The sequence below is a fragment of the Episyrphus balteatus genome, chromosome 2, assembly GCF_945859705.1.
Source record: "Episyrphus balteatus chromosome 2, idEpiBalt1.1, whole genome shotgun sequence".
NCBI classification, from domain to species: Eukaryota; Metazoa; Arthropoda; class Insecta; order Diptera; family Syrphidae; genus Episyrphus; species Episyrphus balteatus.
The window spans coordinates 57,039,497-57,111,585 of record NC_079135.1 but is presented as its reverse complement, the minus strand read 5'-3'; the positions used below and the strand labels follow the sequence as shown (position 1 = coordinate 57,111,585).

The 72,089-nt window shown below is 33.9% G+C and overlaps 2 pseudogenes; one reads left to right on the top strand and one right to left on the bottom strand.

The window, feature by feature from the left end:
- Nucleotides 1-28,631: 28,631 nt before the first annotated feature.
- LOC129909446 (A-kinase anchor protein 17A-like) lies at nt 28,632-29,454 on the top strand (annotated as a pseudogene).
- A 771-nt stretch (nt 29,455-30,225) lies between these two features.
- On the bottom strand, nt 30,226-31,038 carry LOC129909445 (LIM domain-containing protein jub-like; annotated as a pseudogene).
- Nucleotides 31,039-72,089: the final 41,051 nt, after the last annotated feature.

The window sequence follows — 72,089 nt, the reverse complement described above, 5'->3', positions numbered from 1 at the left end:
AAGGGCAAATGTGTCGAAGTTGCACTTAGTTGCACCTATTTTTTACAGATTCAATTAGATAAAAGTTTAACCTTTAGAAAACATAAAATTTTATCACACAATAATTTGAAATTGTATAACTTATCTCCTTACCAACACAGAAATTTCCTTTTTTTACGATTAATTTATATTAAGATTCAACATATCACTTTTTTATTTATTAAGTAATACAACATTTAAATACAACATCTAGTAGACAGTTTCGTATCTCCTTATCAATATTCCATAAAAACTTTTTTCTAAATCCACTTAAAAAAAAAGTACTTACTTAAGCACAGACAGTAAATTACAAAAAAAAATTAATTTTATCTTTGGGCTGAAAACTTTGAACTCTAGACCGCTGCTGTTAGTCACCTATAGTGATAATCAATTTTAAAACTATAAAAAAACGCTAAGCAAGTTATCTACTTTTAGTAGGATGTTGATTTTGTACGTTTGGATCAGTTTAAAATTTCGTGTTTTGTCCGCCTAAATTGACTAAATACCCCTATGTGCGCCGTCTAGGCCTGGAGATTTATAAGGAGAGAAAGAGTTGATGGCCCAGATCAACTTTTCTTTCGTAATAATTTCTCTAGGAATTTCACATATTGAGTGCAAAGAGTTTGTGGAATCATTGTCCAATTCAGAGTTACAACCTGGGAAGTGGGCTTCCACCAGGAGTTTTAGACTGTCTTGACAGGATTCTGTCCATCGATTATCAGGCCCCTTTAGGGACCATATAGAAGTATTCGTCTTGGAGAGAATTCTCCTTAGTCTCGCCGAATGGTTAGTACATTCGATAGTACTACAGAAGTTTCTCCAAGAGCTACGTTTGGCTCGTTGAGTTTCTGTCTTGAACTTTCTCTGACTGGTTTTATAAGATTCCCAGTCACTTTCTGTTCTAGTGCGTTTAGCAAGGTTGAACAGTTTTCTTGTTTCTTTTCTTATGCTAGTGAGCTCAACAGTCCACCAGGGTGGTTTGTTGTTTTTCTTCGCAGCGGCAATGAGAGGACAGCTTTTGTCCAATGCATCGCGTAGAATTCCTGTGAATTCCTCTGTCAGTTTATCAAGACTATTTGTGTCTAGGTTATTGTCATTGTTTAAGTGACTAATGTTTTTTACTAATTCCCTATTGAAGACATGCCAATCGGTTCGCCTATTATTCCTAAAAGGTTTAATGTGCCGGGCAGCATCAGGGACGTAGAATTCTATTAAGCGATGGTCGGAAAAAGAGATTTCATCTAAAACCTTCCATTGTTCTAATTGGCAAGTATCTGAATTACTCGTCAAGGTGATATCAAGAACTTCTTCCCGTGTTTTTGTAACAAAAGTTGGGGTGTTGCCTCTATTAGCTACGAGCAAGTTTTTCTCGATAATAAATTCAAAAAGGGACTCGCCCCTGGTATTAGTATCAGTGCTACCGCATTGCATATGGTGTGAGTTAGAATCACAACCTAAAATAATATCAAATTTATTCTTACTTGCAAAAGATACCAACGTTTCAGTGATATCTGCTGATGGTCCTACTGTACCGTCATACGGCATATAAGTAGACGAGAGGATGAGCATTGGGAGCCCATCTCGCTCCAATCTTACCGTGGTCTGGTCAGTGTTGCTGTAAGTAGTTAGAAGAAAAAGATTAAACTGTTTCTTAGCTACTATGCATGTTCTAGGGTTACTATTTTGACTGTCAAGATTTGACTTGTACAGCTGTAGTTCTTTAGATTGTAGACCCTTGATATTCCCTCTTACAACCCAGGGTTCCTGTATCAGGGCTACGTCGTATTGTCTACTCTCCATGAGGTAGACAAGATTAGCGGTTGCGGCTTTACTATGGTGAAGATTGATTTGTAAGATTTTCAATTCCATTTATATAATAAAGTTTAAGTTCATCGCTTTACTAACCTGTTTTCTATCGTTGCGAATCAACCTAAGTTTGCACCTAGTGATTCCAACGCGTACCTTGAAGTCAGCCTTCCTCAGGAGTGGTAAAGATTTGTGGCTCAATCTTACCACCACTTCGGTGCCATCATTTGTTCTTTCATTCTTGACCACTTCCCACTCTTTGCTCAAGAGATCACTATTCAAAGATAGGATGTATCTCTCAAGCCGTTCGCTGGGAAGGGTCGGGCCTTTGACCAACAGCTTACCAAGAGGTCTGTTGAGATCCTTTATCTCCTTTACGTCAATGAGACGTAATTCGGCGCCTTGCCATGGAGCTGACGTTTTTCGTATGAACTCCCGGAGCCATTCGAGAGTCACGTCGTTCTCACAGTCCATCACCTTGAAACCGTGGACAGTCTTAAGGTTACCGAAGAGTGGAACTGTCCAGCTCTTGACGATAGCCTCATTGACTTCTTCCAGGATTCTTAGTTCAAGGAGATGCCATTCATCCTCAGTCAGCTTGCGTGTGGGCTTACCATAGTCAGCTATAGCGACTTGGTGGCCTTTTGCGCTAGCCCGGGAGGTCTTGAACTTCTTCTTCGTCTTGTTAGGCGAAGAGTTGGTTGGTGAATCAGTCTTATTCCTGGTTCTTTTGGAGGAGCTAGGTGCGTCTTCGATTCCTTGCTCTGCCGCTGCACGCAAACTCTCTTGAGATTTGTCCAGTGCGATTCGCTCTTTTGCCGTAAGGGACTCTGGAGTCCTTTTGGCAAAGCGACGGACAATCTTTTCAGCGTTGCGATTCTGACGGCGGCGTAACTCCATTTCGCTGATCGCTTTAGCCTTTCGCTGTCTGGTCCTTTGTTGATGACCGTAGCTAGGCTGTTTACCGTGTTGTTCGTCAGGTCTACGGGTTCAGATTCAGTGGAGGTGTTTTGGACAACCTGTGGGCATTGGCCTACCAAGTTGTCTTCGCACCCCCCTTTATCCTTAACCGTAGTGCTGAACGTGCAGTTTTCGGGTTTGGATTCCATGGAAGTGTCTTGGATAACCTGTGGGCTTTGGCCTACCAAATTATCCTTGCACCCCATATTGTCCTTACCCTTGGTGTTGAGAGTGCGGTTTGCGGGTTTAGATTCCGAGGAAGTGTTTTGGATATCCTGTGGGCATTGGCCTACCAAGTTATCCTTGCACCCCCTCTTATCCTTACCCTCGTCAGTTGAGTCTTTCTCACCCGCTTGGTCAATCGTACCACTAGGTGTTACGATTATTTTGGCTGATGAGACGCTCGGCACAACGACGTGTGTCCGCACTATCAGACCCTCTTTGGACGATAGCCCGTCTGCCAATAACGGAGTCTTGGCACTAGACGTCGATGGGATTTTCCCCTTCCCTTGTTTTGAAACATGGGGAGTAGGAGGTCCCATCTCGGTCTTCTTGCTCGGACCTTTAGAAGAGGGGGGGTTTGGAGTAAGACTAGCTTTCCCCAATCCCTCCCTGTCCATAAAGGCCCGAGCGTTGTGTAGCCTGATCCTTTCTTTATCGGACATCTGGCCCCAGTCCAGTGTGCCCAGCCTTTGGATCGTCCTTTTGCAGTTTGAGATTCTGCTCCGCCTGGACGAATTCGAAAAATTGGAGCTCGCGATTGAGGAGAACTCACTGACGTCATCGTCGACGTCAATCGCGCTAGCTCCATCTTCCATGTCGAGTTTCGCGAAAGGATGGAGGAGATTGTACTCTTCCTCTTCGGTTAGCTCGTGATTGCTTATGTTTGCTTTGTTGTTCATTTTAAATTCTTCGCGCTGCTTGTTTTTGATGTATCTTGGAAAAAATAAAAAGAAAAGAAAACAAAAAAGGAAAAAAGAAAAAGAATAAAGAAAAGGATTTAGATACATAAGCAGGAAAATAATAAATAAAAAGTAAATATGGGACAATTTTGTCACTGGCGACTTCTCCTCACGATATTGAGACCGTGAGGCAAAGCCGAAGCCGGTAGCCGTGACTTCTACCGACCGTTTAGCGTATATCCCCGCTATGGTTTTGTTCATTTTTGTTAAATCTTCCATATTTCATAGGGGTGGGCCTCTCTTAGTTTGCCCAAACCCTAGCCGGTAGTTGGGAAACTGCTCGAGAGCTAGAAACCGTGACTAGCCCGCTTGAGGTTCGAGCGTAAGCCCCCTCACCAACATCAAGGTGGAGACCCGACGAGGGGGGTACTGTACAGATGGCAGGCATGGTTTTTTTTTCTCAAGGCAATGCCAACTAACGTTCTAGACAGGTTTCAGGTGTTAGCATGTTAGACATGTGACCTCGTTTTTTTTTTTGTTGCAACTTTAACATTTTTTTGCCACTTTTTGCACCACTGTTGAGGTGGCAGGCATCGGTTTTGTTGATAACCTATGCTATTACTACAGATAAAAAAATAATTCAAGCGTTAGCATCTCTAACATTGAATAATGACGCTGGCACTCGGGCTATTTGTATCGTCTTATTTTGAAGAAAGTTTGTGTGTATCTCACAATATCTAATAAGCAACAGCAGAATATTCAAACAGTGAAATTTGAAATTATCGACGCCTCGCCACTGGTAGAGTTATAGCTATTACACGGGGACTAACCCGATTACGCCACTGAAAGTATGAAAAATACATACAAAAGCCCATCTAGAGTATAACTTTGTTATGTTTTCTCAATACAATTAAAATCCGTCCAGTCTTCAATGAAATATTCGTAAATTACAAAAATGTCACTTTTCGCAACTATCCGAATTGCATGAGAAAAACTAAAAATACTGTTTTGTTAAAATAACTCCCACCAAAAATGTATATGGGAGGCACAAGTTCTAATACAGATAATCAGTCCTATCACAAATTCCATCGTAATAAATTTTCGCACGGAGTGCTACGTTACGATCTACGACAAACTGTTATCACAAATTCCGAGTGGAATCGAAAAAAGCTTTGCCGCATTGAAAAACTTTCATACTCGTTTTCGAAATAAGCAAATCGTTAAGAAAACTATTTCTGTTCCTGTGTTTCAATTTATTAAATAAAAATCAGTGCAAAAATATTTGGAAAAAAAATGCATTCCTTGTAGGTGACAAATCCATTTACTACTTTGTGAGGATGGCTGAGCGGTCTAAGGCGCCATCCAGACTTAAGGAACAATATTTTGCCTGCATTAAAATCTGAGAGTTCTGGGGTTCGAGTCCCGCTTTTGGCAAGACTTTTTTTTTATTTTTTATATACATTTTAAGAGTTTTAATAAATTTTGTAAATTGTAAATTGCAGCAAATTTAGTAATAGAGCGGTAGTTAGTTAAAGAAGTGATTAGTTTTGTTATTGGTGAAACCACATTTAAGGACGTCTTTAAAATTTGAACAGTTATCAATCTAAATGCGTATTTAGCGATCGATTTATTAGTAAGGCACACAATGTATTAAATTATTTGTTAATAAATATTTTGTAAACATTCTAATGGAAATACCTTTTTTTATTTTATTTCAACCTGCTTTATAACAAAACTTTCTATCCAACCAACTTACCAACTCAGAGTGCCTTTGAGTTTGGGCATTATTTGTTTTTTTTCTTTTTTAACTTTAAAATAAAACAAATTATAATTTTTAACCAAAACAATTGTAAATTACTTCAAACAATATGTAACTAACTTTCATTTTACAAAAATAAAACTGTTTTCATTCAGACTCCGACACAAATATTCAGGGGCGGACTGGGAGTCAAAGGGCCTTCCGGGACTTTTAGGAAAAGGGACACAAAATACTTACATAATTATTTACTTACTCGAAATATTTAAAAATAAAAGTTGATATGCAGAAATTGTTTTTTTATATACAGTGGTCGAAAAATAATTAGAAACAAGCTCTTTTTTTTCAAAATGTATGTATGTTCTTAATATAAATAAAAAATATTAGAAATATTTTTGAACGTTTTATTAACGATCTCGTCTTTATTGCACCTTCTTTTTCTAAAATATAAGGGGTTGGTCTGTCAGGAATAATTGTTAAGGATGTTTTATCTATTTTTTCGGAACATGTGGCATTTTACGAGGACTGCAACCACATTAACCGACTTATAGAAATTAGTCGGTGATAGTCCTTTTTATTAATTGTACCTACTTTTAATTAATTGACCAAGTTTGGAAAATGTAAATGCTAAAAATCATTTATTTTTTCAAATAAAAGCATTTGTTTTTAAAAGTTTTCGTGAATTTATCCAGTGCTTTTGTTTGTCATGTTAAAGCTTCACAAGAAAAAGTTTTTTGAATAATGAACCCTTTAAAATTTCAAAACTTTTAATATTATGTTAAAAGTTAAATTAAAATTTAAGATTTCACAATTTCAAAATCTTTTAAAATAAAATGATAATGTTAAAAAACAACACTTCACGATTTTCACAAAAAAAAAAATAATATTTTTAACAGTTACTAACAGTACCTTTTACTGAACCGGTAAATTAGGTACTTCGATAAATTAATTAAATTTTATATCATTTTTTAAATTGATATTAAAATTCTTATAAAATTAAATTAAAAATATTTTTGTAAGTTATCAGGTACATAAAAAGCTTTGATATTCTAAGCAACTTTATCTATGCATTCTATTAAGATTTTATAATGTTTTTTGTTCCGGGTTTTGCTCCCATAAATATGGTCACCGTAATTATACCACAACTCGTGTTTGCTAAAAATTTGTTAAATATTTTGTATACACAGGGTGTATACAAACTTAAGGGCTCTCAGAATTTGGTAACTTGTTCATCTCAAATTCTTACGGTTTTCGATTTAATGCAGTTTTTGCGAAATTTCGAAAAGTCCCGACTTTGCAACTGTATTTTGCTTCCTCCGCTCATAATAGATTTTTGTTTTTTTACAATTCTTTCACTAAAACATTTCTTAATAATAAGAAATAATTAATAAATCAAAATATTTTTTAAAAACTCAATTTGTTACTTTTATTTCATATTTTGTCACCTAAATTTCTAATTAGGGGAGATTAGGTACTGTTGAAGCAAAGGACGGTTGAAACAATACAAGTAGCTCGAGAATCGTAAGTGATACAGTACGACTTATAGGGAATCGAATGTATTTGAAATTTCAATTGTTTGTCAAAAGAGCTTTTTTTTCGGAAAATGACAGGAACTATGTGATCGAAGAGCTACCTTACGGAAAGGATATAAAATATTGTTTCAGTGTATTTGTTTTTTCACAAATCGAAACTTTGTGAAAATCGAAAGCTTGGTCTTGTTCAAGCTTTTTGAACCGAATACTTTTTTAAAATGAAAGAGAGATATACAAACAAGCTACTAGGGGGAAGAAGAAAAAACATCGTGTTTACTTTTTTGTACTTTTTGACTTTGTGTTTTGATGTAGTTCAGGCTTAACACAAAAAATAAAGTACCTTGGCACCACTGTTTTTATCGAGAGAAAGTAAAATCTGGATAATTATCTGGATTTTTCAAAAATCTATACAGATTAAGTTTTTGTTGTTTTTTGTTTTTTGCCTCGAAAGATTCAGAACAGAATTCGGTAGGCCTCCAAAGATCCATAGGAGGCCTTCATTGACTTAAAGGCCATAAAGATAATTCTGTGGGCCTCGAAAGATCCATATGGGGCCCACAAACAGAATTCGGTAGGCCCCTAAAGATCCATAGGAGGCCTTCATTGACTTAAACGCCATAAACATGATTCTGTGGGCCTCGAAAGATCCATATGGGGCCCCCTGAAAATCCATAGGGGGCCCACAAACAGAATTCGGTAGGCCTCTAAAGATCCATAGGAGGCCTTCATTGACTTAAAGGCCACAAAGATAATTCTGTGGGCCTCGAAAGATCCATATGGGGTCCCCTGAAAATCCATAGGGGACCCACAAACAGAATTCGGTAGGCCTCTAAAGATCCATAGGAGGCCTTCATTGACTTAAACGCCATAAACATGATTCTGTGGGCCTCGAAAGATCCATATGGGGCCCCCTGAAAATCCATAGGGGGCCCACAAACAGAATTCGGTAGGCCTCTAAAGATCCATAGGAGGCCTTCATTGACTTAAAGGCCACAAAGATAATTCTGTGGGCCTCGAAAGATCCATATGGGGCCCCCTGAAAATCCATAGGGGACCCACAAACAGAATTCGGTAGGCCCCTAAAGATCCATAGGAGGCCTTCATTGACTTAAACGCCATAAACATGATTCTGTGGGCCTCGAAATATCCATATGGGGCCCTTTGAAAATCCATAGGGGGCCCACAAACAGAATTCGGTAGGCCCATTAAGATCCATAGGAGGCCTACGTTGACTTAAATGCCGCAAACATAATTCTGTGGGCCTCGAAACATACATAGGGGGCTCACAAACATAATTGTATAGGTCTCGAAAGATCCATAAGGGGCCCAATAGATTTAAACTGACTAAAAAGGCCAGAAACCGATTTGAAGCATGACGTGAGTGAATTTAAAAATTGAATTTCAAGTGCTTTTAAGAAATGTTTTCTTGCCCGAGGGCCTACCGGGAAAAATCCAGAATGCCCGGTGGGCCAGTCCGCCCCTGCAAATATTATGTCGTAGAAATAATCATTTTATCAAAAAAAAAAAAAACAGACTGCCATGGATCAAAACTGTGTTTGATGGTTTTTCTAATAGTTCCTACGGCCAGAAATTGAAATGGGACCACACAGCCACCAGCTTTCCAATACAAAAAGAATTATCAAAATTGGTTCACTCAGTCCAAAGTTATGAGGTTACAAACACAAAAAAAAGTACAGACGAATTGAATAGGTACCTCCTTTTGGAAGTCGGTAAAAAATGGTTCCATTTCATTCCGTTCGAATTCAGTGATGCCTGTTTTTTACGAATTTTGAAAATCGTAGAACTTTTTCCACTCCGAATTTACTACGATGGATTTTGAGATAGTTTTATCGGGAAACGTAGGATATTTCAGGAAAATCAGGACTTTTACAGGTGATCTATTGGTTTTGATATTTTGTTAATATAAAAACTAAGTGTATTACTCAAAAATAATGTTTCTAAAATTAAAGACCATCAAATTTCCCACATAAACATCTAATTCAGTACCTATGGACGTACAGAGGGTAAAATATAAAAAAAAACCGAACAAAATAGAAAAACAATACTCCTTTTCGCATTAACTTTAATTTATCCCAGTAATTTTTTGTAGAGGAGATGTTTCTCGAAAACTGATTGAGGGCCTAATTTAGCTTGAACCGATTATTTCCTTTATTAATGGGTCCATTAATAGAAAAAAAGCTTTATTGACATTTTTGGTAATAGTGCACTTTAACATAGCACAAATTCACCGGAGTGATGCGTTGAATGTGGGCTGCCATATGCCGACATAAAAATAAAAGAAAAATCACTGGGTTGCCAGATACCAAATGTTTTAATGATAAAAAAAAAAACTGATGGGGATGTGATTTTTTGTAACATCCTTATCCGAAAATGAACCTTCGTGGAGAAAATGTCGAGTTTTTCTTCACGACCGGTGAAGTAGTACACATACACTGCCGCTCATCTGAATAGGTTCACATTTTAGTTCATCTTAATTTTAGCCTGTCTCGGTATTTAATGCAATGGCACATCCTTTTTATATATGTAACGAGAGAATAGCTTTATGCACTAAATTTAGGAAAAAAAATTGTCTTAAGGCCTACCGTTCTTTTCACCCGGTAGCTAGACCAAATCTATTCATAAAAACAAGCATATTTTTTTGGCTCATCTGAATAGGTTCAAAAGCAAAAATGTTAACAAATGATGAGTTGCATGGGTCAGTTGGACTCAAAATTGTGTCTGTCAATAAATCTGATTGTGTATAACTAAAATGTGAACCTATTCAGATAAGCGGCAGTGTACAAATCATACGAAAATCTCTTCATACAAACGAACCCATTACAATTTTTAATTTTAGCATGAGAATCTAATCTGTGCCTCCTATATATTTTTTTGAACAAATAAATTTAAAAATTGAAGAAAAAGGCTTTGAACGCTTTACGATCGAAGTGCTTGTATTTTGTTCATTGAGTGCGTGTTCATGAGATAATTAAACTTGAAGTGTATACCAACGATGGATGTTACAAGTTTGATGTGTTAATGTTTACTTCACCAGATTTACATGCATGCTATGCTTAAAGGATACTACAATATTGTTGTATTCTTTTCCGAAAAAAAAGTTAAGCCTGTGGTTCGCATTACAAGAACTAATAGCCTGTTTTCAATAGAGCAAATGAGATGATTTCGTCAAACTAAAAAAAAAAAAACAAAACGGTAAAATTAAATTTTTCCAGCTACAATTCAGGTACGGATAAAAATGCAAATTTTCTCTTAATATTATTAATATTTTTTAATTATTTACAGGATCAAACAAGGAATATTCAATGCACTTATCAAGAAGCAAGAAAAATACGTTCGATATGCATTTTTGCAGTTTGCATTTTGCAATTTTGTCTGCAGTCAATTCAGATCAGCTACATTAACCAAAATTTGTCGCATACATGGAATTTGTTTTTGAAATGTTTACTGCTGCTTTGGCTGCTACCGAAGCCAGTGGAAGTATATGGCTACACAAGTGATCTATAATATTCTTATGGGATTTATTTGGTGCCACTCATTTTAAGATACAACACTGCTGAATTAACTAACCAGAAGTCGATTCCATTGGTTATTAAATCTCTTCAAGCATCTACCGTCTAGGACTCTGAAAAGGTGAGACAATTATTCGAACCATATACTTTAATTTTTTTAACAAAAATTTTAAATATTCTCTTTATTTTTTAAAGTTCGTCCAAGCTTTTGATATTTTGAAGAGCATAGCCCCACTACACTACTTAAACATTCGTTTGTTGTTTAACTTTTGCTTGGATGCTTCGAACAACACTAGGTCTGTTTGGGTACTGCCTAAAACAGAAATATTTCTACTTTTTTCAACATTTTTAACCCAATTCCTGTTTGGGTACTCTGAAATTGTGCATTTTTTCGAAAAAAAGATGGCCGCGAGAGAGAAAAAAATTTCCCCTTCTTGAGAATTTCTGCCCAAAAAATTTCTTCGGACAAAAATCTGAAATCTGTCAAAGGTAGTGCTTTCTCTGTTTTTCTTTATTTTTTCTTGTCGCTCAACATAAACAAAACAAACTAAAAACATGGCGGTGTGGTTTTTTTCTTGTTTTTTTTTTTTATTTATTGCGTTTAAGTGGTGTTATGCTCGAAATAAATAAATACTTTATGAACAAAATAATAAAAAAAAATGGTTTAAAAACAATACAAAGTGGTTTGAATATTTTTCATTTCTTTTTTTTTTTCAATTTGTGTTTTGTACATTTTTTAATGAACAAAAAAAGTACAAACATGGTGATGTGGCTATGTTTTGTGTTTTTATGTTCATTCATTGTGTTTTAATGGTTAAGTGCTTTATTTTATAATTGATTTATGAAAAAATTAATAAAAAAATGTGTGTAAAACAAAACAAAATGTTTTGATATTTTTCGTTTCTTTATTTTTTTCAATTGGTGTTGTTGTTTACATTTTTGTTGTTGTAAAAAAAGTAGCAGAAAATTTTGTGCCAAAAGCGTTTGGGTACTTTTCTACAATTTTTCTTTCTCTGAGAGGATTTCATCCCCACTCCTTCAAATTTGACAGGTTTCATATTTTTGTCCAAAAAGAACCCAAACAGACCTACTGTTGGATAAGTTGGTGCGTGGCATTCCTTGATCTGGTTGGCGTGCTTGAAGAAGAAGGTAATTGTCAAGCAGAAGCTTGTTGAACTCATGATTCAGGTTGTCTTCAACTTGATGGACGCTGAACCAGAATGAGCTGATGGTAAAAACTTCATAAGTGTTTTTGAGTTTATTTTGTTCTTACATTATTTTTTGTTCTTCTATAGGCAATGAAGAATTTTCCATGGTGAAATCGATTCCAACCCAATGACAACTGCAACTCAATCAATGGATGTGCTGGCATTGCATGTCATGGATTCGAGAGTTATGTGTCTTGTCGGACAGAAAATTCAAAAATGAATTCAGTTTAACTGTATTTTGTATTTATTTTGTTTTATAAGGAATTTATGGATAAATAATAAAAAAAATGTTGAACTATAACGAGAATTTGGTTTTGGATTACTATTTGTAGGTAATGGTGAATTGGTTTTTGCAAGCAGAAAGTTTTATATTGGTAGTTTTGGCCATGGCATTCATGTTAAGTTGAAGTTAAACAGCAAATATGTTTATTTGCTTTCATTGCCTTAACTATGTAAAAGACCTTGAATATTATTTTATTCCCATTAGCATGACCTCGAGTGTAGCTCGTACAGCTCGTGTGCTGCGTTGACATGTTATTGTCGAGTAAATCTATAAGTAATTATGAACTTAGAAAGCTTCAACCACACTGATAAGTTGTAATAGAAATCAACAAGTAACATTCAAGATAGCATATCATTGCACACAGTGAGGGGACTCAACTTTTTAATCAAAACAAGTTGAAGATATTTTTTTGTGAAATACAAATTTTAATTCATACAATGTAATTCTAACTTCGACATGTTAATGATCTACTAGGATATGTATCCGTACTCTTGTCAATCTCATCGATACTTTTTTAGTTAATGTAGGAAACTGAGAAGTCAGCCTTCTTATCCTTTTTGATTGGAGGGTATATTCTTTACACAAACAAAGTTGATTTAACGGAGCTACTGCTACATGCGGCAAAATTTACTTGATTGGTCCGCGGATATAGACAGAACTCTACAAATGAAAAAGAATTACAAGAAGTGTTGGGTTGGAAGACAAAAAGACTCACTTTTGGGTCATTACAATAAGTATTCCATTCTGCAAATAAGTCAATCTGCACATAAACTACTTTAAGCAACTGCACCACTGTCATATGACTACCCAATACTCCGTCACCTAAACTTAAAACTGACTCAGACCACTTATTTCCGGGAGTCAAAAGGTAGTCATGAATACGTTCCAATTATAAGGTTATCGTAGTTTCCATACTCCCAAAAAATTGTTGCACCAGCACACTGTGGGCTAGAACGCTATTTTAGCTGGAATTAATTATAGAAATTCTCATAATAGTCTAAAATTGCAATTAAAGGCATTAAAATGATGTGGAATGATATAATAATGATAATTTTATGGCACAACAGACACTAATGATAAGAAAAACAACAAAAATAGGGGAATTATTATATAAAATGAGGTTCTCAAATTTAAAACACATATTATTGGTCTAAAAAACAAAAAATGGGGTCTTTAAAGTTTGAACGCATCAAATTCGAAAATGGTATCATTGAAGCGAACAAAAGTTGTTTTTACTTAATATGGAATGTAAAATGTTAATGCAAATAAAAAAACCGTTATATGAAAACATTCAACTCGTTTTGTTTTAATCGTAAGTGGTTTTTCTGAATATTTTGCTCCCTATACTTTCGGAGTTACAGCGAAAAAAGTTTGCTCTTGTAGGACATAGTTTTATATAAAACATAAAGCCATATAGGCTAGCTACTTTTTAAAATTATTTCTAGAGTGTGCCTACGCGTGCCTTTTTTTTAAAGCTTAGGAACATTCGTTTTATATAAAATCGGTGCTAGTAACATACTTTATAATGTATACACTTTAAAATGTATACACAAAAGTTCAATATAATAACAATTTACTAGCAAATACTATATTTGGACACATCACTCGTTGATAAACTAGCAAAATTATCACAATCAATCCGTTAAAACAAACTCAGTAAAAGAATATCTGGATAGAAGAAAAAGAGGCCTTTTTTGTTTTTTTTTCCGAAAAATTGCTTTCGATTGTGTTTTTTGATGTAGCCAATGAATGTTTTAACCTCAACTTTGAATGAGAAATTATAGCTAGTTTATTTATCTATCGAATGAGACCAAAATTATCAATTTTGGAAGAAGTTGACATTTTAATTAATTCCAGCTAAAATAGCTTTCTAGCCCACAGTGCAGCATCAGGAATATAGGCCAAAGTTGCCAGTATTCCTAATTGATTTGGCTAAGATCCAACAGAGAGAATCGATTGCCTGTTGAATGTAATCTACGATGATGGCCAGAAAACTTTTTTAAAATGAAATTGAATAAAAATAATTACCTTACCTTAGTTAAAGACAGTTGATAGACAATCTCAGCCAGGTATACGAGTAAGAAATTATAAAATATTTACCCCCTTATTTATAAACTTTGTATAACTTTATACAACTGTTTAAATTTGGAAAATGTGATCAAAAACCTTGTTTATTGTTGTCTTATAGCTGTCAAACGTATACAAAAGAGTAGATTGTCTTAACCGCGAATAATTATTATTATTTTTATTAAATAAAGCATATTTCCAACAATTTGAAAAACGTTATACAGGGTGTCCCAAAAGTAATGGATCAAACGAAATATGCAGATAGGCCAACTTTACGGCTCTCAGAATTTGGTAACTTATTCATCCCAAATCCTTACGGTTTTCAATTTAATGCAGTTTTTGTGAATTATCGAAAAATCTCGACTTTGCAACAGTATTTTGCTTCCTCCGGTCATAATTGATTTTTGTTTTTTACAATTCTTCCACTAAAACATTGCCTAATAATAAGAAATAATTATTTAATCAAAATATTTTTTATTTCATACGCCATTTTGCTGCAAATTATGTAACAGTTCCATATTTTATAAAAACTCAATTTCTTACTTTTATTTGAGAGGAACATCCCGAAAAAAAATTGTATGGTGTGATACTGGTTTATTATTTTAAAAACTTGCCGTGTTATTGCACTTTTCAAAAATGTATAAAACTTTCCAAAGTTCAAATTAGAACGAAAGATATTACAGTTTAAATGCAAAAAAAAAACAGGGGTTTTCAGAGCAAAATAACAAACAAAAATCGAGGCTTTTATTCAAAAAGAAATAAACAAACAACAGTCGAGGAAATGTGTTTATTTTTCTTTGTTATTTTTCTCTGAAAAGGCCTGTTTTGTTGCATTAAAATTGTAATATCTTTTGTTCTAACTTCAAGTTTGGAAACTTTTATACATTTTTGAAAAGTGCAATAACACGGCAAGTTTTTAAAATAATTAACCTGTGTCACACCATACAAATTTTTTGTAGTGTGTTGCTCTGAAAAAAAAATTAAGTAATTGAGTTTTTATAAAACATGGAACTGTTAATTAATTTGCAGCAAAATGGCGTATGAAATAAAAAATATTTTGATTAAATAATTATTTATTCTTATTAGCCAATGTTTTAGTGAAAGAATTGTAAAAAACAAAAATCAATTATGACCGGAGGAAGCAAAATACTGTTGCAAAGTCGAGATTTTTCGATAATTCACAAAAACTGCATTAAATTGAAAACCGTAAGGATTTGGGATGAACAAGTTACTAAATTCTGAGAGCCCTAAAGTTGGCCTATCAGCATATTTCGTTTGATCCATTACTTTTGGGACACCCTGTATAGTGTATAAGTAGACAAAAATCTAATAAATACGACTGTTATTGTTTATTAAATATTTATTCTACAAAAAATTCATTTTGTTTTCTTTTTTTATTGATTGTCAAACAATTTGATTCAGTCATTTCAAAGTGTTGACCCTTGTCAGTCGAAATGAGGTAAGTTGTAGTGAAAACACTTTTTTGGTAATTTGCTAAATTACCTCATTTGGGCTGTAGTGAAAACAGGCTATAAGCCCTTACCCTTCGCAATCGAATATGAGTAAGATGGATAAGGATATTACAAAAATGGTATTTAAATAGTGGCCGCACATGCAAAACTGGACCAAAATAAATGATAACACTGTGGATGATACCAAACCCGATACAAATAAAAAAAAACACTGAAGTTTGTTAAATACTGAAATATTTTATATCTGGTTCTAAGGATATAATGTATTTACGTAAGATAAAAAAGGTTAAAACATTTTTGAATATATTTCATATTTTTTTTTCAACAGAAAATTCTTTCCTTAGTAACCGAAGAAGATAAATAAAAAACAAAATCTCTCCTAACACCGACCGTAAAGAAAAAATCAAAAAAAATAACTCCAAGCCGTTTAATAGAATTTTCTTTCCATTTCCAGAGTGAATATGCAAGTACTGAAGCAAGAAAATCCTTCAATTGCACACTCGATTTTCGCTTAGTTGGCGCTGCTGTAAGATGCATTGATGTGAAAAGTTTTGAGTGGTGTGTAAGATGGGAAAAAAGGATATTTGTTGAGAAACGATTACAGAACTTCCGGCACAAAGTATATTTTCATTGCACTTGGATTGGTATTTGTCGTGTAATGCAATTTTTCGATTACGAACGAGAAATTGAATTGACATTTACACTGGAAGAAGTTTGATTTAACTTCTTAAGGGACTCGCTTAAATCTGAAGCAAACAAAAAATGGGGACAGATATTAACGAGTGCATATGACATCTTTTGAGATTGTTATTTGTATTTGATTAAAAATTGACTTCTTTATATTTTACTTAAGACTTAGGAGGAATTGTGGTTATACACATGCTTATTAAAGAGGGCTAAAATTGAAGGGCCAAAATGTTAGGACCATATGATCTATAATAACCTCCCCCTCTCTAATGTTTCAAATAGTACCTAATGAACTTAAATAAATAAGTAATTTATTTTTTAACTCTTGCAATTTTTATATACTCAGCCCTTTTTTTGAATGAAGAGGGGAAATAATGAAATACTGCCAAAAACTTGATGGAAAACCTGTTTTTGAAATGTTTTTCGTTATTATCAACGAAAAAGGAACTAATTTTTGCCATTAAGGTCAAATTTAAACCACTAAAAGTCCCTCAAAAATTACTGCAAAAGTTAGTATCCCAAAAATCAAGTTACCTAGGTTTTGCATTGAGTACCAATCTTATTCATTAATTTTTCAATAATATTTTTATTTTATTTTAAAGAATGGAATGGGAATTTTTAGTTTTTTTTATGTTAGTATTTAAAAAAATAGAACTTTTTGTAGCTTAAGGTATCTTATTTTAAAATTCAATCGAATATGAAAATGAAACTCTATACGTTGCTTGTGTGTGCGTATGTGTATTGAGGTATAAAAGTCACAAAATAAAACTGGTGATTTTATATATTATATTTTTAAAAACTTTTGATATTAAAAAAAAAACACCAAAATCCTCTTTTTTCTTGGCTCAAATTGGTGTTCCATAAATGGAAATCAAATTTTTTTTTCAAAGAAATGTTATAATTGACAATATAATTTTAAACAAATAAATTAATTAATAACTTCACACTTTGATGGGACTATTAAATTCTATTTCTTGATTGGTTAGGTTAAGTTAGGTTAGTAGTTTAGTAGGTTGGCATGTAAGTAGGATCGAAGGTAAGTAGATTAGTAGGTTTGTTAAGGTTAGAAGGGTGAAACTCATCTTCTTCTCTTTTCATAGTTCTCAGAAGGCGGTTGAATGGAGACAATATTCTAGCTAACATGTTTTTCACAAAGTTCTCTGAAGCGATGGTGCCGATGTTTCTCTCCACTTTTCTCTTTCGGTTCTTTGGCTGCAGGCGAAGAAGGTATGTTGTCCGTCATCTTCTTGAAATTCTGCCAATACGGGGGCTGGACTCCTCTTTTTGCCGATCCTGTGGAGAAAAACGTCGAGGTATCGGTGTCCGATGAGAAGCTGGATGACGTAATAGCCAACGTATTGTCGTACTGCTGCCAGAAGACCTATTGGCGACACTCCTGCAATCACAAGAACGGCACGCAGGGCTCCGCGTCTCTGCACCGCTGCCATCTGTTTTCGATATTTCTATAAGCCTATCTCGCTTCCATAAAAGAGGATAGCATGGGTTGTCTACATCAACACTCAACAGTTTTCGCTTGCTTGCGATGGCCCGCATACATTTGCCATGAGTCTGCTTAGTGAAACTGTGACTTTTGAGACTCGTTTTGTATTTCTATTCTATTTCTTGATGGTTATATCCATTATTATTGTATTGATTATGCTATATTGCAAGTGTTGAATATAATCTTCGAGCTAACCTATCCAAAGAAATCTTATTTCAATACTGTTCTACCAGAATTACGTACATACATTATATTTCTCAGAGTTTTTTCTCTTGAATAGAATTAAAAGATATTTTGGGGGGTTCTTTTTTAGGTACTGCGATCAAGCCTTAAAATATCGAAATTGCTTTGAGCAATAAACTAAACTCTTATTTGTTATTGTTTTTTACAAGTTACTTTTTTCTTGTTATACATATTTATTAAAAAATGTGTATCCCAAATATTTTTTATTCCTGTAATAATTTATTTGTATATGTGTATTGTGTAATAATATATTATTCCCACATAAGTTAATTTCATGTACCTGCGATTATTCTTTTACTATTTTATGTTTAGTAAAAATAAGTTTATGTTTAATAAAATAATAAGTGTTCTATTTTCTTTTTTATACCTACTCTGTTTTCATACAAATAAATTTTTTAAATAAAGAATTTTATAAAAATAATAATAATAATCTCTAATAATAATCTCTAGTCCATAGCACTTACCATTGCACCGTGGGGTACTATTGTTTCATTATATGTAATGTGAAACACGACCTTCTTGTTTGCTAGGCGCACACTTTATTGTTCTGTACTTAAAATGGGTAATTGACATTTGTATTACAACTAGACTAGAGAGAGTGCGTTCAGTGATACTTAGGTTATAATAGGGATATAACAGTCACACCTCTTTAACAAATTTCAATTCTTACAACTAATACAAAAATTCTTAAAGCAAATAATATTATATTCAAATTAGTCTGTTTACAAAATCAAAGTTAATTTGTTCATTATTTAAATAATTTAACTTTTAAGTAATACAATATTTTTTTTTTACTAATACAAGTAATTTTTAAAATTACTACTTTTTATTTCAAAATAATAAAACAATTCAAAATAATAAGATTATTCAAAATAATTAAATAATTGTTGTATTCTTTTAATTTCTAATTTTCAAATAAGTTTTTTATATAAATTCATTTTGAATTCATCTTGTTTTATATTTTTATATTAATTCAATTTAAATTAATTAAGATTTACTTTGATTTTTTTTTTAATATCAGTTCTATTTAAATTCATTTATTTTGATCGAATGTTGAATTATACGTTAAACGATCTGGGTTTTTTCTTTGTCTTATTGGTCTATTTGGTTTCGAAATTGTCATAGGTTCTTTAACTTTTGGTTCTAAATTTGTGTCTTTATTTAGATTCGGTTGAGTTAAGTTTTCAAAAGATTTTGTTGAGTTTTCCAAATGTTTAGGTTCTTCAATTATTGCGTCGTTCTGTTTTGGCTCTTTAATTTCAAATAATTTAGGATTTTGACTTACATCATACACAGAAAAAAATACGACCCGCTAAAAACTAACAGATTGCCATATTGTTTTACCGTCCATACATTTCATAAGGAAATCTTATTAAAATCAACGATTAATAAGGTTTTTTTAAGGAGATTTCTTATTATTTTTATACAGAAAATCTTATTAAAATTTGACTGAAAAGTTGATTTTTTTTGCAACTTAGCAATAGAACAAAAATCGCGATCAATATTTTCATGGCAGGTTGGTTCCGGTGGTAAGGTGGGCGACTAATGATTTGAAGTCTCCAGTTCGATTCCCAGCCTGGTCATGTTTTTTTTTATTTTTTTGCAGATTTTAAAACAATAAGGAAAACCCGATTGTTTTAATAAGGTTTCCTTCTTGGATGAAAACCATAGAGAAATCTTATTGTTTTTGTTCTATTTTATGTGGTCTATTTTTCTCTGTGTAATGGTATGGAATTTTATCTTCTTGAGGCGCTTCAATACCTGAGCCTATTCGGTGTATTTGATCGATGTGCCGTTTCCAATTCCGTCCATCATCTAACTTGACAGTGTAATGAAGCGCACCAAGGACCTCCATTATGATTCCAAATTTATATTTTGAGTTACAACTATAATCGCGAACCGAAACCCGATGGTTGACAAAAAGTTTTCTAACATTATCTCTTATTTCTTTTGTATTTTGAAAGAAAGGTTCCTGAGGAACGATTAAATCCAGACGCGAACGTATTTGTCTCCCACACATTAAAAAAGATGGTGTTTCCCCTGTAGTAGCACCGAAAACAGATCGTTGACAAAAAGTTTTCTAACATTATCTCTTATTTCTTTTGTATTTTGAAGGTAAGGTTCCTTAGGAACGATTAAATCCAGACGCGAACGTATTGGTCTCCCAAACATTAAAAAAGATGGTGATTCCCCTATAGTAGCATGACGAGTGCGTCGATAGTTTAATAAAATATTACAAAGTTCTTTTTCAATTTCTGAGGGCTTGCAATTTATAGTTTCGCAGGCAGAGCGAAACGTTCAAACGGAACGTTTCACTCTGCCTGCCCGTTCGTAGCAGGGTGATAAGGGGCACTTCTTTTATGTACGATATAATTCATTTTTAAAAATGTTTGGAATTTTTCAGAAGTAAATTGTACCCCATTATCACTAACCAGAACTTCCGGGATACCGAATTGTGAAAAAATTTGACGACACTTATCAATTGTTACATCAGCGGTAATATTTGGCACAACGTGTACCTCTGGCCATTTAGTGTATGCATCGATTAGTATGAAAAATTGCTTTCCCCTTTATGGAAATGCATAATCGATATGAACGCATTCAAACGGAGTTTTGGCTGCTTCCCAGATGTGCGTTGGAACATTCTTTGGGTTTGGCCTTGTTGACTGACATTTTATGCAGTTTTTCGAAATATTTTCGATGTCCAAATCGATTTTCGGCCACCAGCAAAAACTTCGTGCCAACGCTTTCATCCGGGTAATGCCAAAATGAGCCGTGTGAAGCTCTTCAAGAACGTGTTTTCTTAAAGGTTTTGGAACGTATACTCTCAGACCTCGAAGCAAGCAATTTTGTTGTAGGGTAAATTCCGTTTGCTCAATACCAAACCTTTTATCTGGGCTTATAAATTTACCAAACATAAGAGCTTTAATTATTTCCCCTACCTCTTCGTCGTTTTCAGTAGCAGCTCGTAGCTCGGCTACCGACACAGGCAACGTTTCGATGGCATTAATTTCGATTACCTCAACTTCATCTTTTTTAGAACTCAGACAGCGGTAGTCGAGATAAAGCATCATATTCAAAAGACTGTACAAAAATTGCATACTGTTGCATCCTGGTTGCCGATAGTGTTGGCAATCCTTTTCCAGGTGCCAGAATTTGAGTGAGAGGCTTATTGTCTGTAAACAATATAAATTTTCTCGCATAAACATATTCGTAGAATTTTTTAATGCCAAAAATGATCGCATAGGCTTCCCTATCTATCTGCGTATAACGCTGTTGAGTTATTGAAAGTATTTGAGAAGCGAATTGTATTGGTCTTTCACTACCATCAGGAAAAATATGACTCAATACAGCCCCTACAAACACTGGACTCGCATCGGTTGCCAGCACTAACGGCAACCTAGGATCGTAATGAACTAAATAAGTTTCCTTTTGAATTTTTGAACGTACAGTTTCAAAAGCTTTGTCGCAACTACTATTCCAGGAAAATGGAACATTGTCTTTGAGTAAGTTGTTTATTGGATACAAAATCGTACTCAGGTTTTCAAAAAATCTGCCATAATGATTTACTAAACTCGAACTTCATCCTTATTTTTCGGCTTTGGCATTTCAGTTATTGCATCGATCTTTTTCTTTACTTTATGGGTACCATCGCGATCGATCTTGTATCCACAATACTCAATTTCGCTAGCCAAGAACTCACATTTTACAAAATTTACTCTCATATTGTACTTGCTTAATCGTGATAAGACTTTTTCGAGACGCTGAAGATGAATTTCATCGTTTGGCGCAGTTATCTTGATATCATCGAAGAAAACCGAAACGCCCTCGATATCCTTGAGAATTTCCTCAATTTGGTTTTGCCACTTTGCAGACCCGGACGCGACTCCATACATAAATCTAGTTAACCTGTATAAACCCCTGTAAGTACTCAACGTAAGAGGCTCACGATCATCGGGATGAACTTCTTATTGTAAGTATGCCTTACTAAGATCTATTTTGGAAAATTTTTTTGCCGCCTGCCATGGACGCAAACAATTCTTCTATTGTTGGCAAGGGATGTTCTTGAACAAAAATTTGCGGATTTAAAGAGATTTTACAATCTCCCCATATTCGAACTCTACCACCCTGTTTCCGAACGGGAACCATTCGCGACCTAACAACGGCTTTCGATTCGATTCGACCACGTATAGCTTAAGCTCACATTTTTTTTCATCGGACTTTACATTTAACCTTGACATGTCTTTAACAGAACGAACACGCACAAAGAAGAACCCCAACACTTTAATTACCACAATAACTTACCAGTTTTGTGTCTGGTGTATTTAATTTCTCACATGGAAAATATTTTTGTTTATCATCGCTGCTAATTATTGTTACCGGAGAACCACTGTCAATTTCGAAACTTAGGATAGAAGAATTTACATTTAGTTCAATAAAAAGTTTATTTATTAAATTAAATGATTTTAAACTAAAAATTTCTTCTACTGACTCTTCTCTAGTTTGATCATCTATATCTATATAATTTGTGTTGTTCGATGCTTTAAAGCAGACTGCGCGTAAATGCCCTTTTATTTTGCAAAAAGAGCACGTCATTTTGCGATGACGACACTTTTTAGCTTTGTGGTCTTTGCTTCCACAGCGATAGCAATACGATTTCTTTTTGTAATCAGTGGCTTTCACATCAGCCTTCGATTGGGAACCATAATTTTTTTTATTTGTAGTTTGTTTTAGCTTGGACTTATTTTTTTGTTGAATGTAGCTTACAGGTTGTCCCTCTCTTTATTGTTGGGTCTCTGCTCCCCCTTGTGCTGATAGTTCCATAGTTTTTGCCGTGACTAAAGCTTTGGATAAAGTTAGCTTTGGTGTTTCCAATAACCGGTTTTGTATTCTTGGACTTCGTATTCCAAAAACGAATTGATTTCGGAGAGCAGTGTAGTGCTAATTTCCTTAGAGCAATGCAAAACTCTTCCACGGTCTCTGCGTCTTTTTGCTTTCGCCAGTGAAAACGATAGTTTTCCATTATTTAATGGAACTGGATCGAAGATCTCTGAGAGAATTTTGGTGACGTCGGCGTAGGCTGTGTCCTTGGGTTTCTCAGGCACAATTTTGTCGGAGAGGACATCGAATGTTTCTTGTCCTATGTAATGCAAAGCAGGTGTATTTTTTTATCTGTTGTTCCGACTACCTCCATTGCGCTTTCGAAACTTTCAACCCATCTGGACCATTGAGTTTTGTTTTTATCGAATTTTTCGAACACAGAATAATCCGTCATGATTTTATTTTTGCAATCACGTATAGGTGTGTAACGCACGTTGAATCGAAGTGAAGGTTATGTAACACAATAAGTTCGTGTGCAGATTGAATGATCTTCCTGTGTGTATGTATGAGCGTAAATTATTAAATTATTTTTTGTCCTTTTTATTTATGTGTTTTTTTTTTTAACAATTTATGTAAATTACTGTAGTATTACTAAAATACAAAAATTTAATAATTTTAAACATTCTAACTCTCCCCGTCGCCACTAATGTGAAACACGACCTTCTTGTTTGCTAGGCGCACAATTTATTGTTCTGTACTTAAAATGGGTAATTGACATTTGTATTACAACTGGACTTGAGAGAGTGCGTTCAGTGATACTTATGTTATAATAGGGATATAACAATATGCTATCTGTAATTTTGCATTGCATGAGAGATCGTTACCATTTAATTAATTTTGTTCTGACATTTCATTGACTACTACTCTTGTTTTTGATAAAGTCATTATTCAATAGTCCAACATGGAAGGTTCATTATTTTATATTCTCGAGTTTTCTATGAAACCAAATCCTGAATGTTAGGTTATAATAACAGCTTCAACCAATTTTGTTCACTATGCAATCTTAAATCGAAATAAGACTGCTTCCACCTTATAAGTGTTTGTCCCATATTTGCACAACAACGAATTTCATTTTGGAAAGAGAACTTTCACACTTCAGGAAACAATTTCTCTGCTTAATAATTCTATCTGTACATGAAAGAAACTATCTTTTTCTGAAAGACGTATTAAAATATAGGATGCTATTTGTAACTGTAAATGAATTACTTACTTACTTACTTACTTACTTACTAGTTAGGTCTTGAACCTCTTTTCTAATTCTAGCAACAAAAGTAGGTGTATTCTCTACGTCAAATATATCTAGACTGTTGTTCAATATGAAATATAAAAAGCACTCACCCCTTTGGTTTATGTTAGTACTTGTACTACCCCATGCTGTATTGTGTGCGTTTGCATAGCAGCCCACAAGCAGTGTAATTTTTTTTCCACCATTCCACCAGCTTCGGGACTTCCGTAAATGATGTGTAGTACCATCGTCTGAGCAGTAGGCCACCGTTGCAACCAGGGTGTGAGAATGGCCCTAGAAGTCTATTCAGTACCAGATTCTACGTGATAAATTCTGAAAGACATACATTTCAAGTAACTTCTTCTTTTTATGCAAGACGAGTGTGCTTCGTGTCCAATATAACAGTAGAGTTTTGTCTCTATTAAATTCTGTCCTGACCTTTTCACGTCCACGGTTCTTGAATCAGCGCTGGTCTCAAACTGTTTTATTGGATTTTTATGCTAATACACTAAATGCCGCCTTCGCGTGATGGAGGTTTACTTGTACAAGTCTGCTGATTGCTTGTCTTTGCTTCTCGACTAACATATGAGAGCAAAAGCCCATATGGTCGGTGAAACTAGAAAAGTGTGTAACTCCAAATTTTCTGAAAATTAGATTGGAATGCCATATGTTAGCCGAACCTGATATCTACCGTTACTCAAACTGGGAATCCCCTCAAAGTTCATAGTTTTTATTTTATTAGCAAATTAGAAAATGGAAACTCATAAAAATGCCTTCAAAACGATGAGGTTTTATTGCTCTCATATAAAATTTGTTAAAATGGAGTTACACACTTTTTTGGTTTCACCGACGATATGTGAAAGGGCTATCAGATGATTTTCATCCCCTTCTGTAGGAAGCATAACCTGCTTGGTTGGTTCTGGGATGGTTTCATAGTTTCTGGACATCTTTTTGACCAGATCGGAGGATATATTTTGGATATCGGGTTCTGTTGAACTGTACCTCATTGAAAACTCTTTCTTTAAAAGGTTACCAGTTACTTCGGGTATGCCTTCGATGCTGTGAACTAAATTTCTAAGCTGCTTCTAAAGAAGGAGCTTAGTCGTCTGGGCAAGGACGTTACGTTTTCGTATCAGTTCATATTGTATGTGGGGTGAAATGGAGAATTTCTTTGAATATGATATCGCGCATAGGTCGATTTGCAAGATTTGTCGGGAGCAAATATATGAAATTGAAAGAGAATTAAAAGTATATTTAAAATAAATACAATTATGTAATGCTTTATTATAAGCATTTATTATATTTATTAGCTAAGTTTGACCAGATATAATTATAGAATACGGTTATCACTAATTCAAAATAATGTAATCATACAAATGTCTCAATAAAAACAAAAAAGAAAATAAAATTGTGAAAACCATAACAACGTTAATGGAATATAGTCCTCTTCTGAAAATAAGAATGTACATTAAAACATATTTTATTTAAACCCGTTTACAGAAAAACCCTGATATACTACACTTTATTCCTTCAATGTTTTATTTTTTTTTAATTATAAACTAGGCTAACTGAAATACTCTCTTAACTGAAATAAAACAAATATTTTGTTGTTGTTTTAAGGGGTTATATCTTGTGCAAAAAAACCTTCTTTTTTTTGTGGATTTTTCGTGAAGAGTTCTCGGAGGAGATCTCCTAGACGACCTCCAAAAAAAGTGTCTGGCGGTGAGTAAGATATCTCTGATCTAAGTCACTTAAAATTAAAAAAACCAAAAGATTAATTTTCAGGATAGACGAATGCAGGCAATGAACGAAGGAATAGTCAAAATTTTGATTTTTGACAAAGTGGCGGCTTCCCAAAGAAAAAAATCGTTTTTTTCACGAAAATTTACACTTTAAAGTGGCTTTAAAAATCGAATTATTGCCAAAAACCTTTTAGACCGGGCGGCGGCTGCAGAAACGCTCAACTCATCGAGATAAAGAAAAATTCACTTTTGTAGTAAAAGATGACTCTGAGTAATTTCGAAAACCAGAGGTCTTCCCGTCCGCATCCTGGCAGGATTGACGTAGCAGGGTGAAATCGGGTGCATTTTTTTGGCACCCTTCAACTCATCGAGCTAAAGAAAAAAATTACCATGGTGGTCTTGGACTCAATTAGTGTATCAAAAAACCAGAGGTCTTCCTTTCGGTAACCTGGCAGGAGTGGCGGTAGGGCGCATCAAAGTGGTCGATTTTTAGGGCCCTCCTAACTCATCGAGCTAAAAGATGAAATTGGTGCCAAATGAAAGGTAGCAATGTCTTCTTTAATAATTCAGAGGTCTTCCTGGCCAAATCTTGGCAGTTTCTGCACGCGAACAGCTTTAAGGTTGGAAACGATGAAAATGAGTTTTTTGTTAAAGTCTTGTTTTTTGGTGTGTTGACCGGTGATTTAAGAAATTGTTTTGTTACCAAATCAAAGATAACAACATGAATTTACTAAATCCATAAAAAAAATTAGGAATAGATTAAAAATTTCTAAAAATAGACCATTAGAATGTCAAAAAATACCCATATTTCTAAGCAATTAATCAAAAAGTATGCTCTGCATTTTTATAGTTATCGAACTTAAGTTAAAAAAAGATGCCAAATCGAAGGTTAGAATGTCTACTTTTATATTTCAGAGGTCTTCCAAGTCAAAGCTTGGAAATTTGGTCACTTAGACCATTTTAAGACCCGATACTACTAACCTGATTTGATTTTTTTTTTTCTGTGTTGACCGACTGTGACCCTGGACTTGTCGAGCTAAGGGATGAAATTGGTAAAAAACGAAAGGATGGATCTTCTTCTTATATAATTCAGAGGTCTGCCAAACCAAAAATTGGTAGTTTGGCCACGCAGTCTATATTAAGGTATACTCGATTTTCTTTCTTTTTTTGTGTTGCCCTTTTGTGCACGCGTCGAACCATCGAGATAGTTAAAAGACGAAATTGGTACCAAACGAAAGGTAAGAATGTCCTCTTTTCTAATTCAGAGGTCTTCCAAGCCAAAACTTGGCAGTTTGGTCATACTTGCAATTATAAGGTTGCAACTTTTTTTTTCTCTTTTTTTTTCTATGTTGACGCGGTTGGGCGCGCGTCGAACCATTGAGTTAGTTAAAAGACGAAATTGGTGCCAAACGAAAGATAAGAACGTCCTCTTTCGGGATTCAGAGGTCTTCCAAGCCAAAACTTGGCAGATTTGTCATACTTGCAATTCTAAGGTTGCAACATTTTTTTTTTCTTTTTTTTTTCTATCTTGTCGCGGTTGGGCGCGCGTCGGACCATCGAGGTAGTTAAAAGACGGAATCGGTACCAAACGAAAGATAAGGATGCCCTCTTTCGTGATTCAGAGGTCTTCCAAGCCAAAACTTGGCAGTTTGGTCAAGCCAAATCACTCTGCTGCAACTAGAAAAACTTAAAAAAACAACTTGTTCATATTTCACTTTGTAGGGATATGAATTTCTAGATCAAAGCAATTTATTTAAATGCAGATAAATTGCTTTTTGTGAAAATAAAAACAATTATTAAAAAATAGCTATTGATTGTATTAAGTCGTGTTTTATTCATTTGGACAATTCAATATATATAAAGATAAATAAAGTGCGAGCTTATTTTTAATATGAGGTGTTTTATTTGCAATCAACCAGCCTCTTCGTTCCGAAAGGAGAGACAAGAAGACTGGGATGATGATTCAAAAAAAAAAAGAAATATGTGGGTAAACAATCTTTGCCGTTTCAATGATAAGTCTTTCAAAAAGTGTTTAAATGTGATTGCGGCCCGTAAATTGCATCAATTGAGGTACGGTGATATAATTTTAAAAGAAGAAAATAAAGCTGTTTACGGATTTCATGGAAAGTGCTACAAAAAGCTAACATGTTTGAAAAGAACCTATCAGGAATCGGCAGCAGGTACAGTTGAGGTTAGTATCTGTAAAGTTTCTAAACACGTACCTATCTTTATCATAGAGGAAGGAATACCTAGAGAACCGACTCGTACCCCCCTTGCCTAAAACACCCGCAAATTTCATTTGAGGTGAATAGAAGAGAACTCTCTTATTTTTCTCTTTTTTTCTTATCCGTGAATACGTGTGAGTGGTGGATTCAGAAAAAAGATGGCGGTTGTAGCTCAAAAAAAAAAATTCTTAAGTGACAGCTGACAGCTGTCAATTTCTGATAATTATTTTGTTTTGGTTGCAAAATAAAAGTTTTTTTCAAGTTAGTTTATAAAAAATGTGCAAAAGTTAGATGAGAACAATGATAATTAATTAATAATCGGTCCAATTCTGGAAATGTGTTACCCCATCCAGCTAATGCCACAACCCAAAATATTGGTCGCTTGTCCCAATAAGAAAATAATCATAGCAAGGTGAGTACCAAAATATTGTCATGGTTTTCTCTCAATAATTTCCTTTTTTTAATTTTGCAGCCCTCAAAATTCTTACAAATTCCAAAACCTACAAACCATAACAACAACAGCAGCGGTCGATCGAATTCAACAACGCAAAAAAAATAATATTCAGGAATAACCACCATATAGCAGGACTGGGATGATAATAGTCTTGTATGTGGACACATTACTTGTTCCAGCGACAATATTTTGGTGGTCAGTTGCATTCTAAAACCAAAGCAAGAATAATCCTTCGTTTAATTTCAGTGCTGAGGTTTTTGTTAGAGTTAATAAACTAAATAAATTATATATTTTCTTTTTAGGTGACAAAAAGCACCCTCGAAGTAATAAGACTAGAAGCTGAATTAGAATTAGAAGTAGTCGGTTGCCAAATGCCTTGGGGCGTCTTGATGGGATGTCCTTTAAAGTATCCTATTTTAGTGAAGCATTTAAAGTTCGTACAAAAGAATCAAAAGATGATTTTCCCAATCGACACGATTGGGATATATTCTTTCGTGATGCTCATTACATGGATGAAATGAAAGCTGGCGAAAGACCCGACACAATTCATTTTGCAAATCTACCAATTCGTTGGTTTTGTCCACGTCTCAGTGAAAATGATGAAAATGTCAAGCCCAGCGAAAGTATATTCAAAAGAATAATTGAATAGTTTGGTGTTGTTCGGGCAGTAGATATTCGAATATGTGATGTTTTTCGACAAAAGATGAGCTCGACTGTCAATGGAATTCAGGTGCATAATTTTGAACAGGATCTTCTTTTCGAAGGGTAAGTTGAAACAAAAAATAATTGTTAGCAAAAATCTAATAAAATTTGCATTTATATTTTGCAGATATGTTCAATTTGAAGGGTACATTGGATTTGTACGTGCAATTGAAGAATTTAGAGGAATGAAGCTTCTGCGCAAGTTTGTTTACCTGCAAGTAAACACACTAACCATCACATATTTTAGCTCTAAGCGTTAGTTTTTGTTTCATACACATTGACGTAATGGGACTGAATTTAAAAATGAATACAAAAAATAAGGAAACTTAAAACGAAAAGTAGCGTAATTTTTTTTCATTTTAACAGCCTTCCAGCCCAGTAAAGATGGGAAATCTGGTATTGAGGGAGTTAGAAAGATTACACCCTGTATAGCAGATTCTATGACCCCCAAAATCCCCGTATGGTTTTTGTTTTGAAACAAATACAAATTAAATGAAACTTTCATTAAATTTTAGCATAATTATGTATATATTTAGTTCATCCATTAGGATAATTGGAACGTCCTGGTTTTAGCTGCTTACAATGCTTATTTTTTTTTTTTTTCAGTTACATATAATATAATCACCCATATAGGAATATATAAATGTGTTATGTTACATTGTACAAGCGCTAAGCTTAATTAATAATTATGAAATATATGAATTAATTGCTTGGTAAAAAGTACAAATTTCTACTTTTATCTAAATTTTTGTTTAAATATAAATAATTTATGTATAAATGTGTATTTAAAATGTAGTTACGTTGCACTTGATAAATATCTTTATTCTAATGTTTCATTTTAAATGCAATGATATATGTGCGTATTGTTTTTTTTTTTCAAATATCGAATTGAGTCTACATAAAAGTAAATGCATGTTTCTTTTGTGTATAATGCAGCAGGTCTTTAAACCACACCAGTTAAAGCTTAAACAAAAAAATTGTCCCTAATAATTACCTGTCTTTCATAATTACAATAAAGTAAAAACTTAAAATTAATTTAAATAAATAAAAACATATCGAATTTCTGTAAGCCGTTTAGTTTTTGTCGCATTGGCTCTTTCGCATTTCATATACTGATACGAAGCACACACTGGTTCTGTGTGCCTGGCATGTGGCGATGCTTGCAAGGCCAATCTTTGGAGGTGACATGCTCGACAAAGTAATCTTCCGTCCAGCGGATAGCACCGCTTATCTGGTTCATCAGTCAACTGCATTCCACATTCCTCACATATGTAGCAATCTACAGGGAAGTCTTTGTCCATGGAAACAACGCGAACAGTTTCATCAGTTCCCTCAACAGGTGTAATACCTAAATAATAACTAAACAAATTATCAAATGAGTTTTTCTTTTAAAGAAAAGAAAAATACCCTTTCCACAGCTAGCACACTTGGGGGCAAACATTCTATGATAATCGTTGACACAATAGATCTTGTGATCTACATCAACAGTAAATGGAACACCATCCAAGCACTCATTGCAAATACAACAACGGAAACAACCGGGATGATAGGATTTTCCCATTGCTTGCAGTATCTTGTAACGAAAAAGAAAATTAAACTACAACAAATATTTATAATTTAATTCAGACTTACCATTTCCATGATTATATGTCAGCATATTGCACATTTTTCTGCAGTTTGTTGAAATCCCGAGTACTGAAAATCAAGTAAGTTCTTTCAATTAAATGTTATATGTCTTTAATAAATGCTTGCATTTAAATTACCATATAATCTTCTTCGCAATAGACTCTTCCGTGAACATTGTAAAATGCTTTTCCACGCAATGCACGACCACAAGAGCAACAAATAAAATAATTTTTTTTTATTTTTTTTATCTGTCAAAATACGCACCTTTGAGCTACTTTTGTGTGGTGGAAAATTAGGCGCTGTTTATACTTTTCATGGTTTAGTTAGGGTGCGCTTATACTTTTTTTTGAAATTTTTATAGTTTTTAGCAATAAAGTTCATAAATATTGTTTGATTTTTATGCTAAAAGCAATAAAAAGTAATATTTAATATATTTTTTATTGATTAAATGTCAAAAAAAGATTTTTTTCTGCAAATTTAATTTTATTTTGCAATTTTTGAATTAACCGAATTTTTTTGTTCACCTCAGTTGCGCACTGGGCGGATTGAGCAAAACTCCACAGTTGAATGTGTTAGTGCCATTTAAAATGCACGGGGAAACTACCACATATAGCCACTGTGGAGTTTTTTCTCTCATTGCAGCTTGTAGGGTCGAAGAGAACAACCCCCCGGAGTCGGTTCTCTAGGTATTCCTTCCTCTATGATCTTTATTATGATATCTTCTATTATTTAAGAGTACATGTGTTAGTTTAAATAACTTAACATCTCCAATGCCAGATGTCACAGTAGACTCCGTTATTTTAGTTGAAACACAAGTAAGTTTTTAAGGTGTTTTTAATACGCGTTTCTATAACTTTGATACTTTACATTATAAATTACAGTGTGTTCCTGATTCTTTACATTCAAAAATGTTAGTTGTTAATGAACCGGAAATCGTAGAAGATATTCCACAATCTTTGGAAACCAATGTTGAAGTGAGTAAATTTAGCTATCTAGACGTTTTAAAGAAGAGAGTTTCATTATATTCCATAATTTTAGAATACAAGTGGTAATTTAAATAACTTAACATCTAAAATGCCAGGTGTCACAGTAGACTCCGTTATTTTAGTTGAAACACAAGTAAGTTTTTAAGGTGTTTCTAATACGCGTTTCTATAACTTTGATATTTTACATTATAATTACAGTGTGTTCCTGATTCTTTACATTCAAAAATGTTAGTTGTTAATGAACCGGAAATCGTAGAAGATATTCCACAATCTTTGGAAACCAATGTTGAAGTGAGTAAATTTAGCTATCTAGACGTTTTAAAGAAGAGAGTTTCATTATATTCCATAATTTTAGAATACAAGTGGTAATTTAAATAACTTAACATCTCCAATGCCAGGTGTCACAGTAGACTCCGTTATTTTAGTTGAAACACAAGTAAGTTTTTAAGGTGTTTCTAATACGCGTTTCTATAACTTTGATATTTTACATTATAATTACAGTGTGTTCCTGATTCTTCACTTTCAAAAATGTTAGTTGTTAATGAACCGGAAATCGTAGAAGATATTCCAAAATCTATGGAAACAGAAAGCTCTGTTGAGGTTAGTTTATGATTTCGTTATAAAAATCAGTCTTTTTTAAAATGACATAAATACACTAAGCTGTACACTGAGCTATACAAGATACATATATAAGTTGAAAGACATAGTTTTATCTTAGATTAACTAATTGTACCTAACAAAAAAAAAAAAAAAAAAAACAGTTTTGCAGGTAACATTCACAACACACTATATACTTACATTAGTTCAATGAGACATTAGAAGTATCGGAAGTATCGGACGATCTTTTGATCAATTTAATAATTGCTTATGTTATTATTTTGACCACAGATTACTGAAGCAGCCTCCGAAAACAACATTCCTGAGCAGCAAAATGTTAACGAATCTCAAAATCGGGACGATTTAAAATGTATAATCTGTAAGCATGAATCTAGAAGAGTTGGTTCTAAAAGGCAATTTTGCAGTAAAGCAGGAGAAGATACGAAAAATAATATTTTTAAGTATGCATCTAATTTGAATGACACAAATCTTTTACAACAACTAGAAAATGTTGAGAATTTTAAATACCATCCGATTTGTTTGACGTCATACCGGAAAAAAAATTGTGAGTTTGCCAAAGAAAAAACACAATCATCCGACTGGAGCAAAATAAGACGATTTCATTCTGCCGCTTATGAAATTGTATCGACCTTTATCCAAACAGAAGTAATGCAGAATGAACAAATTTTTACGATGAGTGATATCCATTCTCAATATATGGCGATTCTAAAAGAGCAATGGAACGACGAGAGGATAGTTGTTGAGAACTATCCAACCCAACGGTTACAATCAAAGTTGGTCAATGAATATGGCGAAAAAATCATCATTAGTTTTTCTTCTACGATTTCCGGTTCATTAACAACTAACATTTTTGAATGTGAAGAATCAGGAACACACTGTAATTATAATGTAAAATATCAAAGTTATAGAAACGCGTATTAGAAACACCTTAAAAACTTACTTGTGTTTCAACTAAAATAACGGAGTCTACTGTGACACCTGGCATTGGAGATGTTAAGTTATTTAAATTACCACTTGTATTCTAAAATTATGGAATATAATGAAACTCTCTTCTTTAAAACGTCTAGATAGCTAAATTTACTCACTTCAACATTGGTTTCCAAAGATTGTGGAATATCTTCTACGATTTCCGGTTCATTAACAACTAACATTTTTGAATGTAAAGAATTAGGAACACACTGTAATTTATAATGTAAAATATCAAAGTTATAGAAACGCGTATTAGAAACACCTTAAAAACTTACTTGTGTTTCAACTAAAATAACGGAGTCTACTGTGACACCTGGCATTGGAGATGTTAAGTTATTTAAATTACCACTTGTATTCTAAAATTATGGAATATAATGAAACTCTCTTCTTTAAAACGTCTAGATAGCTAAATTTACTCACTTCAACATTGGTTTCCAAAGATTGTGGAATATCTTCTACGATTTCCGGTTCATTAACAACTAACATTTTTGAATGTAAAGAATCAGGAACACACTGTAATTTATAATGTAAAGTATCAAAGTTATAGAAACGCGTATTAGAAACACCTTAAAAACTTACTTGTGTTTCAACTAAAATAACGGAGTCTACTGTGACATCTGGCATTGGAGATGTTAAGTTATTTAAACTAACACATGTACTCTTAAATAATAGAAGATATCATAATAAAGATAGGTACGTGTTTAGAAACTTTACAGATACTAACCTCAACTGTACCTGCTGCCGATTCCTGATAGGTTCTTTTCAAACATGTTAGCTTTTTGTAGCACTTTCCATGAAATCAGTAAACAGCTTTATTTTCTTCTTTTAAAATTATATCACCGTACCTCAATTGATGCAATTTACGGGCCGCAATCACATTTAAACACTTTTTGAAAGACTTATCATTGAAACGGCAAAGATTGTTTACCCACATATTTCTTTTTTTTTTTGAATCATCATCCCAGTCTTCTTGTCTCTCCTTTCGGAACGAAGAGGCTGGTTGATTGCAAATAAAACACCTCATATTAAAAATAAGCTCGCACTTTATTTATCTTTATATATATTGAATTGTCCAAATGAATAAAACACGACTTAATACAATCAATAGCTATTTTTTAATAATTGTTTTTATTTTCACAAAAAGCAATTTATCTGCATTTAAATAAATTGCTTTGATCTAGAAATTCATATCCCTACAAAGTGAAATATGAACAAGTTGTTTTTTTAAGTTTTTCTAGTTGCAGCAGAGTGATTTGGCTTGACCAAACTGCCAAGTTTTGGCTTGGAAGACCTCTGAATCACGAAAGAGGGCATCCTTATCTTTCGTTTGGTACCGATTTCGTCTTTTAACTACCTCGATGGTCCGACGCGCGCCCAACCGCGACAAGATAGAAAAAAAAAAGAAAAAAAAAATGTTGCAACCTTAGAATTGCAAGTATGACAAATCTGCCAAGTTTTGGCTTGGAAGACCTCTGAATCCCGAAAGAGGACGTTCTTATCTTTCGTTTGGCACCAATTTCGTCTTTTAACTAACTCAATGGTTCGACGCGCGCCCAACCGCGTCAACATAGAAAAAAAAAGAGAAAAAAAAATGTTGCAACCTTATAATTGCAAGTATGACCAAACTGCCAAGTTTTGGCTTGGAAGACCTCTGAATTAGAAAAGAGGACATTCTTACCTTTCGTTTGGTACCAATTTCGTCTTTTAACTATCTCGATGGTTCGACGCGTGCACAAAAGGGCAACACAAAAAAAGAAAGAAAATCGAGTATACCTTAATATAGACTGCGTGGCCAAACTACCAATTTTTGGTTTGGCAGACCTCTGAATTATATAAGAAGAAGCTCCATCCTTTCGTTTTTTACCAATTTCATCCCTTAGCTCGACAAGTCCAGGGTCACAGTCGGTCAACACAGAAAAAAAAAAATCAAATCAGGTTAGTAGTATCGGGTCTTAAAATGGTCTAAGTGACCAAATTTCCAAGCTTTGACTTGGAAGACCTCTGAAATATAAAAGTAGACATTCTAACCTTCGATTTGGCATCTTTTTTTTAACTTAAGTTCGATAACTATAAAAATGCAGAGCATACTTTTTGATTAATTGCTTAGAAATATGGGTATTTTTTGACATTCTAATGGTCTATTTTTAGAAATTTTTAATCTATTCCTAATTTTTTTTATGGATTTAGTAAATTCATGTTGTTATCTTTGATTTGGTAACAAAACAATTTCTTAAATCACCGGTCAACACACCAAAAAACAAGACTTTAACAAAAAACTCATTTTCATCGTTTCCAACCTTAAAGCTGTTCGCGTGCAGAAAGGGGAGGAATTCCGCTGTAAATTTACAGCAAATTACAGCAGTGCCGTGAACCTAATCACGCTGCGCAAGTTTTCGGACGCAGAAAAACTGTCACCACAGTCAAATCAATGAACGCACTTTGGATAGTGTTGAATCTAAAGTACAATTGTAAGAACTACTCTTTGTCTTTTTACTAGGCAAAGCAAAATTCACCAGCGTGGATATCCGTATTCGTGGAAGCGGTGGAAGTTATGCTGCACAAATCTATACACAATACGTCAAGCTATATCGAAGGCCTTTATCGCCTTTTATCAAATGAATGTTGATGAAGTAGGACCTATGAGAAAGAAATCAAAGATATTTTGTCGGAGTTGCACTGACAAAAATCTTATCGTTAAGAATTCATTTCATTCTTTCATTGAAGTCTTACCGTCAAGTAGCAGAACGGTAGGTAACATTCAAATGTCGGTCGTCGTTGAGGTGCTCAACACAGGTAGTAACAAACTACAAACATCGCCAAATCATTTGATTTTGTGACTTAGTAAAAATATATATCTAAAGATCTATATATTCAGTAACTCTTCTAATTGTAGCTCTAATTACCTATGTTCCTAAAAAAGATATGCATCAATTTTCTTCTGCTCTTGCCAGATTGTTTCCATTAGCTTGTGCTTTTTCTTTTCTTTTGTTGCTTACTTTCTAATTTATGGAGTCTCAAACCCATTTTTGCATTTTTCTTCCACTCAAGCAATAATCATTTTTTAGCTATAATATTTCTAGGTATCTATTCTAATTTAATAAATCTCCTTTACACATAACCACCATCTTTTTCGCGAATGTCATCAACACTACATTCAGTACAATTATAGGTAGGTAAGTACAAGTAATTATCCTTCCTGAGCACATAAACAACTATACATATACATACGTAATGCCTTTTTTGTGAGTCCCTACACTTCGTATCATAACATTAGTAATTTTTCAGTGTTAACCACCCTTCTCTGCTAACGCACCGTTTATTCCTATCCAAACTTTTCAACCACTTTCACATAAAAAGAAAAAAATACTGTAATAAGGGGAGAGGTTCAACAACAAATTAGGACAAAGGAGAGTAAGAAAACAGCCATTCATTTCTTATTGTGCATCTCTTTCTCGCTTGTTTTTAATACTTTTCGCCTTCCTTTTCATAGCAGGGTTCCAGTCAGCGCATCACCTGAAGAGACAGAACTGCCCTGTTTTATTTTTATTCCTGCAAAAAAGATATCTCCATTGCTTGAATCACATGCCCCTCCCATTATCAATGTTGAGTAAAAAAATCGTGCTATCCTTATTTATGAGGATATTGTACTACTTTCTCTCGTCAACTAGTTGAAAGGTTATTTTTGTTTTGTTTGTCAAACTAATAAGGAATGGTTTTACTGGCGCGATAGCAAAAAAGTTCTTATTGTTGGCGCAAGGAACTTTCCTTAGCTACAAGACGAATGTTTTTAGACGTCTGCCCTCACCTATTGGCTGGATTTCGTTGTTAAGTACTTTGGCTGGTTTTATGATTTTTAATTAGAGAATAATTCGATATGGATCCTTTAGTGTTTTTCAGTTGCTTGGTTATAAGTAGGTAAGTAGAATGTAGCTTTGGCAATTAATTAAACTTCGTGATTAAGAGTTAAGTTTAACAAAAAAAAATCATATACCTACCTACCTACCTGCCCGCTTTAAATATGCGTAGGCCGTAGGTAAAGCGTTTAGGTAATGGCAATCAAAAATGTTTTAATTAATTAGGCTGTGCTATGGTCTTTGCTATAGGGAGGTAGGTAAGTAATATTTCTTGTTAAAGAGATAGATATCAAGATGGCAAGATGACTAATTACCGAGCACTTAATTTAAATTCAAAGTTGGAAACACTGTATAAAAGAAAGAAAGTAAACTAAATGAAGTGAGAACCTAGTGATTGTTTTTTTTTTTAAGAACAACATACCTACATAGGTTTTGTGAGTTATAGGTAAAAAGTCGAAAACTGAGTAGGGAGGTGGGTAGGTACCTATTCCGATTTCTTAACCGATCATTTTAAATAATTTTCTTAAATGTTATTAGTTATTCTTATTACTAACTAGAAAATATTGGGTTCTCTTTTTACTTGCTCAATAGGGCAAGTATTGGTTTCGTGTAAAAAAAAAAATTCGAGGTTTTAATCAAAACTAACATTACGATGATGGAGAAGTCCGAAAAAGTGGTTTTCGTCATGACGTCCGTCGGTCTGTGCGTCGGTGCGTCGGTGCGTCGTCACAAAAAGCTGTACATGAAGCTGCAGCCTAAACGGGTTGAGGGATTTTCTTGAAATTTGGTACAGATGATTTTTTTGTAATTTCCAAGGTTGGTTTTTTTTTGTTTTTTAATATCTCGCTTTAAACGTATACCTCCCATACAAAGTTTTGGAGTTATTGCAACTTTCTCGAAAACGGCTCTAACGATTTTGATTAAATTTAACATACGTAATGCTGTTTGTAGTTCTAACATAACTGCGTTTTTAGTTTTTCTCAAAAAATGCGGATAGTGAAAATATGACATTAACTCTTTTTTAAATCGCGGATGTCGGCTCTTCCCTAACGATTTCGATTAAATTTTACGCAAGTAATGTTATACGTAAATCTAACGTAACTGCATTTTTAGTTTTTCTCAAAAAATACGGATAATGGAAATATGACTTTACATTTTTTTTAATCTTTGATGTCGGCTCTTCCCGTACACCGTTAATGAGTTATTACAATTTTCTAGACTAAATTTGACATACATAATGCTTTAAGTGATTTTAATATATGTAGCTAATTGCATTTTTTGTTTTTGTCAAAAAAAACACGAGTAACAAAAATATGGCGTAAGAAAAACCAAAAAAAAAAATAATTTCGTATTTTTGTATTTCTTATGAAATTCCTTAAAAAAATCAAATTTTAACTAATTCAAAATTATTTTTTTCTAAATCTTTGACATAAAAGCTACTTTTATCATAAGAGCAAGTACGTGCGGCCCCAGTCGTGCATTTTATTTGATATGCAGGTGGAGTATTATTGAAGTTTTCTAACCCTATTCAAACCAAACTGCTGCCTATTGAAACCAATGACGGCTGATTATAAAACAAGGACGTTTTATTACGAATGTTATTGTTGGAGCCATTTTCCCTCGCTTCAAGTGCTACGAAGAAAGCCAAGCCACAAACCCTAAAAGAAAACCAAAAGTTTTGGTTTAAAATTGTATAATAGGAGTTGCTCAAAAGTCTGTTTAGATACAGTACCGACTGCTTGTTACAAAAATTTGCATTATCTATAAATGCTATCTTAGCTTCTTTTTGATAGCTTCCACTGCTAAGAGGATGAAATAAAACGAAATCGAAAACTCAATATGGTTTCTAAATGACATTGATGGGGACTTCTTGCATTTTAATGATGAAACAAAGAGTTGTAATTAGTAATCAACCTGGTGAAACTTTTTTTTTGATTATGTTGACTGGAATATTAATGTATTGCAAGAACGGAGAATGCAAAACAAAAAGAATCGATATACAGGGTGTCCCGTAGTGAGATAAGAAGATTTTAGGGGATGATTCTTGGGTAACTCACATACGGTTCACAATGTTGAACAATGTACAAAAAGTATGAGAGTAAGTTAACGGCAGCTGAGATGAAATGCTTCGTATGACAGCAGGAGTAACAAAGCTTGATAGAATTAGAAGTAGGTACGAAGATCCGAGGAAGCCTTCATGTTAAAAATACCATCTCCCAGTTGGTATTGCCATGTTCAAAGGAGAGATCCTAAGAACCCCGTCAAAACGATATCATATAACGTTCCAACTCGAAATAAAAAGAAAGGTAGGCCTAAAAACTCCTGGTACAAGCAAATGCAAAAACACCAGCATTCAGTTGGACTCAGAAATGGAACAATACAAAACCGGGAGGCTTGCCGCCAATTTCTGAGGTCAAACCGGCAAACCCCATATGCGGATCACTAGTGTGGAGCAAAAACGTGGAATAGTTATGATCCTTTCGACATCGAGATCATAACAGCACCGAGAAAAGGAAGAAGAAGAAGTAATTGTTGAAGCTAAATATGCTGATAGACCAACTTAAAGTCTCTCAGAATTTGATAACTTATTAATCATAACTCTTTATGGTTTTCGCTTAAATGCAGTTTTTGTGAAATTTCGAAAATTCCAACCTGGCAACAGTATTTTACTTGCTTTGCCCATTAAGGATTTTTGTTTTTTACAATTATTCTTTCATTAAAATATTTTCAAATAATTATGAGCTGTTAGTTTTATAAAAACTCTATTCATTCTTTTATTTGAAAGCAACACAACGAAACAAAATTGTATAGTGCGATACTGGTTTTTAAACAACTTGGAATTCCTGGCAAACTGTGTTTTTGTTTTATCTGAACTTTGAAATATTATTGCAAAAATACTTTCTGCCCGTTATTATGTCGATTTTTAGATATTGTATACCACTGTTTTAGGGCTGCCAGGCGTTCCGATTTCGCCGGGACAGTCCCGACATTTAGGCTCTGTCCCGATATCTGTCCCGATTAAAAAAAAAGTCCGGATTTTGTCCCGACATGCCGTTTCTTAATCAGTCTTTGTTCGAAATATTTAGGGAGAAAAAAAATAGAATCCTTAATGAATCACTGATTGTGGGTAACAGTTTTAATTCATTTCCGCCATTCCTGGGGATTAAAATATTTTGTCTTTTAAAGTCAATAGTATTTATTATACCTAAAGATCTTGATTTAAACTTCTAAAACAAAATTGCAAGCAGTTCTATGCGATCGGGAGCTAATGTTACCTAACTAATTTTAGCCTTAAAATGGATGAAAATGATTTTTTTTTTCTTGTTTAAACTCACACAAGAGAATTTAATATGTATTTGTATAGTTATTTATGTAAGTGAGATGTGGAACATTCACAATTGAAACACATTCTTGCTATTTTTTATTTTTTTTTTATTTTTTAAGGAATTTTAACCCTCCTGACATTCATATAGAAACATGTTTTTAAGACAAATTGTTATGTGTTGAAATTAATAACCACGATAACTTTTGTAAGGCCCATTTCACACATAGCCACGAATCGGGTAAACGGCCCGGATAGCCGGTTGCTAGGTACACGCTCTTATAGGCGCCTTCACACGATTAAATTGAAAACGTATGAAGAAAAAACGGCTACCCGGGCCGGCCGGTTAGGCGGTCGCGGGCTATGTGTGAAATGGGCCAAAGAGTTCAGAAAATTTAAATCTGTAAATGCAAAAAGCCAAGGTTTTCTAAAATTTCATCATTTCAGATAAAAAAAAAAGAAAATTTTAAAACAATTTATTTTTAATGCAGGCTCATTTTTGTTTAATTTTTTTATATTTGACTTTAACCCTTTAACCAAGCTATGAAAATCAATATTAAAAAATGTGTTTTCAATAATATCGTGTCAAAAACATCACAACTAAGAATGATTAGCAAAAAGTTATTTTCCAAAATAATCAATAACAAAACTAATGTTCTACTCCACCAATAACGACCCGTTCCCACCCCTTTTTATTATTTTTGTATTTTCGATTTCATATATTTTTTCTCATTGTAATGGTGTCCCAATTTTCCCGATTTTTTAGACCTGTTGTCCCTATATTAATAAAATCTTATCTGGCAGCACTACACTGTTTGTGAAGTGTTAAAGTACTTTTCTAAAGCAATGTTTGATATTTATTTGGGCTTATAAAAATCTTAATTAACAAAATAGTTTTTATAAGAATAAAGAAACTAGAGAGAATGCACTCAGAAATGTTCCTAATTCACATCGCTCATTTACTTGAATACTGGCATGATGTAATTCTAATCCTGCAGAAAATCATTTCTTATCTTTAAAAACTGACAGAGAAGGAGCATTTGTTTTGTTTTAGAAACTAACTTTTTACATACAAAAATAGATTGATAATATATTAAAACTCGTTTCCTGAAAAAAAAAAAACAGTTTTTTTTTACTTATAACAGTGTTCAAGTAAATGAGCGACATGTTCTCGCTACAAAGACCAAATATTAACTCCGCCTATTTCTGCAAAACAATTTTTGTTCAATTCTTAAAAAAAATTTTGTAGATTCAAAATTCATATACATTTGGAATGAAAATGTCGAACTAACTTTTAGGCAGTTAGTGCCATTACTCAAGGTTTCTTGCGATTTTTACACTCGGGGGAAAAAAATAGTTAATATCGGGATAGTTTTTTAAATAGTTAAAACATGGTTCCTTATTTGTGACTATTTTAATGGTCAATCGATTTACCTACTCGTATTCTCCAAATTAACTTTTAAATAGTCAATTTAAACTATTAATGAAAGTGACTATTTAAATAGTCAATGAATGACTTTTTAAATAGTAAATGAATGGCTATTTAAAATATTTATCCCGGTTTTAATTTTTTTTCTTTGACTATACCCAGAAAACAAGTAATACGGTTACAAATCTAAATCGTGGCACTACAAATTTTGGCCTGCTAAAAGTCGAAATCAAAAAATGGCTTTGCAGTCAAAGGTTTAAACGTATCGATTGAATTATTTTCAAGAAAACGCTTTCGTATCCAATTTTTTGAAAATTCTTCAGCATTGTTTAGAAGAAAACAGCGGGACAAAATGCTGATAAACGGATAATATAATAGAATAAAGAGCATGCAAGTTCAAAGATATCATTTTAGTATAATGCTTTATAATTTGGCATGATACTGTACTTGGTTTGGTAAATCCTGTTTTTACCTCATAACTTTGGACTAATGAAACAATTTTGATAATTGGAAAGCTGGTGCCACAGTGTGGTCCCATTTCAATTTCGTCCAGTTATGGCTATGGAATCTATGCGAAAAACCATAAAACCCAGTTTTGATCCATGAGAAGGGATAATGAATAATCTACTATGTGACTTTAATTGTTGATACCAAAATAAATTTATTTGAGGGAAAGGTATTGAACAGTACCTACATAAGTCATTGCAGAAAAAAAAAAATCTATTTAGACATTTTCCTCCCTGTTTTACCTTGGTATCGCATTTATCAGCATTGATGGTTCTTATTTATTGAACTTTTTCCAAAACCGTGTTGATGGATTTTAACCTCTTATTTATTTTATTTATTTTTTCTTTGCTCTATAACATCAATAATAGTCCTTCAGCGATGATTATGCTATGATGATGATGACGACGATGATGACATCTTCAGTTAATGCAAAACGAATTTGAGAACCCTTTTGGATTCGAAAAAAGGAGAACTTTGGTTCGTTCGTATTTCCACGCGAATATTTTTGCGAAGGCTGTTACCAACTAAATACACAAAATAAAGAGAAAAAAAAACTTCCTCTTGAATCATAATGAAGTATAAAACGTTGAGCGTTAGGCGATGGATATTCCACCATTACAATGAGAAGTATATGTACAGGATCCAATGCGCCTTCTAGAAAGAACTAGAGAAGGATCTCCTCGCTCCACCCTCTAGCGCTTTACGTCCGTCCGGTTATATGTAGATACGGATGTGGGGGTGGAATTTTTCAATCCTTGTTAGTTAAGGTGGATGCGCGCTCGTTAGCTTAACGAGCCTGATGGTTGATTCGATTATATTCCATAACACGGCATTAATGTTTATCCTTGTTCCCATATCCATCAGCATAATGATGCCATCCCATCTCATTACTCATTCTGAACGATGAACGCTCACTCATTCATTTATTCGCTGGGAATAATTTTGTGTTTTGTTCTTCTTTTTTTAGCCTTTAGAATTTTTCTCTGGCTTCCAATTGGGGACCTTTGTTATTTGGTCTAAGTATTCTATTGCAATGTATGCTCCTGCTCCCTACAGCGAGCTCAGGCTGAGAAATTATTTTCGATTGCTGGTACTAGAGTTTGTTGAATGTAGAGTAGGTACTCCTAGTGCGGTATTCAAAACTGAAGGAGGTTTTAATGCAGAAATTTGAATTTTTTCTTTCGTAAATGTTATTATGTCCTTGGGATTGTGCATAATGGATTCCGGGAAGGGCGCAATTTAATTTAAGAGAACATTTTAAATGAGTCTGCTTCGTTATTTTGTACGCACAAAACTCAAAAGTTGATCATTGTTCTTGAGAGTTACATTTTATTTAAAATGTGTGTAGAAACTTCAGACATACCCATCATTAATCTTATGAATAGAGACTTCAGAATTTACTTGTATGCTAAGCAATTTAAATTATACCCATATTATGAATTGAGAACGTTTTTTAAGGAATGTGCCATTTTTTTCATTGTTCTATATGTAGGTATTTTCAAAAGAAGATAATAGATTTCTTTAAAATAATTTTAAATGGGCTCTACAAAAAAAAAACTAGGAAAAAAAAAATAATGAATAATTTATTCATCCTGTCTTCGATAAAACGAGGTTTTTTTTAAATTTCCAAAAAAAAAATCTCTTAGGTTTGAATATATTTACTGGGTGTCTAAAGCTTGGTACGCAGGTGAAGCGAATCGAAAAAATTTAAAGTTTCAAAGTCAACAGCGAACATATTAAAAACAATACCATGGAGTATTGTGTCAAAATCAATTAAAAAAGTCGGATTTTTTAAGAAAAACATTTTTATTTCCGTTATTTATGAAATATTCTCAACAATACGGTCATCATGATAAACCTTTTTGGAAAGCTAATCGCCTCGTATTTTATTTAGGTTTTAAATAAAGCCATTTAGGACACAGTTTTTGAAAAATTAATTCTCAAGTACAAAATTTTGAAAAAAAATTCAAAATTCAAAATGTTATGTAACTAGGGTAGGATGGTATAAGAGTGCGCAAAGCTATTTTCTACGATTTGAAAGGGAACGCATTTATTTTGGAAAGATGTATGATCTGCTGTCAAAATTTCATGCAAATGTGTTTGTAAACAGAGGTGCTAGTTAAGTTTAAGCTTTTTAGCTCTTTTTTTCTAATTTTTCTTGCCAAACAAATTAAATTTTCCGCTAAACAACAAAAAATAACAATAAACATAGTATGGGATATTGAAAAGTCGACAAAAAGAAAAGATTTGAGGAACACGTAAGATTGGTCATAAAGTGCATTGTGAAATACATATATATTCTTCGTTTACATGTCTGAACGTGTAAGCAGTGCCGGTTTAAGCACTACCGGCGCCCCTGGGCAAGATTGCAAGTGGCGCCTCTAAAAAAAATTCATCTAAAAACAATTTTTTTAAATCACGAAAAAAAGCAATAGCAGATTATGTCTTACCTCTCATATACTTGTTAATGCATTTATTAAAAATGTGCAGTGTATTAACTTAAAAAGGTTAACTTAAAAAAAAAATTAATTATTCACGTCATTTAGGCTCAATTGACAAGACTACCTTTTTTGTTTAAACACATTTAAAGATATGGTACAGTTGGTTTTATTTGAACAATATTTTTTCAAAAACTTTTTCAACTAGGTACATTAATGTCGTTTTCAATTGGAATCACTCAATGATTCACTCATTCTGAAATCCAATAAAAAACTTTGAATCGCTTCCACCCAATTCTAAAATTTAATATCTGTATTGGTGAAAAATCAAATATTTTGTTTTTGTTTTTTCACTAGGAGAGTAAAAAACTTGCAGCACGCTTCTGAATGATTCCAGGCGCTAACGGACGGCCAATCGAAAACAACATACCTTTATAAGTATAAGGTTTGTTCGTTGTGAGCTCTAGGGCACTCTGGGTCGCTCCGAATTCGTTGTCAAGCGTTTTTTGTAGCTCCTTTTTCAACCAGAGTTATTTCCTCTGTGTTCGATGTTCGCTGATGAAACTAAAGCTCTGAGGTGTTCGATGTAAAATGAAAACCCGAGAAACTCTGATTTTTTTCACAGTTAATTGAAATGCTTTAGAGTGCCCTGGAGGGGGGAACAACGAACAGAACTATTTTTTTATTCTCACACACAAACGTAGTTTTTATGAGAAATGGAGAAGCTGTCAATTTTTGGCATTTCTGGATTTTGGGTTTTCGGGATTTTGGGATTGTGGGTTTTCGGGATTTTGTGTTTTTGGGTTTTCGGAATTTAGGGTTTTCTGGATTTTGGGCTTTCTGGATTTTTAATTTCGGGATTCTGTCCGTCTCCCTTCTCTTTCCTTATTCATTATTATAGGGGCACCTTTGCAAAAATTAAATTGGTAGGAGGAATATTAGGATTGCTTTAGTCTTTCAAAAGAAATTGGGGCGCCTTGTTCTTCAAAGATGAACGAAGATTTTGGACACCATTGTCCTTCCGGAAGCCAAATAAATTAACCCAAAATTGGGGGGCGCCTTCATTCTTCAAAAAGTTTAGGACAAACAATACGAGCGCCGTTGAAAATGTAAAATAGAAAAAAATTGGGGCGCCTTTGTGAATGTTAAAAAAAAATAAAACATCGATTGGAAAGACTTCGTTATTTATATAACTTTGGTAAAAGTTCGGGGCGCCTGCGGCGCCCCTCAATTCTCGCGCCCCTGGGCGATGGCCCAGGCTGCCCCCCCCCCTGAAACCGGCTCTGCGTGTAAGAGTGCGCACCATGATTAACATAAGAGTGCGCGGGTTATAAGAGCAGTAAATGCTACCCAAGGCTTCAAAATAACTGGCATTTGTTCATATACCAGCAAGCAGCAGCTAGAAAAAGCAATTCCTACCAAAAGAAACCAAATACAAGTTTTACAAAAAACAAGCGAATGAAAGTAACTAGAAAATGTTGAAATTAATCGAAGACTTAATAGATTGTTCCTCATGCAAGGAGTGATGGGTCAAAAAATACTCTGTTTATTTAAAAATAGGCAGTTTTATTTGCGACTTTTGTGCGCAGCTGCGCACTCTTACAAACTAAGCCGCGCAATCTTACACAATAGTATGTATAAGAGTGCGCAAATGACCTACATAGTGTGGTATTTTGTTTACATATAACTATTGAATTAATACATTTTTGTTACCAGTTTTAAGTTTTTTCGTTGCTTTGATTATACACTAAAAAATATATATATAAAAAGTAGCTTAATTCTTTTTGTTATTGTTTTATTTGGTGTTTTGTCTAAAGTGCGCACACCACTTTACCCTAAGTTTCAATATCTCCCACTTAAAGACTTCTTTTTTAAACAAAAAGAGCAAAATAGAATTCAGTCTGACGTAAGCTTTCACTGTATGTAGCCGAAGCCGCGGTAGCCATTGCCACTTAAATTTTATAAATAGAGAAAAAGTGAGTACATTTTAAGCGAAAAGCTTTTTTTGTGCAGAAGTGATGTTATACACTGTTATACTTTATTTGGTAATTGCATACAATTACAATTAAAAATGTAAAGGTTTGGAATATACAGAATTCCCAAAAGCAGAATAATGATTTGCAGAATTTTGGATTTGCAGAATTTTGAAATACAGAATAATAGAAAAGCAGATAAATGGAACACAGAATTTTTTTATTAAGGTACCTACAGAATTTTGGTCATACAGAATTTTGGAATACAGAATAACGACCCGTTCCCAAAAACATCTCTTCTTTGGTACAAATTAACCTTATTTCCCCTTCCCTTATTAAAGGGTCAGTAACATTGGTCTGCCAAATTTTTTAGCGATTTGCAGGCCCTAATACTAGTAGTTGTCATCGAAAACAAAAGTGCAAATTCTTGTACTATACATTTTGGGGGGTTTTTATTTCTTTTTTTTTAATATGGAAGGATTTATTGAAAATGAAAATGTCTGAATTTTGAACTTTATCTATGTTTTAGCTACCGATGCACAAAGGTCGATTTGACAAATTCAGGCGGCCAAATTATGTTATGATTAATCAAGACCGCGACGAATCTGGAAATATAACAAAATAGCTTTTAAAATAATAAACAATAATTTTTTTACTTGCAAAAAGTTTTTTTTTAAGGATGGGGAGATATTACTGCAAGTGTCTATCATCATCATCATATAATAAAACGGCGAACGCGAATTTTGTGGTACAAACTACGCGGCCCACAAAATCCGAAGGGGCATAAATTATATACCGACCGATAGCAAATGTTCCCTAGATGTGCAGAATGCATAATTTTTAAAGTTTTTATTAACCGAAATAGGTAAATTGATTAAAATAAAATTCGATATTTTAGTAAAAAAAAAAAAAAAAACAAAACAAAAACAACTGGAAATATCTGTTGGAAATCTTCCAATGGACTGGAATGAAATGTCATTCATGACTGAATGAATGAATGAAAGCATTCAGCGAAAATCAAAAAACATTAAGGTGGGTTCACATTGGTGCGTTGTTTTAAGATCGTATATAAACTATGGTTAACTTTCATTAGGTGTGTTTTTTATTACCACCGGTCTTAACTGGACAAACAAAACGCATCGGGGCTTAACCTGAAATCTTGGCAGCACTGTATATTGAATGTTCCGAAAACAGCAGACACAACAAAAATTTAGAGTTGTCATATTTTTCGCTTTCGTCATTTTCTTGTATTTTACATATATGTTTTACAAAGAGATACAAAAATGTATGCTAGCAAAACTATTTTAATACATTTTGTCCTTCCAAACGTGAGTTTTCACGTTTTTAAACAAATTCTAAACAATTTATGAAAAAATTAGTTTGGTAGCACAGATTTAAAACTCTTCAAAAAGTTAAGCCCAGAGAAATCTCCGGGCTAAACAACTAAGCCCAAGGGGCTAAGGTGTTGTTGTATTTAACATGTAAATTGCTTAGCCCAGACTGCGCTTTTTTTGTCAAGTTAAGACCGGTTGTAATAAAAAACACACCTATTGTTTTAGTTATCTAAGTGCCTGGCTACACAGTGATTTTTCAATCGATTGAAAAATCACATACGGTGGCTACACACTGTTGTGCCCAATCACGTTCCACTTTTACATTTTCTAGAAACAAACGTCAAAAAGAGGAAAAATTTAACATCTTCCCCCTTCACTCTTCATCCCTCTTGCCTACAAACTCACTGCTTAGGCGATTGAAAAATCACCGTGTAGCCAGGCACTAAGTTTAGAAGTAAAGCCTTAACTAAATTGGCTCAAAAAGTGAAAAAGTACAAAAGTGAAAATTTTCAAACGCATTTTTGTATAGTTTTTCGGCCCTCCAAATTAAAACAAATGATGAAGAAAGCTTATTTTTTGGACTAATAAACAATTTGTATACTCTTTTTCACAAAAAAATTGCGCTAGCCAGAAAAAAAATATTTTCACTTTTGTACTTTTTCAAAAAGTGGTGTATGTAGTTAAGCCTTAAGATGTTTGTTTTATTACCATGAATTTTTTTGTTAAAATCGAATTCTATTAAAATCGAGTCTATTACTAAGGTCCAATCTTTTGTAAACACTTTTGATACCAATGAAATCTATTTTCGTCCTTTTCTCTCTTGAAAGAACATAAGAATTTGTCAGCAATTACATGAAGCCTCAAGAGGCGCGACTCTTTTTAAACATAATGAGTGCAAAAGAGAAAAAAGATGAAAGAAAAAATTATCCCACCGGAGAGTCGTGGGTCGTGAGTCCGAGACTCTTTTTTGACGTTTCTTTTTCCACTTTTTCTTTTTTTCAACATTAACTCACATTTCTTTTTGCTTCTTGGTGCAATACAACAACAACAAATTTTAATTCAAAAGATAAATGTCAAATTTGAGTCCTTGACTCAAGAGGCATCGTGTAATAGTACGCGCCTCACAGAATGATTACACACCCGACAAACAATTTTGGGTCTATAAAGCTTTACAGATGCAATTGTTGCTTCTTTAAAGCATTATAGAAGCAAAATTGTTAGTAGGGCAGCCACACAAAAAAATATAAAAGTTCTGACCTGGGATTGCGACTAAATTTTTCATATAGTTTTTGGGTCGCTGAAACCGAATCCGAAGTCCGTTTTGCTCCATCACGTCAGGTTTTCGAGATAACCTCATAAAATGTCACGAAAACAAAAAAAAATTTTATCTGATCTGGATGTGCGAATATGTTAATCATATAGTTTTTGAATCACTGAATCCAGATTCGAAGTCAATTTAGCCCTATCACGTCAGGTTTCTGGGATATCCTCAAAAATATGTCAAAAATTCGAAAAAAGAGTCAAGCCTCTTGAGGCTTCATGTAATAGCTGACTTTGACAGTTTCTTTACAATTTTACCAAGTTTTCACTTTTAGACGTTTACATTTTTGCATAAAAGGCACTTATATTTTATCGTCGCATGGCAAAGCGTTTTTTTTATGAGGTTCAGGGAAAACTAACAAAAACGTCTTTTTTGTTCCTTATCTACAATAACATAAAAAGTGAAAACAATAAGGGAAATTTACAAAATTAAATTTTTTTATTTCTTTCTAGCGCTATTTGTTTTTGTTAATTAAAGCAAAAAATAAGCTTTCTGCATCATTATTTTTGATTTTAAGGTAAGAAAAACTGTAAACTGTTGTAAGAAAGAGTTAAGGTATAACTACAACGCCCACTTTTTGCAAAAAGTTAATAAGTCAACATTTTCAAACTCATTTTGTGATAGTTTTTTCGACCAAAAAATTAAAAATATTGATGCAGAAAGCTTATTTTTTGGTTTGAAAAACAATTTTTGTAGTTTTTTCCAAAAACAAATGGAGCTTGAAAAGAAATAAATTTTTTTTACTTTTGTAAATTTCCCACTTTTTCACTTTTTAGGTCATTGTAGTTAAGCCTCAAGGCTTTAAAAGTATAACTAAAACGGCAACTTTTTGCAAAAAGTCAAAAAGTGATAGATAGTTTTTACGACGACAAAATAAAAAAATAATGATGCAAAAAGCTTATTTTTTGGTTTCAAAAAAAATGTTTGGTAAACAGATATTGCTAGAAAGAAATTTAAAAAAAATTTAATTTTGTAAATTTCCCACTTTTTCACTTTTTAGGTCATTGTAGTTATGGCTTTAACATAAAAAAACGTTGTTGTGCGACGCAGTTGTCGTGGTAATGCCTTAAGAATTGATTTGTTTGATTAAAAAATGTCGCTTCTCACCACATATTACCACGGATTACCTTTTTACTACTGTATATTATGAAGATCTACACCTGAACGCACCTTTAATAAATGTGAACATATCTTTAATCATTATTAAGTGTCTGAACGCATTCATTAAAATTTTCCTGGAAGATTTGACATTTCTCAAACGTCAAGCTGAAAGTTTTCTTTGTATTGTTAATTTGAGAACACCAACTTCAAATAAAGAGTAAATTCTATTTGAATATCGTTTTTTTATTGCGGAAAAATATAAAATAAATAAAAAAAAAACAATTTGCAATCAAAATATATTTTTTCCTGGCATAGTTATTGTGAAAAAGTCAAATTACTGTGACTTTTCTTCCCGTGATTGTCTTCAGGATATTTTGTCTCTGTAAAACGACAGCATACGGCCAAAATAATTAACTTTCTACTTCATCTTCACTCAGATCTTAATAATAGGTGTGTTTTTTTGTTTATCTATATACCTAGATTTTGTGCAAAAAATCGACATCGGGATTTTTGAAATCCGTCCAAATGTTTGGCACCACTGTACATACACTTTGGTAGCTGTCTGTCAAAAATGTGCCGTGCTCATGTTTTTTTTTTTTTTTAACTCCGTAGTGGTATGACCATTACATCCATGATGGATTCAAACATTTTTTTTTCACAAAAAACCAAGACCAATCGTATGGCCATTGCATCCATGTTGGATTCCAAAAACCAAAAATCATTTGTATATTCTTAGCTCCATTTTAAAACCATGACCATCAACATTAGTTGCGTCATTCTTGTGTTATAAGCGTTTGAAGTTAACCATATTGATTTTTTTTTCTTTTTTTTTAAATCAAACGTGGAAACTTTTTAATTTTTATTTCTATTTTTTTGAAAAAAATTTGGTAATTTTATGTATTTTAGTTCCACAATCTTATCAGGATCCATTTAAGACTTTTATCTGAAAAATGCATTGCGTATATCTCGAAATATTACCATTTCAATTCAACCATGTCAAACAAATTTTTGAATAATTTTTTCTATGAGAGCTTTTTTCAAACCTCATTTTCTTGGCTTTTTTTTTTATATTTTCAGATATTTCTGTGTGAACACAACAATTAAACTACTTGGCACTACTGTTTTTATCGAGAGAAAGTAAAATCTGGATAATTATCTGGATTTTTCAAAATTCTATACAGATAAAGTTTTTGTTGTTTTTAACACGTAAATTGTTTTGATTTCAAAAATCTCGATGTCGTTTTTTTGCACAAAATCTATATAGATAAACAAAAAAACACACCTAATATCTGCAATTTCCTATTGATTTTGATTTAATTGAATTTATATTACCGAAGAAAATAAACAAAATTATTGATCAAAGGAATCTCTGGTTTTATTTTGCAGAAGTTGTTTTGATTTCAAATTGACGTACGTGTAAAAATTGTTGTCAAAGGACACAAACACAATCGCAAAAAGAACTCGGTCTGTTTTCATGTTCCTACAAGCTAAATGAAAAAATAAAAGAAGTGTGAATGACAAATTTGAGTGAAGTTGGTGGGGTTGAATGATTGACGGATGGAATTTGAACGAATGGAACATGAAACAGGTTGAACTGAATTGAAATGCAAGGTGGAAACACAATGCCATTCTTTTCCGATACTTTTTTTTACGTAGTTGAGCGTAGTTAAAACGTAGGTCAACAATATCTAAATCAGGTTTAAAATATATCAAAAAGTAGGTATATTATATATTCCTGTGTAAAAAGTGTAGTTAATCGTAAGAAAACAACAACATATACCTACTATAAAAAAATAAAGAAACTATTTTGGTATTATTGTGTTCAAAATTGTTGCAAATAAAAAAAAAATAAAGAAATTGGTACTCGAATTTCGAGGGCTGGGTCGGCGAGTTTAAATAATAGAGTCATTGGTTTTCCTATTAAAAGATTTCAACTGTCTCAAAAAATATTATTTTTATTAAATTAGACGTACGTTACACATTATGTCTAGATCTAATACAATAGCGTTTGGTTCCATTGGGGTGTTCCAGTAAAAAAAATCATTCTTTAATACACATGAATCTGTACAAAAAAATATGTTTAGATCAGTTAATTGGATTTAAGCCAAACGGTTTTACTTTGACAAATTAATTTTTTACCAATAGAACCAAAAGCTTATAAATGGGTAACGGTACCTACGTAGTTTAATAGAACTAGTCTTTTTTGAGCTTCAAACAAAAAAAAATTAATAGCTTTAGGGTATTGTACTTTTATGAAAATATTTTTAGATTTAAGATGTTAAGTAACTCACTTTTTCAACATTTAATAGTTGTTGTACCTACTTTGCTCAAGCAACGTGCATTATCATACATCCCGCTCCCAACATTAAAATTCCCAATTTAAATGAGATATTTCCACTAAACTAATGAGATCCATCTATTCATTTGAGTATGACCAATGCACAGAGGTATTAGACATAACGTTATTAAATTTTAAGAATCCTGCGTGTGCCCTAGATGGAATCAAATTATGGTTTTGCACTTATGACATCTCTCATCCGAGCCAGTCCTTTCTCCCCCTTTTTTTATTCCATAAAAACAGGAACTTCAAAATGGAAACTTTGAGGACGAATTGAATAGATTTTACTTCTTGAAATATTCATTTGAAATAACTTGGGGGAAAACAATGAGAACCCTTTTGTTAACGAGACCTCAAGTCACTTCTTCTCAGCAGGGTGCCATAAATATGGCCAACTCGTTTTAAACTACACTTGTTGTCCAACGAAAAAGCAAAATCCAATTGAACTCATCATAAAATACGCGTGATATCCTTTTGAAATTGGAATTGTAATTATTATACTCGTACCTAAATGTAGTAGGTATACAAAATTACGTCGCAGGACAAAAAAAAAGAAAGACTGCAACAAAATATACATTATGAAAGTATGTAGGTACTTTTATTTATTCCTTTAAGCTACATCATGTGCTTGAATTTCAAGTGCACCAAATTCTGCTTACTGGTGTGACTGCTTTTGCAATTTGACGCAATAGAAAATGGCGTTGCCCATGAATGAGGTAGGTATGTATTGTATATACGTAATATGTTCCTACCAACATAATTTTAATTTTGAAACACAATTCTTTTCCTTGAAAATAATGACAAATTTTACGATATATAAAATTAATGTGTTATTATTTTTTGCTTTTTTTTCAAAGCAAATCTTTTTTCTTAAAATGCGTCGTATTCAAAGCGTTTTTTTTTTTTCAACTATGGCATCATTTGCATATAAACGTTAATCACTCAGCCATGCTCATGTTAAATTTTTCTATATGCTTGTTTGAATTTTTTGAATTGATAAAAAGTTTGCCCGTTACCTTTTAACGGTTTTCCCCATTGAAGAAACTAAATCTTTTGTTCAAAATTATGCATTCGTTTTTTAGTCAAAGGAAACTGATGGCGACACACTAATGATTATGATGTTGAATCGAGTTGCTTGCATCACTTTGAAGTCGTTTAATGTGTGAAAAAGTAACTACCGTGTACAGGTGGGTGTATCTGTATATTGTGCAGTCATCACATCACCCTTCATATTTCGGCACTCGTTTTTTTATTTGTTCAACCACCATGGGCACGAGGGCCTGAAAACACTGCTTTGATATGCAAAATTTGGGCAGATTCTTGCAAAATAAGAAAGTGTGAAATGATTGAAAAATTTAATGGTTTTCATTTACATTATGCGTAATTCTTATAATAGGTATATGTAAGTATACATTATTATGTTTCTCGATTGTATAGAAGCTTTCTAGTTTGCAATTTTATATTATGTTCTTTTGATTGCTGGTTAAGATTTTTATTTCCCCCTGTTTGAAATTTTTTGTGATTCAAGTTTTTACGTGAATAGCTAGCTATAACCTAACTTTTAACTTATGCAGAAGTTTTTTACACAGAGAAAAAACCCAAGGTAAAATCAAAAGGAAAAGTTAATGATTAAAAAAAAAAGATTTTCAACCTTTTATATTTTTTTCAATTTCGTTGGCACTGGTTTCGTTTTCAAGTGGCATGAATTATACTTTTTGTATCCGAACAATGTAAGAAGATGTTTTAGTTTTGATTCTAGGTATACATGAAACACGGCATTTAGATTTAAAACAAAAAGATTTCCCTTGTAAATTGAAAGTCATTTCTTTTTCGATTAAAAAAAAACTTAAGAATCAAAGCTAAATTTAAATTCATTATGCCAGCTGTGACTCAGTTGATAGATGTGTTGCTCGGAACCAAAAGTACTCCAGGTTCATTTCCCGGCTGAGGTTGGAAGTTTTTTTAAATAAATGTAATTTAAACAATTCAACAAAGAGAGGAATACATTTAGAGAAAAGAGATAGAGACAGAGAGAGGGAAAGAGAGAAGTGCACAGAGAAGATAGAAAAGAGCAAATGTGGAGTAGTTTTTTTTTAGATATAAAAAAAAACCTACTCCGCACTGTATATTACGTATAACATGACGTAGTAACGAAGAACAACTTAATTTTTAGATCTCAAAATGTAACCTAGTTGTCTTTAGGTAAGCCATTTTATGTTAATACGACAGTAAGAGTAAATTTACATAATTTTAAAGGAGTTACGCTATGGGGAGGTGAGTTCAAGTTCTAGAATTGCCATTATAAGTTTAACTCTGCAATTGTTAAAACTTGAAAGGGCCATTCAAAAAGCGGGTTTTCGAAATTGCACAAGTTTCCGTATGATTTGGTATGTTTCTTCATATTTGTATTTATTATTATTTATTATTATTAATATTACAGTGCCTACTTTGACGAATCATACAATTTATAAAATAAAAAAAATTTATTTCGTTAGGTATAATACAAATTCTTCTATTAATCATTTACGTATGTCAAATTTTCGCAAGATCTGTGTACTCTAAAACATAACGAAATTTCCCTTTTACGATTTCATTGTGGCATTTTTATAAGGAATTTTTCGTTTCGCTTCAGCAGCGTACTGGGGTTAGGTAAGCATTAAATCAAACGTAATATCTAATGCAAAAAAAGTTTATTATAAAATATCTTTTGTTGTAAAAATATTTAAATACTTACATTATATATAACTCTAAGTACAAAACGAATAACGCATAATACTAGTATCCTATAAAGGTTCACTAGCTACAAGAGCTTTTGTGTAATTATAATAATCTTAATCATGGTTTCAATATAAAATAAATAAATCCCTGAAAGGGTCTCAAGTATGCTCAATGCTTATGTCAAAAGTATAAACAAAACTCTTACATAATTCCTTAAGGGCTCACACTTCAAGCTATCTTGCATTTAACGAAAATGAAACCAAAGCTAGCGCTATTATATCATCTGGTTGGCATTAATATATAATACTCCTTTTTCAACCAACCAACGTTCATTACGTGCATGACAAAGTGAAAAAATGCTTACATTACTAGGCGCATAAATAATCCCCTACCTCTTGTATTCATTGCGAGAAAAAAATATTTGCATGAAATTCATAATGACATCCTTTGATCTGTATTCAACAAATGGGATACATACCCGTGGGGAGTCCTGAAGTTTCATACACATTCAAAGTTGGCCTCTCACCACAGAGCACCTTCTCGTTACCACATTCGTTCGTTTTTTTGCTATCTTGTGAGAAAAAATTAGAAAGAGGGATGGAAAAATAAGTATTACCAGCTACGTATACCAGATACCACCCTCTTTACTTTTTCGCCATTAAAAGATGGAAATTATTCAAATTTACGAACTTTCTAGGAAATGGAACGCTCACACATAAACAGAATTCTATTTTTGCACACAAAGGACTCATTTTATCATTCGAAAATTTTATACAATTTTTGTGTCCCTCTAAGCATCCCAGCCGAATAAAGATGTAAGTTCTTTACTTTCTTTTTGAAAAGTGGATTAACCACAAACGCAACGTAAAAATTGTCTAAGGCGGTATGTTTTTCACGAAGGGCGCAAATCGTCTTACAATTCCTATTTAAATTCGGCCAGCAACTAAATCAACTTCAAATTTGCAAAAAGGTGGAGTAACTTAAGCAAATTTCTAGAACCCGGCCGAACAGCTCTGATTTTGATGATCTTTTTTTCGGTAAAACTATACTTTAAAGTCTATATGTTAAAAATTGGCGATGTTGCCGTATTGTTTTTATAATAATAATAATAATAATAATTAATTATAATTATTATTCCTCGGGGGTTTTGTAGTTTTTCCCCTAGAGGACGCGTCCACAGGTGGCGGATAGTGGAACGCTCGGCACTTCCTTTGGAATGCAGGGTATGTGGGAAATAAAATACCACACGCGGACCAACAAAAACTACTATGTGAAGGAACACAGAACAAGAAACCAAATATGGAAGGAGAAGATAGTGAGAACAATTTTACGGTGCAGGGAGTCGGATCCCCAGTACCGGCGTCTGTCGGGGGTGAGTACGCGGGCCCCGAGACGTCGATATACAGCGACCGCACAACAACAACAACATTGAGAACTGATTCGATGGGAGTGGAAAGCTTGGCTCCTACGGATCAAAATGCTACAAGCAAGAACAACGGTGACCCTTTTAAAAGAGTATCAAAAATACCTCGGACACCTCCGAAGAAGGGTACTCCTACAGGTCCTAAACCGCCTGAAGGGCCGAAGACAGCAAGACGTGGGATTTTCCCGATTCCCCGAACTGAAGCGGAGAAACCAGGAGAGGAAGCCAACACTGCTGCGCTACCGACGGGAGTAATTAATGCTTCTGCCTCCAAAGAAACGGACGAGGGAAATCTAAACGACGTTCTTGTCATGGAGATGCAGAAATGCCTTAATACACTTAAGAAAATGAAGGCAGCGTGTCTGAGACAAAAAAATATCAGCATAGATATTAAAGACGGCATAGCGTCATTGGAGGAGTCTCTTGACAAAATAAAATGGTCAAACAGAGAAAAGAAAAAGACCGATGTCTGCTGCTCAAAACCGCCCACCACGAGCCACGAAGCCTCACAGCAGAGGGTGGAAGCCGGTAAGAAGAAATTACCAAAAAAACCTTCAGAACCGGGAACCACCAAAAGACCACCGTCGAGTCCACTCCAAAAGGATTCCGAAAAGAAAACGAGAAAGATTTCACAAGCCGCGGAGTCGGAGGACAGACAAGCAAACACACTGACCGACGACGTCATCCCCGGTGAAGAGACCTACGCCCAAGCAGCCCTCAGAGGAAAGGTCACAGACGCTGCCAAGGGAACTGTACCTGCTAACACGAAAAAGAATATAGCAACCCTCCAAGGAAAGGACTCAGAAGCTGCCAAGGAAACGTTACCTGATAAGACGAACAAGAATAAAGGTAACCCAACTACCAAAGCAAGTGGAAAACAGAAGAAGAGAAAAAAGAAAAAGCCTAGACGGAAACAAAACCCGGGAGCTATTCTTATCAAGCCGATGGGAGAGGAAACCTGCTCCGGCATCTTGAGAGAAATTCGGAACAAGGCCAATCCAGACGCGACAGAAACAGTTGTCAAAAAGATTCGCGAAACCAAAAAGGGAGAGGTCTTGGTAGAGCTCGGGGCGAAAACAAAAAACAAGACAGCCTTTGGAAACTGCCTAAAGGAAATTCTGGGAGAAAAAGCCGTCGTCAAAAACCTCCAACATATGATTTCACTCGAGATTAAGGACCTTGACGAACTAACCACGGTAGAAGAGGTCCAGGAAGCAATCCGCAAAAAATGTACAGACTCCATAACAGAGCTGGAAATAGGGATCACTAGTAAAAACAACAGATCTCTGAAGATGGCCATTATCAGGGTGAATGCTCAAGCCGCCGAAGAAATGCTGAAGGCCAGCACAGTTAAAATTGGCTGGACACACTGCCGAATCAGACAGAGAACCGAAGTCCCACGCTGCTTCAAATGTTTCGGATATGGACACAAACAGTCGTCCTGTCCAAATCCGGACAGAAAGGGGCAAGGACTATGCATCCAATGCGGGGAAAAGGGTCATAAAAAGAAGGACTGCAAAAACCAGCCTAAGTGCTGCCTCTGTGTGGAATTGGAAACAACATCATCCATAAACCATGTACCTGGCACCCGAAGCTGTCAAGTGTTCAGAAAAGCACTTGAAGAGGCGAAAAAGGCCTCCTCAAAATGACCTTGATCCTCCAGGCGAATGTCCACAGAAGACTAACAGCAGACAGCCTTCTGACAAAACTTATCTCGGAACTTCGAGCTGACATTGTTATCGTAAGCGAACAATACCGCGATAAGGACGGACAAAATTGGTTTTCAGACCTGCTAAATACTGCTGCCATTTGGATCACAGACACAACAAAATTCCAAATTGATAGAAAAGGGGCAGAAAGAGGCTTTGTCTGGGTCAAAACTGGAAAACTTACAATAGTAAGCATATATTTTAGCCCAAACGACAGGATCGAAGAATTTCGCAAAAAACTGGAGGATTTGGAGGATTTTCTGAATGAGACTAGTGGAGATGTTCTAGTCGCAGGAGATTTCAACGCCAGAGGTCAAGAGTGGGGAATGCCTACTACAGACTCTCGAGGAAGGCAAATACTCGAGATGGCCGCGAGACGTGGACTATACGTAGCTAACGTAGGAAACACGCCCACCTTCAGGAGACCAGGACACAGAGGTACTATTCCAGATGTTACCTTTGCGACGGGCACCGCATTCGCAAAAATTAAGAACTGGAGAGTAATCGAGGACTACACAGGTAGTGACCACCAGTATATCGTTTTCGACCTGGAGGAAAACCAACGAGCCCTAAACCTACGTCACCAACCACGGACTCCAAGGTGGAACTTAAACAGGCTTAACGCGGATGTTTTAAAGGGAGTGATCGAGGAAGGGGCAGATGCTGTGCTACGAGTAGAAGGACCTGCTGAAACCAAGGCTGAAGCCACGATGCAACTAATTCGGCTCGCCTGCGACTCCTCAATGCCCCGGACAAGAGGTGCCAACAGAAACAGAGATCCAGTGTACTGGTGGACAGAGGAGATAGCTGCGTTACGCCGAAGATGTTTACAACTTCGACGAATAGTTACCAGGGGGAGAAGGAGAAGAAACGCTGAACCTATGGAGGACGCCATAGCAGAGTTCAGAACCAAGAGATCCGAGCTCAAGAGAGCCATCAATTCGAGCAAGAGAGAGAAATGGGAGGATCTCCGCCGTGATGTCAATAGCGACCCCTGGGGACTAGGCTACAAGATCGTTACTCGTAAACTAGGAGCTCAGATAACACCCCCAGTCCTAAGCGAAGAAAAAATGGAGCACATTGTTGGAACACTATTCCCAACTCATCCTGTCAGACCACCCGACAACACACCGGTCCAAAGACAGGATATCCCACTTTTTAACGAGGAGGAGTTGAGCATAGCTGTGCAGTCCTTGCAAAACCGAAGAGCTCCGGGCCCCGATGGAATCCCCGCAGAAGTCCTGAAAGCGACCGCCAAAGCATGTCCCCAATTACTTCTGAACATGTTCAACAATTTCCTCATAGAAGGCGTCTTCCCGAAGAGCTGGAAGAAACAACGGCTGGTGCTCATCAGCAAAGGCAAAGGAGACCCAGATTTCCCATCGGCATACAGACCTCTGTGCATGCTAGACACCGCGGGAAAACTCTTGGAAAAGCTTTTAAAACCGCGGCTTTCAGCTGCAGTACAAGCGTCAGGCGATCTATCAGAGAGACAGTACGGTTTCCGGAGAGGCCGCTCTACTATCGGAGCAATACAAGAAGTAGTGCACGCCACCCAAATTGCCCAACAAAGAAATCACTACTCGAAGGAGATCGTCTTGCTGGCAACGCTGGATGTACGAAATGCCTTCAACTCGGCCAGGTGGAGTGATATCCTACATGCGCTGGAATTGAGATTCCACGTCCCTGCATATCTTCTACGGATGACGAAGGACTATCTCAGAGATCGCGAGCTGATCTACGAGACCGCAGAAGGTCCGCGAAGGAAGGAAGTCACATCTGGTGCAGCGCAAGGATCAATCTTAGGACCAGACCTGTGGAACATCTCCTATGATGATATCCTACGCATGGAGATGCCTGACGATGCCTTCCTGGTTGGCTATGCTGACGACATCGCCGCGGTGATTACGGCACGAGACACCGATAGCGCGCAAAGAAAGCTAAACCAGGTCATGCGACGAACAAATTCATGGATGGAAGAGCATGGACTCAGCCTAGCCACGGAAAAAACAGAGATAGTTCTTCTGACGAGGAAGAGGATTCCTACACAAATCGACTTCCAAATCGGGGCCGAAGTGATAAGAAGCAGCGCGACAGTGAAGTATTGGGATTGAGGCTCGACACAAAGCTAACCTTCTGGCAACAAATAAAGGCAGCATCGGAAAGAGCATCAAAAACTACCACATCACTGAGCAGACTGATGGCGAACGTTGGGGGACCAACGGCCAGTAAGCGAAAGCTACTGATGGCGACAACGCATTCCATCCTTCTGTATGGCAGCGAAATATGGGCGGACGCACTTAAGCAAGAGAAGTACCGAAAGCAGATGGCAGCAGTACAAAGATGCGGAGCTCTACGCGTGGCAAGCTCTTATCGAACGGTGTCGGAACCAGCTGTCCTTGTAATCGCTGGAGTGACCCCTATCGATCTCCTAGCGACAGAAAGGAAGTACGTCTACGACAAAAAGGCGGAAATGGGGTTGGAAGCGGCAGCAGAAGAGGCTAAGCAGCTGACCATACAGAAGTGGCAAGAACGTTGGTGCGCAGAAAGCAGAGGACGATGGACGGCGAGGCTGATTAGAAATGTGGCTGAGTGGAAAGACCGGAAACACGGTGAAGTTAATTATTACGTCACCCAATTACTCACCGGACACGGTTACTTCAACGCATTTCTCCACAAGATCGGCAAAACGAGTAGTCCAGCATGCCAGTACGGGGACTCCCAAGAAGACGATGCACAACATACCTTCTTCGTCTGCAGCAGATGGGCAGCACAAAGAGAAGAACTGGAGACAAACATTGGCACCATCACTCCAGAGAACATAGTCGAGAAGATGCTTACTAGCCAACACAACTGGAACGCGATCAGTGCATACACAAATCAGCTCCTCAGAAATAAGAAAAGAGAAGAAGAACAGTTCCGCGTTCCTAACCTTTCCTAACCTATTAACCAACTAACCTAACCAAATTTAACCAAACCACTTTCAACTAACGTAACCTAACTTCACCTAATCAAAGACTAATATTAAACTAACGAAACCCAACTAATTCCACCTAATCCTTACTTAACCTCCCTAACCTTACCCTTCCTAACCTAGGAACGAAGAAAGCAGAGGAAGAAAAGATCTCGCCACAAGACGTGAGCCCAGAATGGGCCGTACAACAGCACCCCCTCTTGAAGAAGTGCAATCCCGTGGTCCCGAGGGGGGGTTCTTCGTGACACTTTTGGAGGTTTAGTCGGTATGCCATCATAAGGTTTTAACATTTTTTCCTTGGTGAGTCCGACACACGGGGAGGTATGGATACCTCCTTATGGTGCGTAACGCATTCCTCCACAAGTAAAGTAAAAAAAAAAAAAAAAAAAATTATTATTATTATTATTATTATTATTATTATTATTATTATTATTATTATTATTATTATTATTATTATTATTATTATTATTATTATTATTATTATTATTATTATTATTATTATTATTATTATTATTATTATTATTATTATTATTATTATTATTATTATTATTATTATTATTATTATTATTATTATTATTATTATTATTATTATTATTATTATTATTATTATTATTATTATTATTATTATTATTATTATTATTATTATTATTATTATTATTATTATTATTATTATTATTATTATTATTATTATTATTATTATTATTATTATTATTATTATTATTATTATTATTATTATTATTATTATTATTATTATTATTATTATTATTATTATTATTATTATTATTATTATTATTATTATTATTATTATTATTATTATTATTATTATTATTATTATTATTATTATTATTATTATTATTATTATTATTATTATTATTATTATTATTATTATTATTATTATTATTATTATTATTATTATTATTATTATTATTATTATTATTATTATTATTATTATTATTATTATTATTATTATTATTATTATTATTATTATTATTATTATTATTATTATTATTATTATTATTATTATTATTATTATTATTATTATTATTATTATTATTATTATTATTATTATTATTATTATTATTATTATTATTATTATTATTATTATTATTATTATTATTATTATTATTATTATTATTATTATTATTATTATTATTATTGTTATTATTATTATTATTATTATTATTATTATTATTATTATTATTATTATTATTATTATTATTATTATTATTATTATTATTATTATTATTATTATTATTATTATTATTATTATTATTATTATTATTATTATTATTATTATTATTATTATTATTATTATTATTATTATTATTATTATTATTATTATTATTATTATTATTATTATTATTATTATTATTATTATTATTATTATTATTATTATTATTATTATTATTATTATTATTATTATTATTATTATTATTATTATTATTATTATTATTATTATTATTATTATTATTATTATTATTATTATTATTATTATTATTATTATTATTATTATTATTATTATTATTATTATTATTATTATTATTATTATTATTATTATTATTATTATTATTATTATTATTATTATTATTATTATTATTATTATTATTATTATTATTATTATTATTACTATTATTATTATTATTATTATTATTATTATTATTATTATTATTATTATTATTATTAATCTTTACTTTTCTAATAAAAGATACAAACTTATAATTAAATAAAAGATTTACAAGCATGGCTTATAAGCCGTCTGCCGGTTATTTCAGAGTTATTTCATTTTAAGAGAGAATTGTATTGTTTTTAAAAAATTCATTAAATTTAATACAGAGTTTTTCAAAGAATGGTCCTCAACTCAGAATTTTGGAATAATAAAAATTTGAAAAATAAATGCATTTTATGTTACGAAAAAGTTTTAAAAAGGACATGTAAAAATGTTTTCAATAATTTTTTTTTTTTTTCAAAAATCTGAGTTTAATTACCAGTTTTTCAAAAACCCTTTCCTCAATTTACTTGATTTTACAAATAAGAATAAGCTTCTAGCTTTTTAAAAGTGTATATTTAAATATTGTAGGTGTTGCCGTTGTGTTCGTACATTAATGTACTTTGTACTATGATATAATAATAAAAATATGTAGTAAATATTTTTTTTATTTTTAGTCATTTTTCTTTAAACTGCCCCTCCCTCCTAAACGTAGGGAGATAGACTCCCTCTCCCATGGTAAAAAAATACGTGTATTTGACTGCCTTACAAAAATGCGTTTCCCGTTTTCACTGCCTCAGTTTCTCAAAAAATGGCTCAAGGTACTCAAAAAGTTGTATAAGTCTTTTTTTGCTTTTCAAGGTGTTTGAAATCTAATTTGGTTTCACTGTGCAGAGATTTTTTGAATTCTTCAAACAATATGCATCAAAAAACGCACTCAGTCAGAGAATTCATAAATCCGCCTCTGCTTACCGGAATCATCCATTTGCTTTTCTCCCCCACTTTGGGGCCTTATTTGACTATTATGATTATGGTGATCACCAGTGCGAAGTCTGTTTGATTCAAATGGGCACACAAAAATGGGGGAAAAAATGAAAGAAATTATGAGGAAATATGGGTAAACGATGCTACGCTATCATACCTACTCGTAAAAAATTTGTTTGTGTTTGGGCCATCATTCTGACATGATGAGGAAGCACAACCTTTTTTCATTTATTTTTTTTTCTTTGCATAAAATGCAAATCCCGCCTGTGGTAACTGGAAGCAGAGTGTAAAAGATAAAAAAAATGTGAGGTACGGTAGAGATTTGCATGCAATCATTATTTTTTTCCACCAGAAACAGAAAATGAGGAAAATTCTTCATAATTTCTTTTTTTTTTCTTGTGTATTGTGAATGAATAGGGTACATATCCTCGTGCATGATGAGAACCACATCCTTTCGATGAAGTTATGCAAACCTACATCAGCAAAGTGATTTTCACTGCACAGCCACCGTATTATCCTTTGTAAGCGTTTGAGGTGTATTTTATCATGATGGAAAAATGAAATCGTAACTTCAGTTTTTTTTTGTGCCTTCCTACATTTCTGGGAGAAAATCCTTTTTTTCGTGTTGGTGATTAAAAGTAGCGCTAACTTCATGCGCTTTCAAAATAATTATCGTTATTTATGGATTTGTGTGAAGTTGAGTATGCGGGAGTTGATGGATAGATGACTGGTTCTTGTTCTTTGTTTTAATGGCAACGAAAAGGATAATGAGTCGTGATATGTAAATGTCCTACCTACAGGGAAAGTGATTTCTTTTTGTTTGAAATGAGTTTTGATGCGAAAAATTGTATTTTTTTGATTAAAAACGTTTTGCCTTTGATCATAAGCAATTTTCACCAAATTCCTTAGATCTTTTAATTTTTATTTATTCTTTGAAGATTAAAAAGTATGTTAGCATTAAAAAACATTCAATCAAATCTGCTGCCATTTTTTGTCTTTTTATTAATAAATATGTAGGTTAGGGTGGAGTGAAAAAAAAAATTTGTCTTATTTTTTGTTCTACATAGCCAGGATGGGTGCCATTTGGGACTTGAATAACGGAAAAAAAGTTTCAGACCGATCAAAGAAGTTTTAGAGGGTTCACAAGTCACTTGAAAAAAATGAAAACACCATAGAGGTTAATTTATGGAGTTTTTTTAGTTTTTACTGTTTTACTCAGTTTTTTTGATTCGAAAAACATGTACATTATTATTTATTGTTCAATTTTCATTAAAAAATTGCGATTTTATTGACTTAAGGCCCTTACTGCAAGAATCCATGGGCGACGAGCACTCCCAACCCCCATGATCCAGCCACGTAAAAACAAAAAATAAAGAAATTTCTTAGACAAAAGTAGTTTTGGTTTTTTGTTAATTTCTCGAAAATGACAAGATGTTTTTGGATGCGGTTTTCTGTTTTTCTTTAAAAACAAATAACAGCATCGAATTTTAAAAACTTAAGTAGTACTTATTTACATACAATTTTGAAAAAAATTAGTTTGAAAATTTTTTTTTTCAAAATTTTGGTTTCGAAAATTAATTTTTCAAAAACTGTGCAAAAAAAACGGACATATTAAACATTTTTGAAAAAGACGAGGTTTTTGGCTTTACAGAAAGGTATAGCACGTTATTGTAAGTATAACCGTTGATTTTTAATATTTTTTTGTTTCAAATTAAATAATTTCTTTTTTAAATTGCCCCTCCCCGCTAAACGAAGGGGAATAGACCCGCCTCCCATACGATTTTTTTCTTGTCTCGACCGAACCTACACACTCTAACTTTTTGGCGCATTGCTCCATCTCTTTTGAAAATTGCTCCCAGTACATTACTTCCAACAAGCATGAAAATTTTCAAGGGCGTTGTGAACCCTCAAGATATTTTTTGATCGGGCTGAGATTTGGTATGCTCTTTTTTGATGACTAATGGCACCCGTGCCTGGTATGTAGAAGAAGAAAAAAAAAAAAGAAAAAAAAGTGCAGTTTTACTCCGCCCTAATGTAGGTACCTACATTTTTGAATTGATGTATACTTTCTACATTACTCCAAGGATGTTATGTATTTAAATGACTATATATATATAAATATTTATCTACTTCTAAACTACAACTACATATGTGATAATTTAATAAATAAAGTATCGTTGGAGATTTCAATCGTCTTGGTCGTCCGTTGGTTATAGCGCTTATAATTACCTATATTTTGCTTATTGTACAGTTGGTTTGAACATTTTACAGCAACACTGCCGTGCTAAGCAAAAAGGACGCATATCCATTTTTGTAATTTTGAGATAAATGCATTTTACTGAAAAAGGAAAGACTTGAGAATTGTGTATGTGCTCAGTTTCAAAAGTTATTTTGAGCAACTTGTAGTAGGAAATATACATATTTTATTTTACACAGTAATAATATAATATTCAAGCTTCCCAAATGCGTATTTTTTTTTTTTTTTAAATTCTTAGTGTTAGAAAAAAAATGCATTTTTCTATTAGGGAATACAGTGGAGAAATATCGTTGTGCTCATCAATTTCAATTTCAATTTTGTTTTATTGAACATACTATATACAATTGACTTAAGCTTAACTTATTTCTAATAAGATACATTGATTGATATAAAATTTGTTGGCACATATGGGGCCTAACCTTATACAATGGATAAAAGATAAAATATATATAAATATAGTACATGAATAGGCTTAATTTTACAAGTCTGCTGACTAGGTTATCCTCGGGGTGTTCCGTCCCGGTTGTCCAGTTGTGGTATTGATAATGGTGGGTTGGGTGGTATGGCATTTAGCCGCGGTAGTAGGCCGATTGCGTATCGGCGTAAAAGTAAACTACTTCCTCGTTGTCGGTTGGGATTATGTGTTCATCCAGAATATCCAAAGCACTAAGGTATCTGGGTTCGGGATGTCGTTGTTGGGTTCTCATGCTTCTCATCAAACTTCCGACAAGTTTCTTTGCAGATTGCAGCAGATACTTTTCCAACGTCATGATGTTTGCTTCCTCGTAAAGTCGCTCGTTGCTGTAGTATTTTTGTCGCTGTCGATCGAAGTAAAGTCCGGTGCAGATCCTCAGGATTTTCCTCTCAAAAATTTGAAGTTCCTTCATGGCTGTCTTGGAAATGGTATACCATACCGGAAAGCTATAGGCGATGACAGGTCGTAGAAGCTGCTTGTAGATCAGGAGTTTCGTTGGTTGGCTTAATCCGTTTCTTCTCTTCATCAGGGGGTGAAGGCGATGGAAGGCGTAGTTGGCTTTTTTCAGGACAGACCTAGAGTGAAGGTTGAACCTCAGGAGCTCGTTAAAGTTGATCCCTAAATACTTCGCGTTGCGTTTGGCTGCCAGTTTAGTACCATCAGGTAGTGTAAGTGTGATGCTCCTACAGTTTGCAGCTGACCGAATGCTTCGTCCTCCTGTTCGTCTAAAGCACAGTAATTCCGATTTGGATGAGTTGATCCGGATACCCCATTTACTGTAGAACTCATACAGTTTTCGAATGTGAGCTTCAACTTTCCTGGCAGCTATCGTTGGCGAGACGGACTTGTAGTATGTGAGCGAATCGTCAGCGTAAAGCAGGTTCTCGCACTCACTTGCAAGCGGCTGGTCTGACGTCAGGATACTATAGAGGAAGGGACCAAGTTTTGATCCTTGGGCAACTCCAGCTCTAATGCACTTCTTTGCTGATTTTCTATCCTCCACTTGTACGAAGAAGTTCCTAGAAGAAAGAAAAGAAAAAATGATTTTTATTAGTGCTACAGGGAAGCCTAGTAAATGAAGTTTATGGATAAGGGCTTCTATCCATACGCTGTCAAATGCTTTCTCGACATCCAGAAAGCATGCGACGGTAACTTGATGGTTGTTCAAAGCTGAGGTGATGGCTTGGTGGAACTTCATGAGCGGATGCAGTGTGGAGTGCTTCTCCCGAAAGCCGAACTGCATATCTGGGATAATGTTGAAATCGCTGCAAAACTTCTTGAGCTTCCTCAGTGTCAGCTCTTCCAAGAGCTTACTTAGGTTGTTGAGAAGAGAAATTGGCCTGTAATTAGATATAATGTTCCTCGCACCTTTCTTAGGAATTGCCACGATTCTCGCAGTTTTCCATTTCTGCGGGAAGTAGCTGTTGTTGATGCAGTTGTTGAGGATAATGGTTAGGAAGATTAATATTGTCTGCGGGAGCCTCTTAATGACGAAGTTGGAAATGCCATCCGGTCCGGCTGATTTCTTAGGTTTGGATAGGCTTATTATTTCGGCAATCTCTTCTGGGGTGCTCAGGTTTGGGCTGTCAACTGGATCACTTGCGGGATTGGTGTTGCTGAATGTTGCTACATCGATGTTAGGTACTAAGGTCCTTCGGATGGATGCTTCCATTTCCTGTAAGAAGACTGGGTCTGCGGAAGGGTTCGGTGTGAAGTTACCTTCGAAGTGGGCTGCAAATGCTTCTGCTTTTTCCTGAGATGTTGTTGCTTCTCCATTGTTGGTGTTAATAACTTCCGGCATTGGTGACTTCTGTCCAACAATTCGGTTGATATTCTTGAAGGCATCAGGTCCGGGCTTTATTGACTGCAGTCTCTTCTGGAACTGTGTGTTGTTGAAGTGTTGAATGGCGTTACGGAGCATGATGTTGGTGCACTGCAGCTCACTCCACACTGTCCGGTAGTTGGCATTTGATGTGTTTAAGTCCCGCTTGTGGATCCTTTGGAGGCGTTTTCTTAACCGCTGTCTGTGTGCGTATAAATTTTGCACGTGTACTGGAAGATGTTGGTAGCGGTCCTTTGATGTCTTCGGCTGTTTTTGATTGTCCAGTGCACTTGTGATTGCCGTTTCCAGAGAATCAATAGCAGCATCAATTTCAACATTCTGGAGATTTCTGTTGTGTGGTGGGAAAGTGATGGATTGTTCAACCTCTCTCTGCAGCCTGTCTATATCCAATCTCCTATAGTTGATGAAGTGTTCCGCTGGTTGTGTCACTAAGTTGATGGGCTGATGAAGCTTAATACTGAGCTGAACTGCTTCATGGTCCGAGTCGCTGGATACTGTTGAACAGATAAAGTTGCAGAAATCAGGATGAATATGCACAAAATTTGATGTTACTAAGAAGAAGTCCAATGTTCGTTGTGCTCATCTTCATTGACTATTTTGAGCCACTTGGAATATGGAAATGCGATGTTTTTAGTTAACATATAAATGAGGTATTGTTTCAGGAAGTCAAATATACTCTTAACTCAATTTTGGATTTTTGGCTCATACGCCCTTTTTCGAATTTTTTGATTTTTTTATGTTTGCTTCGACTGTTTTAATATGGAATTGTGTTTTTAATTTTTGCTAATTATTTTGATAGCAAATTCAATTCCTTACAAAAAGAGTTGAATGCAAAATAACAAAATTTTGCTTTGTTTAGGAGATATAAAAACCAAAGAGGGGGCAAAAAAAAAAAGAAAATATTGGCAGAGATTGAACCTACACTAGGCGAATGCTGGAAATAAGGGTGATAAAATGCAAACACAAGCTGAAAACAGACAAAGATAACAAAATTTCCAACATTGTTTCAATTTTAATTTAAAGATGTTTCATGTTAGTTGTTTCAACATTAAATCAACGTTGAACATATTACATTTTAAGTTGCGTTTTTTTTCCTCAGTGCTACACGGTTTTATCTTCTTTTATAACCCATTGAACGATTCCTGCAATGAAAACCCGATAAAAGCAGAGACTAAATTGTTGACATTTGTATGTCTGTTGAATAAAAAAAATTATCTTTGACTCAATAAAGCTGTGTGAATTGGGATACATTTTTGAATTGGCTAAATATTTTGTTATTTAGTTTCAGAACAAAAGAAGTAATGGTGTTTATAAATAGGTAGGTTTACTTACACACGATTAGGATTTTTGAAAAAAGTAATTTTTTGGGGATTTTAGGTTTATTTTAGATTTTTTTTTAATATCTTCTAAACTTAGGGTGGACAAACGATGATTTTTGTTTTGTATCGTTTCTCGAGGTGGACAAACGACGAGTTTGAATTTTTGAAAAAAAAAATATTTTTTTGGGGAATTTAGAAAAAATTAAATTTTGTATGAGAGTTGCTAAAAAAAATTGATTTTTGGGGATTTTAGGGGAATTTCAATTTTCCACTGCAAAATTTGTTTGTTTTCTTTTAATAACTCCTAAACAGAAGGTTGAAAAACGATAAAATTCGGTATGTATATAGAACTCGAGATGGACAAACGATTGCAGTTGGTTTTATACCTACGTCTTTCTCAAAATTTGGGCGTTTTAGACGATTTTCATTTTTCAGACCTATAAAAAAAATAATTTGCTCTAAAATTTTTTTGAAAGGTGGACAAATGTGGAAACGGTGGACAGACGAATTAGACAAGTTTAGTTCACGGAGCTTTCCGACATAGTGAAATCGGCCCAAAACGCATTAAAACAAGATGAGAACTAGCGAGTATAGACTGTTAAAGCTGTATTTATTAAAGGGTAATTCCATGGAATGGTTTTGGCAGTTTTTTTTATGTTTTTTCGATCTTTTTTCTGTAACTATTCCCTTAATTAAGTATTTAAATACATTAACACTTAATATTTGTTTAATTTTTTATAAAAGTATTCCAACTATTGTGCTGGCTGAGAATATCTTAATATAAGATATAACGGGTGCGACTTTCTAATATAACATCTTATTTAAAGATTTTTTCAGACAGAGCAACAGTTTGAATACTTCTTACAACACATTAATAAACGAAGTGTTGATGTATTAAAATACTTAACTTAGTGAATAGTTGAAGAGATAAGAGCGAAAACATACACAAATCTGCCAAAACCCTTCCATGGAATTACCCTATAGGCACTCACATGCATAACGACTGATTTCAGCCAAAAAAAAAAATAAAACCTGAAAGAAGTCTTCGCTAACATTAAGCAGAAAAGTAATTTATTGAGGTGCTTCTGGTTAATACTTTTGGCCAAAGCTTTATATCTTTTCCGGTGTTTGCACAGACTGACAATTTACTTTTGAAATTAATGTCAAAGGGATTAACTTTAACAGGTAGCACAATCTTGCTTTCATAATTTAAATTAGTTTTCTTTGTAATGTGAATTAAGTGAATTTTTGTGAATGAGAACTATTACTTTAGTCGCGTATTCATGTGTTCAAAGTACACACATAACTAACATCTCTTTTCAATTAAGTAACAAATTATATTTAAAATGCACTTTCATTAAGCACTTAGGGCCAGTTGTACTAACGTCCGTCAGCCCCGGTTAAGAAATTTAACCCTCTGATTTTGGCGGATTAGCTGTGGATCAAGTTTGGTTCAAGCATGACTTTAGCTATTTTAACATAAGTAGACCTTGAACCAGTTCAAACTGCACTTTAAGCACCGATCTAGGAAGATAAAAGTTGCTGCACCGAAAAAAAAACCAATATCAATTTAACATTTTTTAAATATCAAATTAACATTTTTTAGATATCAGCCAAAAATGCTCTATAAAATTTGTTTTATGATATTTAAAATGTTAAAACAACATTTTTATTATCAGGATGATACATATTTAAATGTCACATCTTGGAAATTTTTTTTGATATTTTATTATCATTTTTTCATATCAATTTCTCATTCCAAATTATTGAAAAATATTAAATAAAAAATTCTTAATGTGTACTAATTTAAAGGCGCTTTGTGTTTTTTCGAAGTAAAATTTATGATTTGCTGAGAAAATTTGATCGGCAATAAGATATTACTTCACATAGT